This window comes from Candoia aspera, chromosome 3 (genome assembly GCF_035149785.1).
Source record: "Candoia aspera isolate rCanAsp1 chromosome 3, rCanAsp1.hap2, whole genome shotgun sequence".
Classification (NCBI taxonomy): Eukaryota; Metazoa; Chordata; class Lepidosauria; order Squamata; family Boidae; genus Candoia; species Candoia aspera.
Window position 1 is genome coordinate 187,601,749 of NC_086155.1, and position 72,089 is coordinate 187,673,837.

Consider the following 72,089-nt stretch of genomic DNA (forward strand, 5'->3'; position numbering starts at 1 on the left):
ATATTTGAATAAAATGGTGAATGGCTACACATGCAGCTTTGCTTGGCAGTGTGCCCAGAACAAAAACAGAAAGTTAACTTGGAGAGGTAGAGAACATTTTAGGGACTACAGAATGTAATACGGAGCAGTCTCACTTGTTTTCCTTCTGAACTGGTAAATGGTTGTTTATGATTAATCACAGCTAATATAGCAGAAATTTTTTGAGAGCACCAAGAACATGGTCTCAAATTCAGATGGAGCTACTGATGCCAAAAGGTTGTATATAGCTGCTGCAAGCTAATCCAGATCAAAATTAAGGATGAAAATGACACCTTCTATATTTAAAAATAATTTTCAGTAGGCCTGAACAAGTTTATAGCATTTTATTTTATAACTTGTGCAATTTTGTAAATAATCATGAGAAAATATATTGGAAATTTTTAAATTCTGTGTTTCTAGCTTTAAGTGCTGATCAAATGTCATCCTGGTTGGGTCATGAAACCACGAAAACATACCAAATTCCTATTGACCATCTGGACTACAAATTCATTGAAAAATGCACTGATGTTAAGCATTTAGAAAAGATTCTCAAGATATTAAGGTAAACATTTAAATAATGTTTATTTCTTATTATAGTAAAAATATGAATAAAATGAACTGGTGATCCTTGCAATGAATGTCTTTTCTTTGATTAAGAAAGCCATCATTTTATTTTTATAGATCATATAAACTTATATAAGGATGTAACAATTTGCAGTTAAAATTTTATCTGCCATTAAATTGAAATGATAGATTTTAAAAAAATTTTGCTAAACTCATTTAGGTTAGTAAGAACATTTAGATTTCTAGAAGTCTTATTTTTATTTACTGTAGGTGGAAACTCTAAATCTGATTAAGTTAAAAAAAGTAGGAAAAAATGTACAAAACAAGAACTGTAGCAAAAATAATTGGCAAGACAAGTGTGTATAGGAAATCAAATAGCAACTGACTCTAGATATGCTTGTGTAGGTTGAGAGTGGTGATGCTATAAAAACTCCCAAAGTTGAGGGTTTTTATTCCTGGTGAGGAGGGGAGGACAAATATTTCATGTTGGTATTATTATTTATGCTTTAACTGTTGGAATAGTAATGTGTAACAAATACTATGTGTTCAGTTGGTGATGAAATATTCTGTTTATCTTAAGGTCAGGTGAGGAGGGTTTTTACCCTCAACTTACATCATTTTGTGAAGACCGCATTGAGTCTTTGGCTCCAAACAGCAGAGCTCTTCGAAAAGAAAAACCTTTAGCCACTGCTTCTGATTTTACTACTGAAGAATGGAAAAAAATAAATGATGACATGGTGGTAATTCATAACTTTAATTCATAACTTCGTTCTATAATGTGAGAATAATAATTTAGGATTTCATTTAGTTCCGTGCTCATTTTCCCCTCCTGTTCTCCTCAGCTGATCACCTTCAGCAAACTAGGTTCATCTCCATGGTGAATAACCAAACTTTTAATAATTTTTGGTCTTAAATTTTAATATTATTGTCATACTAAGTACGTTATCTCCGATTCTGCTTCTTATGAGAGATAGCAATATACTGTATGCTTTTTTTATCAGTTTTCCAACTATATTAGACTACAAATTCTATACTAGCCAGGGGTTTATTAGAATTGTAGTCTAGAACAACTGAAAAGTGTATTGAGAAATTGAAAAGTGTATTGAGAAAATCATTCATACACACACATACACATAAACACAGTATTGACTTGGTTTATATACCTATTTTCTCTCTTGTTGAAACTGCAGTAAAAAGATTAGAAAATCTTTAACACATCTGTAAAAAGTGTTACCTGGAATTTTTAGGTTGCAGATTTGAAATATAGTAAATCAAAGTTATCTGTTTGTTTTAGAGCTGGATTACTGAAATGAAAGAAGATGAGTATAAAATGCAATATGCTACAGCTGAAGTTTTCAAGGAAAATGTGGAAAATTTACCACCAATTCGTAGTTCAGAGAACCATCATTCCCTAAGTCAGGTTATGCAATATCAATATGTGAATTTTATGCTGTGTGGGGAGAGGGGGAGAGAGAGCGAAAGGATGTTCGCAGGTGATATATTTTTAATTTAAAGAAAATTAAGAAGCTCTTAAGTTGTGTGTCCAATCTGATATATTTGTATTTAATTGTAGTCTTAAAATGAATTCAGTGACCTCCCTAAAATGCATGCATCTTGAAACAATTGTTGAACATATTTACTTATTTACGTTAGATTTATTTTCTACATTTCCTTTATGAACTCAAGGCAACATACATGGTACTGGGTCCTCCCATTTTTTTTTCACAACCACTAAGAGATAATGACTGACCTAAAGTTATTCAGTGAGTTTTCAGGGTGAGAGTGAACTTGAATCAGTATCTTCCCAGTCCTCAACTAGTACCCTAATCTGGAAATAAACTTAATTTGGATCAAGAAGTTACTGACAGATGTAGGATAGCATGGCCTTTTAGTGTAAGAGTTGAGCTCAACTTGAGTGAATCTTTATCTGTGGTAAACAATAGCAAAACAAATATATTTATTAAAAATATTTCTATAATGTCTCACTGTTACAGAATAAAACTGCAAAAACAAAGCAAAAGAAGAAAAATATACCAAGAGACTACAGAGAATGGGATAAGTATGTTGGATATTTTCTACTAATACTTGTAGTGGAAAGATGCTTTTACCTACCTGGACATAATTGTATGCAAAGTGTCCTTAAGGCCCTGGTGTTGCTGGTATAAAAGTTTCCAGTATTTGCACTGGGAAAGACAGCTGCCTAGGACTGTGAGGGGGCACTGCTTTTATTGTTGGCAACGTGGGCTATGATGGATCACTGGCTTCAAGTAAAGGATATTATTTTGCCCTTAAACCATATTGTAATGAAATCTTACTGTAATTTTAAAAAATCTACTAAATCATTTTGAATTTAAGGTTTGATGTGGAAAAAGAATGTTCCAAAATTGAGGACCAAGAAGACAATTATTCTAAAACCAGACTTAATGATACCATAAAATTACCAAAAGCAGAGATAAACACAACAGGTAAGTAATCTCTAAGGAATGTATAGCTGGTTTTTGTTGTTACAGTGTAAGAGGTCTAATACCATAAAAGCAGTTCTTGTTTCAGAAATAATCAGTGCTCTAAAAATTATGGTATTTTTGGAAACTTTGGTTAATTACATTGTAAATGGTATCTATATATATCAAATGTTTAAATTCCCATTCTCAGAGACAGGTTCCTACTGTAATGATTGCCTACTCTAATAGACTCAGACTCACAAGCAGGGACTTAATGATATCTGATTTATTAAAGAATAGTATGCAAATACAGAGAAAGCTGAGAATGAGTAAAACCGCGCCAAATACAAACTAAAAACCCTCGGCTCAAACGTATTCCCCCCCCTCGCCCTGCCGTTGCAAACTCTCCCCCCCCCAGGTGCTGGTATCCGTTTCTGCTGATGTCCTGGGAAAGGAACCTTGAACACACGAGATAACCCAAACACATTCCAATCCAGCTACTAACATATAACAATCCCACGAGATGGAATCCTCCTCCCCTCCCAGACGAAACACGCATCAGCCAAATGACATGCGAAACGTTACGATGTACCGGCAACATTGGAACGGTGAACATGACATACCGCCCCCCCAAAAACATTAAGGAGCAGGTTTGTGAGGATAAGCTAGATGAAAGCAGCGAACCAAAAGAGGAGATTGGACATCATGGGCAAACACCCATTCAGGGTGGGGAAAGTGCTTCCAGCAAACAAGGTACTGAAGAGTGCCACGTAGTCAGCGAGAATCAAGGACCTCTTTCACCTCAAAATGTTGTTGCCCGTCAATCATGATCGGAGCAGGCAGTGGGGGTTGTGGATGCCAGTGATCTGAGTGGGTGACAGGCTTGAGTAAGCTGCAATGAAAAACAGGATGTAAATGTTTCAGATTGTGTGGCAAATCCAGTCTAAACGTGACAGGGTTAACAACTCCCACAATGGGAAAAGGTCCAACAAACTTAGGAGCCAATTTCTTCGAGGGCTGAGGGGACTTAATGAACTTAGTGGAAAGGTAGACCTTATCACCAACTTTAAAAGCAGGTTGAAGGGCTCGTCGCTTATCGGCGTGCAATTTATAGGCGGATTGGGCATCCGCCAACGCCTGTTGAATCACTGGCCATGAATCAGCCAGTTGAGCAGCCCAATCAGAAGCGGAGCAGGGCTGTGTGGAGGGTTGAGGCAACTCAGGAATGGGAACAAAGTCCCGGCCAAACACAGTATGGAAAGGGGTGTGCCCCGTGCTCTGATGGACGGCGTTGTTATAAGCCACCTCAGCAAAAGGTAGCAGATCAACCCAATTGTCCTGCTGATAGTTGACAAATGCCCGCAAAAATTGCTCCAGGGTCGAATTAAGAGCCTCCGTAGATCCGTCAGTCTCCAGATGCGATGCAGTGGACAACGCCTGCTTGGTACCCACCAGCTTTAAAAATGCCCTCCAAAATTGGGAAGTGAACTGTGTTCCATGGTCCGTGATCAAGCAGGAGGGGCTCCCATGAATCCGGTAGATATGGATTAGAAAAAGGCAGGCCAATTGCTGCACAAACGGAATGGAAGCACATGGAATGAAATGGGCTTGCTTAGAAAAGTAGTCCTTTACCACCCAAATCACAGTCTTTCTCTGACTAGGAGGCAAATCCACAATGAAATCCATGGAAACCTCCTCCCAAGGACGGGAGGGGCTAGCCACTGGCTGTAGCAGCCCTTGCAGTTTGCCCCCCTTCCGTTTAGACATGGCACAGACAGGACAAGAAGCAACATTACTTTTTACATCACGTCTCAATGTGGGCCACCAGAATTGGCGGCGCACCAGATGCAAGGTTTTGACAAACTCAAAATGACCAGCCACTTTATCATCATGAGACCTAATCAAAGTTTCCCTTCGCAAACTGTCAGGGACATAGAGGCGGTTTTGCTTCCAAGCGAAGCCTCTGTCAAATGTAACATTGTCTCTATTTGCTTGCAACCAAGTGTCAGATTTCAGCTCTAGCAGAAACTGTTGTTGCAATTGCAAGGGAATTGGCGTTCTTCCCCCAGCCGGTGAAACCGAAGCTGGGGGCAGCTGTGCACGAGTCTGACTGCGTGTGACAGCTTGCAACCCCAATTGGGGTGCTGTCCACACTGTACCCACAACGTCAGGTGCCTGGACCGAATCCTGGGGCAGGCGGGAAAGCGCATCAGCCAGGAAGTTTTTCTTGCCCGGAATGAACTTCAACTTAAAGTCAAAGCGACTGAAAAATTGAGCCCAGCGGATCTGCTTCGGACTGAGCTTATGGGGCGTGCTGAGCACTTCCAAATTTTTATGGTCAGTCCAAACTTCAAAAGGACATTTAGCCCCCTCTAAGAGGTGGCGCCATCCCTCCAAAGCAGCCTTGACTGCAAAAGCTTCTTTTTCCCAAACACGCCATTGCCTTTCCGTCTCGGAAAATTTCCGGGACAGATACGCACAAAGCTTCAGGCGGCCACCAGCATCCGCTTGCAGCAAGAGCACTCCAATTGAGAAATCGGAAGCATCCACTTGAACCACAAAGGGTTTAGTGGGATCAGGGTGTTGAAGAATGGGTTCAGCAGTGAACAGGCTTTTGAGTTTGTCGAAAGCCAACTGGCATTCAGGTGTCTAATTGAGCAATGCCCCTGGGTTCTTCACCTTGCGTGTGTCCCCCAACCCCTTCGTACGTAACAAATCAGTGAGAGGCAATGCAATTTCTGCGAACCCCTGGATGAATTGGTGGTAATAGTTGGAAAATCCAAGAAAACTTTGGAGCTGCCTGCAGGTACGCGGGCGCTCCCACCCCAAAATAGCTTGAATCTTCGCAGGATCCATTTCAATGCCCTTGTCAGAGATCCTGTACCCCAGGTAGTCAAGCTGAGTCTGATGAAATTCACACTTAGAAAGTTTAGCATAAAGCTCAGCCTTTCTCAGTTTGCTAAGCACCTGTTTCACCAAGCGCTCATGTTCCTCCTCCGTTTCAGTATAAATCAAAACATCATCCAAATAGACCAGTACACCCTTGAACAAATGTTCATGTAACACTTCATTGATTAATTGCATGAACACCCCTGGTGCCCCCGCCAACCCAAAAGGCAAAACCTTGTACTGAAAAGAACCCAGAGGACAATTGAAAGCAGTCTTCCATTCATCCCCCTCCCGTATGCGGATGCGGAAATAGGCTTCCCACAAATCCAGCTTAGAGAAGATTTTCCCCTTAGCCAGATGTGCTAACATGTCTTTTATTATTGACAGAGTATATTTGTTTAATATCGAGACCGCATTTAATCTGTGGTAATCTGTACAAAGTCTCAATGTCCCATCCTTCTTCGCTCGAAACAAGACGGGGGCACCCACTGGCGAATTTGCTGGTTCAATAAAACCCCTGGCCAAGTTTTTGTCCACAAACTCCCGCAACGCCGCCAGTTCCTTTTGCGTCATGGCATAGATTTTTGGTTTGGGCAGTTGCGCATCGGGGACCAACTCTATCGCACAGTCAGTTTTTCGATGAGGTGGAAGTTGGTCCTCTTCCTTCTCACCAAACACATCCGCAAAGCTTTGGTATTGCTCCGGCAAGCCCTCCAATGGGGTGACAGCAAAATGCGGGGTTGCTGTCGCCGCCCTCCCCACTGCAGCCTCCGGAGCGTCATCCTCCCCAGGGGCTTGATAGAAACCATCCCCAAAAGTCAAAGTCCTGTGCACCCAATTTATATATGGGTTTTGTTGGACCAACCAAGGAATCCCCAGAATGACTAAGGGACCCCCCACAGGCGTCACCACAAACGGCAGCCCCTCACGGTGGCTGCCCATTTGCAACGCCACCATGCCCGTGAAATGGGTGACTGGTTTCCCCCCTGCCGTAGAACCATCCAGCTGGGTGAAAATCATGGGACGTTGCAGTGGAAAGCTGGGTAACTCCAAAGCAGCCACCACGTTAGGGTGCATCAAGCAACGCGAACACCCTGAATCGATCAATGCCCAAACTTCAACGGTTCTTGTGCGGGAGCCTAACTTCACTTTCACAGTCAGTGTGGGATAGTCACCATTCACCGAAATATGTTCGCGCCTCTCCTCCACCACCTGCCCAGAGGCGCTCTTTAAAGCAGGTGGCTGGCGTTTCCCGCCGGCTGGAGTAGATCGGGCTCCCCCTCACCCCCGAAGTAAGGAATCTCCTCCACTTCAGTTTCAGCCATGGCTGCCTTCATTTTCCTGGGTAGAGAGGGAGATTTCCCCGACGGCTTCCCCGGACGATCATCGGTCTTTCCCTTCAGGCACGCCGCCGCTCGGTGACCTTCCTTCCCACATCGGAGGCATTGCCCTTTCACATAGCAGCGCTCCCTCTCCTCTTCCCAGGCACGTTGACCGGACTTTCCAGTGGGCGCAGCAGTGCAGGAACCCTTGCTGAGCCCAGCATATCTCATCACCTTCCTGTGAGTGAAGGTCTCATGGGCATGCTCAGCCTTCCCTGCCAGCTGTATCCATTCATACAGGGTATCTGGGTCATCCCTGCCGAGCGACCACCTCAGGACCTCCGTATTCAGACCGTCCTTAAAAAGCTCTATTAATGTGGATTGGGACCAATCCTCAACCTTCCCAGCCAGAGCCTTGAATTCCAGAGCATAGTCTGCCACCGATCATGGCCCCTGGCACAGCTCCCTCAGTGCCCGTTTTGCTCTTTCTTTAGCTAACGGGTCTTCAAAGTGTAGTTTCAACGCCCACAGGAATTCTTCGAACTCCTCCAGCTCAGGGGCATCCGATTGACATAACTGCACATACCAATCGGCTGCCCACCCCTTGAGCCTAGTGGCAATGGCATTAATCTTGGCTCTTTCTGAACGGAAAAACTGCTCCCACTCATCCATATAACTCCTTGCATTGGTAAGGAAGAACGATAGCTTAGTTGGATCTCCATCAAATTTAACTGTAAAGTCCTTAACCCCCACTCCGGGTGGTCCCTTCGCCACAGCTGGGCGGTCGAGCTTTCTTGTAGCTCCCAGGGATCTCCGCTCTCGAGGAGGGGACCTTGAAATCCTCACTCTCGGCGCTCTTGCTTCCTCTCTGTGCCAGGTCCTACTCCTTTCCTCCGGGGAAGTTGGGGGCAAAGAAGAAGTCGAATGCCTAGTACTAGACTCCTCTCTCCTCCTCTCCCGGGGACCCCAGTCCATGGACATCTTTCAAAACATAAATTCTAGTGACTCCAATTTGGCCTCCACCAAACCCCCACCTTATACGGTCGGGTTTGGGAATCCTCCTTTCCCTCTTGCCTCACCACAGTTGGGGAACTTGGGTATCGCTGCTTCCAAGACGTTTTGGACATCCCTGGTAGGGATCCCTGTGTCTCATCCCATGTGGTCAGCTCGCCTGGCGACTCACCAGTCGGTTCAGGGGCTCTTTTACCTCCAACCTCCTCTTCTCGTAGGCTGGAACTCGACCCCTCTTGAACTTCTGAAAGCTCTCGAGGAGGGACCCTCTCCGTTCTTATCACTGTGGAGTCGGGTTCCCCCTCACTTGATTCCTCGCTTTCCGTGGTTTGGGGATTTGGTTTGCTCATCGCTAGCACTCCTCCCTCACAAAATAAATCTGGAAAGGGGCTAACGGTAAACTTTTAGATTCTCAGCTTTATGTAATGATTGCCTACTCTAATAGACTCAGACTCACAAGCAGGGACTTAATGATATCTATTTATTAAAGAATAGTATGCAAATACAGAGAAAGCTGAGAATGAGTAAAAGCGCGCCAAATACAAACTAAAAATCCTCGGCACAAACGTAATCCCTCCCCTCGCCCTGCCGTTGCAAACTCCCCCCCCCCAGGTGCTGGTAACCGTTTCTGCTGATGTCCTGGGAAAGGAACCTTGAACACACGAGATAACCCAAACACATTCCAATCCAGCTACTAACATATAACAATCCCACGAGATGGAATCCTCCTCCCCTCCCAGACGAAACACGCATCAGCCAAATGACATGCGAAACGTTACGATGTACCGGCAACATTGGAACGGTGAACATGACACCTACCATTTTATTAAGCTTTGTCTCTGAAGAGACAGCCTTGATATTAGTAAAACAAACAAACGAATTTTTTTTCTGATTGAATATCTTCACTAGCGAAGTAGTTAAACTACTAGTAGAAGCAAGTTATTTTGAAAATGGAATTTTAAAACTTATCCTTGCCCTTTGTGTGCGTGTGTGTGTCAGAAGCACCTACCAAGGCGCATCTGTATTGAAAGGATTTGCCGGTGATGTCACCATTGCCCAGGACTCCTGAAGGAGCTCCTTTCATGTCTCTGTTATCCTTACCCTTACCATGTTGCAAATAACTGCTTACATAACAAAATAAGAAATTACAAAGAACAGCATCAACTATTGTCACTTCGTCTTGACGAAGTTGACCAGCTCAAACTTGCTTATATACTGAGTGAGATCATTGGCTTCTAGCCTACAATTGTTCATTGGTTGACACTGTTGTCTAAGGTCTCAGGCAGAAGTATACGCCACTTTTGCTACTTGAGATCCTTTTAACTGGAGATACTGAGAATTAAACTATGACCCTCTGCATGCAAAATCTGTATCCTACCATAGAATTATTGAATTAAAGGATTATTGCTTGCCAGATCAGTGGACTTGTATAAATCACCCATAGCTATGAAAATTAAAATATTTTATGTAAGTGCTTTTGCTTGCAAATGTTGTTCCTTTCATTTATAATAAGAATTTTCTAGGTATGACTACAAAAGAAAAGACAGCTGCTGCTCATCGTGAAAAAGAAAAAGGTAATGAAGCATTTGTCATAGGTGACTATAAAGAAGCAATTGCATACTACAGTCGGTAAGTTACTGCTGTTTAAATGATTCTTTCCAACTTATTATAATAATTATACTTTGGCTTTGATGAAGAGCTATTGAACAAATTAAGAACCTTAAATATTTGCTTTCAAAATAATAATCAGTTTCATGGATGGGAGTTCTTATGTCCTATAAGGGGAATCTATCAAATTAGTATTCTGAAACCTCTATTAATATTTTAGGACTGGGAGAAAAGGCTACAGACTGTACTATACACATGCTGCTTATATCATGCATATTTACTGGAATTTAATAGTCTAACTATATACAGAATTTACAGCTACGATAAAGATTACCTATTTCTTGTGGTCTTCGTTGAAATAGGTTTTGCAGGGCTACAGAAAATGATCTGAAGTCTGTACTCTTTTGTTAGAAAAGTATGGATTAGAATATGAATGGGTATTTTGATAATTCTAGGTACAGAACTAAACTTGGTTAGTTTAGGATCATAGAATCAGTTCCTTTCATGGTCTCATGCTGTATTCCTGGATAACTGTGATTGTTTCACAGTCATCACTGCTAAGACCAGATGGAAATTTGGGAATGTTACAACAAAGGGCAGTAAATTTTTTCTCCTGAGCGCCAAGTGGAAAAATGGACAGCCACAACTTTCCTCTCCCTCTGGAAGTTGGACACAACAATGGGGAACTTCTCTGCAGCGTCTTGTACGATGAAGCTTAGTCAAATGCAAATAAATGTTCTCTGTTCCCTCCCAATTCAGTGTTGGAGATGTCACTATCCCCAGAGAACAACCACAGATACATGGACACATGCCTACCATGCTCTTCCCTTTTGGGAGAAGCAACATTATGAAATAAATAAGTAGTAACCAAAATAAATTAAAGATAGGAGATGAAAGAAAAGGGAATCAAACTAGGTCTGTTTTACACCAACACCATTCTGAATGTTTATTTTGACAAAGCTAGTCAGTAGAACAGTGCACTGATGAGCTTAATTTAATCTTTGTATTATGGCAATACATTACATTAACGTTTATATTATAACAAAACTTCCCATTGAAAGCTGAATTTATTTAAGCTCCTATATTAAGAAACACAGGAATGGTGATCTCACTGTAGAAAATCATTTCTGTCTTTAGATTTTTATGTGCTGTTGCTTTTTCCTGTTAATTATTTGATCAGAATTGATTGTATCTGCTCTGATTATGTCATTAATTCCCCCCCCACTGGATCTTGCCCTTGATTATGCTCTGCATAGTAATATGCACAAAGCTTTATTTTGCATTTCTAAACTATATTGGTACGTAATAACTACATGACCTTGGGCCAGTCACTTTCTCTCAGCCCTAGGAAGGAAGCAATGGCAAACCACTTCTGAAAAGCCTTGCCAAAAAAACTGCAGGTACTTGTCCAGGCAATATCCAAGAATCGGACATGATTGAACATATTAAAAAAAAATTATTGAAGTGTCTGGATTGATTTCAGCCTGCTTGATATATTTTGCTTTTTGCAGGAGCATATCTGCATTCCCTACTGTGGCTGCATACAATAACAGAGCTCAGGCAGAAATGAAACTCCAGAACTGGCAGAATGCTCTTCAAGACTGTGAGACTGTATTAAAAATGGAACCTGAAAATATAAAAGGTAGAATTAAACATATTTTTTAAAATATTAAGTGCTTAAACAAATGACTCATAAATATTGAAATAAGGTTAGTATAAGTGGCAATAAGTTTAAGAAATTTTAAACGTGTGAATTACAGTTTGTTTTGGTGACTTCTCCCTTTAAGGCTTTACTAATAGACTAAAAGGAAAAGATGATTTGGAGTGGGTAAAGGAAGTCACACTGTGTCTGTCAGTGATTCTTTAAAGGAGCTGCATTTTTACCCAGTTGTACAAACAGTTGCTGCATGCATGTCCTCAAATGATCCAAATTACTTTTTGCATTTGAATCTAGATCACTGCACAATCCTATAATCAAATAATGTCGATTTAATACCAATAATTTATTATACAAAAGGTTCAAATGTATTATAGAGTACAAAACTTATACTGTTATTATTTAGAATTAACTAGAAATTGTTTGTTTATTTAATAGCTGAGGTTTATACACAGTTCCAAATGAAAATTCACGAGAATGTGGTTTAGTCTTCACATATTTCTTTGGAGAGAAAAAGCAGTGAGAGCATAAAAAATCTTGAGTATTTCCCTATCGTTACCCTATGTTCACTTCAAAAGTTTACTCTTCTTGTTTTATGCCAGATCTGAAACAAGCCTAACTAGGGAATGAAAAAAATATTCAATTGATACACCAAAAATTTCTTGTGGTTATCAATACAGTGGATTTTTTAACTTAAATAATGAAAAAAAAAGATTAAGGCCAGATTGGAATATGAGTTTCTTTAGCTTTATGCCAGTGCTTTAATTGTGAGATTGCAAGTTAGTATATATACTTCATTTCTTTAAAGGTGTTATTGCAAAAAAAAAAAAACCCTAACCCTATCATCTGACACCCACAGTAGTAGACAAATCCTGATGAGATGTATAGAGGCATGATATACTTATCCCCAAATCTCATTTTTTTCCTTTCCTTGCTTTCCTCCATCCACTCCCCTTAACACAAGAGAACCCTGATCATTTTAAATAGTCCGCAGATTGCTTATAATATGCTGTCAAATAAGACCTTTTAAAAAGCCATTAATCTTACTACATGACTATTTTGCTGTTGAGTGATTATATATAATGAATACATAATTATTTTACATTTACAGTATATATGCAGCATTCAAATTTTGTCACTTAGAAAAAAGTGATAACAATATTTATCTGTTAATTAATCTGTAGCTCTTATGCGTCGTTCCACTGTTTATAAAAATCTACAGAATTTTAAAGCAGCTGCTGAAGATTTGAGAAAAGTATTACATATTGATCCAAAAAATGCCATAGCTAAAGTAAGTATTAATACTTATTTTAAGAGTTGTAGCATTAATGTGTAATGCTCCTTTGTTGCTGGACATAAATTATAGTAGGTGTGCTAATCTTTATCTGAATTCTGCTAACTTAGTGGCTGTAGCATTTGGCAGAACCCTGCTATAATGTGGAACCAGGGATTTCTGATCAAGATGTATTGTAATTAGACAGGGACAGGTGTATTCCAGGGCTCCCTGAAGTTCTAGTAGCCTGATAACTGTTTAATTATAGGTTTCTGTTGGAAATAGAAGCTGGTGATTCTCTTCTGCTAATTGATTATAGAGATGGCATCCAAGAAAGTACTGCCACTATTTTTCTCCAAGGTGACCACATCAGATTGAGAAATATGTAATGCTTGTCCATTTAGTGATATGAGGAGATACAAGAGATACTGAAACAATTGTTAACTCTGTAAGAACCAGTTTGGATGTGGCTAAGAATAGAATCTCACAGATAGAAAGTCTTAGGAAATCTGTTGTCACATAGGTTGTTGATCAAATGAAGTCTGTTCAGGTCAAAGCCACTATTTAGAATTTTAATTTCCGCTTTAAATGATGTGGTAGGAATTCCAAAGAAGAGGACCATCCTCTTCTCTTAATAAAACCAATAATATGTTAAATGTTGGTCCTGCCTTAAGGTAGGTAGGTAGGTAGGTAGGTAGGTTGGTTGGTTGGTTGGTCGGTCATTCATTCATTCATTCATTCATTCATTCATTCATTCATTCATTCATTCATTCATTCATTCATTATTAAACAGATTTATAAGGCTGCCCAACTCACACACAATGACTCTGGGCAGCTTACAGAATTAAAAACCATAAAAACACAATAGACACGCCCCCCGGCAGCAGCAAACACATTCATACCAGCCACTTGATTGGCTCCAAAGCAGCTTGGGGTCCCCAGGTCTGTTGACAGAACCATGTCTTTAGGGCCTTCCGGAACAGGAGCAAGGAGGTGGCCAATCTTATATCTGGGGGAATGATGTTCCAAAGAAAGGGAGCCACTACCAAGAAGGCCCTTTTCCTTGGTCCCACTAGATGTACCTCTCTAACTGAAGGGACCCGCAGCATGCTTTGCTTCCCCACTCTGGTGGGCCGGGTGGATGTGACTGGGGAAAAGCAGTCCTGCAAATAACCTGGCCCCAAGCCATGTAGGGCTTTAAAGGTGATAACCAGCACCTTGAATTGGACCTGGAAGCAAATCAGCAACCAATGCAGCTCCCGCAAAAGAGGTGACATGTGGGCAAGTCTAGGCTTGTGCAAAACAGTGTGGGCCGCTGCATTTTGAACCAATTTAAGCTTCTGGATAACTTTCAAGGGCAATCCCATGTGGAGCGCATTACAATAGTCCAAACGGAAGGTGACATGGGTGTGGGTGACTGTGAGAACGGCCTGTTGGTTCAGGAACGGGCATAGCTGGTGCACAACATGTAGCTGTACAAAGGCTCTCCTGGCCATGACTGCCACCTGCTCTTTGAGCAGGAGTCGTGAGTCCTAGAACCCCCAGGTTATGCACAGGGTCTGTCTGGGGCAGTGCAACCCCATCCAAGACCAGAGATGATAATTCTCTGGAAACCAAAGAGCCCCAAACCCACAGCCATTCCATCTTGCCAGGGTTCAACTTCAACCTGTTGCTCCCCATCCAGATCTGAACAGCTTCCAGGCACCGGGAGAGGGTGGTCATGGCATCGCTTAACTCACCATGGGCAGAGAAGTACAGCTGAGTGGCATCAGCACACTGATGATATCTTACCCCATGGTGACGGATGATCTCACCCAGTGGCTTCATGTAGATGTTAAACAGGAGCAGAGAGAGCACCAACCAGCTAGATACTGGGAACACCTATTGTATTCCAATCTCTTTTTCATATACCTGATAAGCCTTGGCCAATTATTGTGAAGTTTCTCAAATTTGCCATTAAGAGATAAAATTTAAGCTTGATATATTGATGGTATTGAATGGGAAATAGGATCCATATTATACTTTTCCTGAGCTACCTTAAGGAAATCCAAGAATATATCTTCTTTGGAGGATAGAAAACTGCCCATGTTTGCTATTGTGCTTAATTTCAGATTTGGGCTGCAGATTATTTGCCCTCAGCTTCTAATTAGGCATTTGTTTATCTTATGTAGTTGACTTTGCCTAGAAGGAAAAGCTAGAACTGCAGGCAGTGATTAGCTCCCTTTTCCTTCTCCTAATTTTCTTCTCCCCACCACCCCAATCCTTGAAAACACCTATATTTCAGTTGGTCCTTGAACAAAAATAGAGTTTCCTTTTCACTCTGTTTTTTTGCCTGGTGGTCCATGTAATAACTACAAAAGTACTTCGTTTATTATAATATGTAGGGGATGTCAGGGTGCTCTATAATAACCCAATAACAGCAAAATCAGGAGTGGACATTCTTTATTTTTGGTTTCAGTTATTTTTGTTGTTTGGTCTGAAATTATGGGGGTTCTATCTGCACTGACTTTCTACTTTCTACTTATTTATTTATTTATATTTCAAATTTCCTTCACTGCCCATCTCCTATCACCACCGATTGGGACTGGCCCTGGAGGAGAGATCCAACCTTGTGGGGTGCCGCAGGGATCAGTTCTCTCTCCTCTCTTATTTAACATCTACATGAAAACCACTGGGTGAGATCATCCGTCACCACGGGATGAGGTATCATCAGTATGCTGATAATACCCAATTATACATCTCCATCCCGGGTGAGGTAAGTGATGCAGTGACTGCCCTTTCTCAGTTCCTGGGGGCTGTGGGGGTCTGGATGTTTAACAACAGGCTTCAACTGAACCCTGGTAAGACGGAGTGGCTGTGGATTGATGGTGCTTCATCTTCCGGGAAATTGTCATCCTTAGTTCTGGATGGGGTTGCACTGCCCCAGACAGACTCTGTGTGTAATCTGGGGGTTCTCCTGGACTCACACTCCTGCTCGAAGAGCAGGTGGTAGTCGTGGCCAGGAGGGCCTTTCCACAACTTCGGGTTGTGCGCCAATTACGCCCGTTCCTGGAACGAGAAGCCCTTTGAACAGTCACTCACGCCCTGGTCATCTCCCATATAGACTACTGCAATGTGCTCTACATGGGGCTACCCTTGAAGAGTATCTGGAAGCTTCAGCTGGTCCAGAATGCAGCCGCGCGGGCCATCTTTGGTGCCCCTAGGTCGGCACATATAACACCATTGCTGCGCGAGCTGCACTGGGTGCCAGTTTGCTTCCGGGTCCAATTCATGGTGTTGGTTATCACCTTTAAAGCCCTACATGGCATGGGGCCAGGTTACCTGAGGGACCACCTCTTTCCCATTACATCAGCCTGCCCCACCTGATCATCCAGAGAGGGCAGGTTGCGGACCCTGTCCGTAAGAGAATTTCATCTGGCGGGGTCCAGGAAGCAGGCCTTCTCTGCAGTGGCCCCTGCCCTCTGGAACATCTTGCCCCCAGAGGTGAGGCAGGCCCCTTCACTCCTGACCTTCTGGAGGGCCCTGAAGACTTGGTTCTGCCGTCTCGCCTGGGGCAGGAAAGTGAATAACCATACTTGTGGGTGGCTCACACCTTAGAGTCCCTCCCACCAGCCTGGATTTTACATCTTCTTGGATTTTATATTTATTTACTGTATTTTATAATAACTGTTTTTATGAGATTTTAATGTTTATATTTAGAGCCTGATTTTATTGTAAACCACCCAGAGTCCCTCTTTTGTGGGAGATGGGCGGTAACTAAATTTGAATAATAAATAAATAGAGGGTCACCAGCTCACCCAACCCTCAGGAGGTCCGCCAGAGCCTGCCGCGCTCCGCCGCGCTCTGGTGCTTTGCTGCGCTGCGCTCTGGTGCTTTGCTCCTCCACCCAGGGGGAGGTCCAGGGTCCAGCGTCTCCACCACCAGCCAAGGTATTTACGGCTGGGGAACCTCCTGAAACTGGCCAAATTGGCCCACAGCACTCCCCCCAAAACCCCCAGACTGACACAAAAGGGGTTAGGGGAGCAGGGTCCTAAAGAAGCGGATCTCCCCCCCTGGAGCTGCCCGGAGCTGCAACTAGCATCTGCTCCCAGTCGCCATCTTTCATTTACTAGAAGTTCATAATTATTATCAGGCCAAACTCAAGGTTCTGGTTATTATAAAACTCTGAACAGCTATGGCAATTGTCTTTTTTTTGTTGTTGTTCTCCTTTGTTCTCCTTTTTTAATATTTTAGTAGCACTTTTCTTTATAACTTGGGATGTTAAAGAGTTGGCTAAAAAAGAAAAGATTGGGAGATCTCTTAGCTCTATGTATACACTGCCAGTTGGTCATAAATTGGTTAGAGATGTTCGGAATAAAAAAAAAAACAGGTCTCCTTTTAACTTGCGCCCCTCCCCTTGCTGCACAAAGTATACCTTTGAATTTGCAATATTTTGCAGGATTATATGTATGACTTCAGTGGATATTTAGGGTTCTCTTATTCCTGTATCTCATTCCTTTTCACCTAAAGATATATAGTATTGATGTTACAACTATTGCAGATAATGTTACTGTGCAGTTAACAGCCTCAATGGACAATAATTTGCATACATTTTTGAAATGAATATTTGCTGAATAACAGTAAGGTTGGTGGGTTTTTTTTGCGCCAATAGGAACTCAGTTTCACCAATCTCATCACATACAGCAAAGCATTTATTAGAGGTGATATTACTGCATATAATTCTCATAAAAAGAAACAATGATTAATTAAAGTTAAATCTCTAGATAAGAAACAGATTATTCGTTCTTTATATATCCTACCCATGTCCTGAAATGTATAAATCTTTGGTTGAAACTCTTCCTTGTGCTATTAGAAATTTTGAATCTATGAAAAGATTATGGCAGGGGGCAAACTAAAGGATATTTTTAACTTCTCTAACAAAAGTATGTGTTCCATCTGGAAAATGAAGGTAAGGTGAAGGGGGAGGATTGACTTTTGAAATTTATCAGGAATTCCTTATTTAAATGTAAGTAGATAAGTCCTTCTGTGGATGTTTCAGATCTATGACTAAGGTCCTAAAAGTTTTTTGTCCTGTATTAGTTTTAAACATTTCCATTAGCTGAAATTGCAAAATGAGTTACATGGCTAACCTTGGAATTAAGAGGATTTTCTGTAGTTGACATAAATCAAAATGCAGTAATGTAAGAATGCTTTGCCTACGGTAAAACTATCTTGTTTGTTAGAACCACAATAAGGAATAATCTTAACTTGCACTGAAGACCAGTTGAAGGGTTAGGAGGCAATAGGAGAATGCAGCACTGAAATTCTCTCCCGATTATGCCAGCTTTAGCTGCTTTAAATTGATAAATGCTTTTATGCCAGCTTTAGCTGCTTTAAATTTAAATTAAGGTGAGAAGCCCAGGACTTTCCAGACCCAATCTAAGCTCTATTTTATTTTATTTTTATTTTTATTTTTATTTAGTTATTTATTTTCTATCCCACCTTTATTGTTTTTATAAATAACTCAAGGCGGCAAACATACCTAACACTGTATTCATTTTCTTTGGATCTGAATCTTGAACCTAGGAGGAGTGAGCTGATAGAATCTTCCTTCCTTGGGGTAAAAGTATTTATCATATAGAGCAAAGCTAAACCAAAATCTCTATAAGAACCAGCTCTAGCTACTTTAAGGATTTCTTTACTCGAGCTGTCTCTGAGTGAATGTTATCCTCTCTCTGCCTGCCATTTTATACAGTTTTATATCCAGTGTTTTTTTTTACTGTAATTATTTGTGTATTTTAATGCTTTTCTTTTAATCACATACATTGCTTTAAAATGTTTTTAACTTGGGAAAGTGGTATAAAAATATAAGAAATAAGAAAGCAGTGAGATAGTTTTTACTGTGGTAGCCTGGGGGAAACTGACACAAGGGACCATATTCTGACTTCTTTGATTTTGCAACAGAAACTAGGAGAAAGGTACATATGTTATCATTTGGTTCTCCATGTCATTTAATTAAAACAGTGGTAGAGAACTTTTTGGCCTTCCAGATATTGATGAACTATACTTACTAGCATTGCTAGACAACATGACTTATGTTAGGATCTTGAGAATTGTACTTTAATAACATTTGGAGCCTCCTTCCCCTAAACAGATTTTGGTGGGTTTAAGACAAAAAGTTCAAAGCACATCTTGCTTTGTACAATTAATGGATTTTGTTACTATGGTACATTATAAACACTGCAAGTTTTTGAAAAAGGCAGTACAAACTTAGCCAAGCTATAAAATATTTGTGGAGGAAATAAATGGCTGTATACTATAACAAAGTTTATAGAAACTCCATTCTCAGGGTATTTTCTTCTAAAATCCTGGCAACTAATGGAACTATCATGTCTTATTTACATTTGTCTGAGGACATGTAGCTAAACTTTGCAGGAGACTGAGTATTCAACTTAATGAATATTTTTCTTTTTTTTTCTTTTTGATGTTTTTACTGATAAGATGGTACGGTTACTAAGGAGAACCAGAAACAAACCCTTGTCCCTCACAGTTATCTGGGTAGAAATAATTCTTTGTATGTGAAACTCGCTCACCTGAAGAGATACCCTACCTTGTAGTCCTGCACTAATGCCATTCTTAGTGCAAACGTTTATAGGCATAATAGACATTGATCCATTTTCAGTTTAAAGTAATTCGATTTGTTTTATGGCCATCTGCAGGGAGGAGAAGGGGTGCAAGTGTCACAACACTAGTTCTGCTCTTCTTGTTCTGTGTTGCACAAAATAAACATACAACATGTAAGAAATGGAGCTTGCATTGTGATTTGTGACACTCTCTTTGTCTTTGTGGTGAAACCATAGGATTCCATGGATGTTTCTGCTTTGTTTAATTTTTTTCCCCAAGTGCCTGTTAGTTTAGATTCCCTACACCATGCCCTAGTTCTAAGGTGTTTTGTTTTTTTTAAGCAGGCAGTATAATATGCACCTGTGAGTTTGGGATCTATTTTTAAAAGATCTGTTAAAATAAATTAATGTATATTAATAATGACTGTCACAAAATCCTGGATTTCTATGGGCTTATAAGCATAACTAAGTTTGAATCCAGTCAGTTACTATGATTTGTACAGCTGAAAGTACCAATTTTAATACTTTGCACTGTTCTTTAAAGAACAATAATAAATATTACTATTATGCTACAGAAGAGCCTCTCAGATATTGATAAGAGTCTGAAAGAATCAGAACCTGTATCTCAGACCCAAAGCAAGGGAAGAAGAATATTCATTGAAGAAATAGAAGAATCAGAAGAACAAGAGGGAAATGAAGGAGCATTTGTAAATGGCTGTGGAGATAGAAGTAAGTTTATTTAATGTTTCAGAAACAGCAAATCGCACAGGCTTTTTAAAAACATTGTCAGTTTATCCAGCTCAGGATTTTTACGATGACTATAACAACTCTCCAAGATTCTGGATGGTTCTTTGAACCCTACCTAGTAATATCAGGGTCCTGAATCTGAGCCTTTCTATGTGCAAAATATGTATTCTGTCACTGACCTAAGCTTGAGTAAAGATCACATAATCTATTTGTTATCTGTTGAACTCCTTACACTTTCAATATCAACAGTTTTCCTTTGATAAATGTTCACATTAAAAGCCTGAATAACTTTTTGGAATTATGGTGCAACGTTTTCCAAGTAGGAAATAAATTAAAGCTAAAGACAAAATATTTCTGTTCACATTGGCGTATTTAAATAACAGAAGTGCATGCAAGTTTTACTTTAAAGCAAGGAAGATGAGGTATTCAACTTCAATGTATTTTGCAAAATAATATCTGAAGGTGACACTTTAGAAGTTTAAAATGTTTTTTCCTTATACAGCTTTTAAATGCAAGTAATTTATCCATAGTGGTATTTTCTTCAGTAGAAATAAAACCATGTACATTTTACAAAATAGTACATGTATTAAAATAGTCTTTTCTATTTTACTATTTCAGTAATGACACACAGTAAGTCTGCTTATTAATATAGTTATGATTGCTAATTCTATATAATTTACTCAGTGTCACTGAAAAAGTAGCATTTAGATGGTTAATTCTAGGTGAATTGTGTGCCATTCAAAAACAGGGTCCCACTAGTTCTTAAAAGAACAACAGATTTGACAGTTTTAAATTCCCATTACAGCAATTGTTTTGATTGTTGTGTGTGCCCACAAGACACAAAAATCTTGGGTTAAGTTCTTTTCAGTAAGCTAAACGCCTTGTGAGCTTCCTGATGGCCATTTCAGTCCACCCCTGCTTTGTTCTGACAATCGTTCCTTCCGATGATGCAAACTCCAACCTAGCCGATTCACTTCCTTGTAGAAACTGCAGTGCTGGTGGGAAGGGAGAGCAAAAGCAACCAAGCTGAAATGGGCAATGTTCAAAAGAAGTTCCATGGTAGAGGAGGCACCTGGAAACCAGAACATAAAGAAGCACAGAAGGACAGAGACCCTCCTGAGAATAGCGTTAAAAAAGGCACATCTGAGGAAAAGAGATGTGAATCTCTACAAGATGGAAGAAATGAGATAAATGGCTACTTGAGCAACTGCAAAAATGGAAATGAAATTGGGGAAGGAAAACCGAAGGATGTAGAATCATCAGCGGCTGGAATGAGCAGTTCTACTCTGCTTCCTCCTAATGCTGCAAAACTGAAAACTGAAGGAAATCAATTATTTAAGAATGGGCAGTTTGGAGAAGCTATGCTGAAATACTCTAGAGCAATTGAAAATGTGCTCAGTTCAGGTGAGATACATATTTTTTATAATGATTGAAGTTTTTCTAATGGTAATTTTAAAATTCCACTAACCTTTTCTGTGTTTTCCCCATTTGTTAGGAACTAGCAGATTAAATTAAAGGTTCCTTTGCAGTAGCAAGCAGTTACAAAATTCAAATTCAGTAGTTAAGTGAAATAGATTTTGTAATGTAGATTTCTTAGTAGTTGAATTAGGGTTACATATTTAAAGTTAACTGCATTAAATAAAGAACATTTCCTTGGAGCAACTGAATTACTGCAATTGTGCATTTTCAGCACAACTGTATTACTGCAGTGAAACTTGGGAACCTAATGAAGCGTATTTTTATGGTAACAACAACTGCATTTCAGTAATCTATTTCCACTGTAATTATGTGTAATTCTAGGAATCCAAACTCCAGAGGATTTAAGTATTTTGTATTCAAACAGAGCTGCATGTTACCTAAAAGAAGGGAATTGTGCTGACTGTATTCAGGATTGTAACAGGTAAATAACAGTTGTTAACATAACCCCATGATTTTGACAGTATTTGAGCTATATTTTTAATTACTATAAATTGGAAGGTGTAACCTCTATTAATGTTAGCACACATTCCATTGAAATATATTGCAACTAACTTCCTTTGTAAGGCAAAGGAAGGGATGAATAAACTAGTTAATATTTCTTCCAGATTACATCACAGTGGCTGAAGGGTTTTAATGTTAAAGGAAGTTCATTATAGAATTTGGATGAGTATTTGTGCACAAATTTCCTGTTTCTTATTTAAGCCTACAGTCATCCACAGGACATCTACAAAGGGTTGCATCATAATTACAACATGGTTGCAAATTGTGTAGCAGTGTTTCCCTGAAACACAACCATACAGTCTGTTGTTGAACGACAATGCCATCAGTATCTTCTTCACTCTAGAACATCCTGCAGTGTTCCTGCTATTTTTAAAATGCCTTCTGCTTTTCTGTTCTTAATTGTTGTCTAGTGAGTCAGATCTCATGAGGCAGACATAAAAAAGGCAAAAATGTTTACTTTTTCTATTAACTAGAAGAATACCAGATGGCGTAATAGTATTATATTAAAAGATGTATAATCCACAAACTATACACAGAATACTACGGTATTCTGTAGCGAATCCAATACTAAAGTATAGTATTATAATATTTTATGCAAAAAATCTTACTTAGTTAATAGGTGTTTGGGATTAAATTATTATTTAGTAACACTATATCTGAAATACAGTTCAAATTTATTATAAGCTTTCAGATATTAGAATTGTTACAGATCAGTGATGCTGTAATTGTCCCTGCCAAATAGAAAACTAAAATAGAATAAAATAAAATAAAAAGGTAGGGTATTGCTTAGGGATTAAATATTGCTGGTTTACTGTACTACAGTATGGCCCCAAAAATTTTACATGGAACAATATAGACAGTTGCAGTCAAACGGGCAAATGAGTGGCTATAACTTACGTCCCAGTGGTTTCTGTGGGTGTCCTCTAGTAAACCTGAGTCTAGGTCCAAGATATTTCTATACACAGTAATGCACTTACATACAGCCTGCTATGTATTATTACATAAGCATCAATAGACCTCCTAAGATGAGAACTTTTAGTGCCTTGGTGTATCTTTCATGGATAGAGGATGTAGTAGAGCTAGGAAATGGGAATCCTTGTCTCTACTATGCAAATGCAGTCACAGAAATGCTATCCTCCTCATATGCTGTATTTCATAATCTATACAAATGTCTTTATCCAAATTAAATTGGAAATTTAATTTAATTTAATCAAACAGTAATTATCAAAACATTGAAAATACAGAAACAAAAAATTAAAACATAGAAGGTAGAAAGTACACAAAAGAAAAAGACAATTTGAGAATGCATACATTTGTAACATATTTGTAATTTTAAATGTTCAGTATTTTAGATCTAAAAAGGTGGAGTAATCTATTAAGAATTACTATGTTGATGTAACTAAAACACGAAGAGCAGGTATGAATCCAAAAACTTTAATTAAAAGATTCTTAAAGACTCTTTGCTGCAATGGGAATTTTTCAGCCATGCAATTTCCTACTTTAGTTTTCCAGTGTATCATTATAAGAAACTCTGGCAGCCAGCAACAAAAAATTAATTTCCTGTGTTGTATCGTTTTATAAATCCTAGGAAATAACAACAATAAAGCTAGATTAGCATTAATTATTGGAAGTCTATTGTATAGACTTTCCAATTTCCTGAAAAACTTTCAGCCAGAATGAGTAACTAAATGGGTGTTTCCACCAAAAGCGTTAGCTTCATTACATGCCCTCCAACACAGTCTGGAAATTTGATTAATAAAATTTAATGGCATGTGGTAAATATAAAGAATTTATCTTTATAAATTATAGATGACCTGCCAAAATGCTTTTAAAAGAAAGTTTAACCTATAAAGGGTTTCAGGCTAATTCATCTGCTTGAAATTCCTATGGCTTGTACTTGATGTGAAATGTTTATGCAATATTGAAGCTGTTTCTTTCATTTAAAATTCTGTATAGACACCTCATTCTTCAAATTTTATTAATGGACTTGACTGGTAAGTTTAAGAAGAAATCACTACTGTGGAACTTTATGAATGAAACCAGCATAGGCAATTCTGTGTAGAACAGCCATATATTGTGAATAGGGCTCAATAAATTTCAGTAATAGTTTCATTTATGAGTCCTTTGGTCCAAGTAATATTTGTAGTAGATAAGGAGACAGAAATAAATAATAAGCCTTTTATGTACTCACTGTATTATGTGCCTGTATGTATTGAATGTTTTGCAGCTACAATAGCTATTTTAAGTTACATACAAAATTATCATTAACTTTCTGAATTAACAGTTAGTAGCACTCAGTTGAAATTGGTTCCTTGGCCATTTGATAGGCTTTCCAGAATATGCATGCATGGATGCATAAATGAATGAATGAATGAATGAATGAATGGGATGAAATGGTAATAACACCATCTGGTAAATCATCATGCTTATCTACCCTCCTTACCTCCTAAAATTTATTCAGAAGAGTCCTGTGATTAAAATCAAATTAATGTTCAGAAAAGGTTAAACTCTGCATCTTTCCCATATTTTTTTCTTTTTTAACCCTGCATGTAATAATTTTGACATATTTTTCTTTAGTGCATTGGAACTTCATCCATATTCTCTTAAACCTCTTCTACGTCGAGCAATGGCCTATGAGTCAATGGAACGATACCAACAGGCATATGTGGATTATAAAACATTATTGCAAATAGATAGTGGAATCCAGGCTGCAAATGACAGTGTTAACAGGTAAACATTTATAACATTAAAAAAAAAACACCAATATAGAGCACTTTGATGGACTATGTTATACACACACACACAGTAATTACTTACTCTCATTATGCTGATATGATTTCTCTTTTTATGTAGCTATCCTGACATACTTTTCTTTCAAAATTGTTTGTTTGTTTTTGAGATTTATAAGGCTGCCCAGCTCAAATACTGTGACTCTGGGCAATGACAGTATTAGATGTTACGTTCAAATACTTGGCAATTGGGTCTACACAAAACTGGGAATGCCTATCCATCTATATAATGACATATTAGTACATCTTAATCTGCAGAAGGTTAGCCTGGGAGCATTACTTGCAATTTCTAAACATCTGGTAATAAAAAAGGAAATATTGTAGCCAGTTGAATCAGTAGCGGTTATATAATCATGATGTGTGTAACCTTGATTATCATCTTATATGAACAAGCCAGCCTGGGAGGATGACATTGCTTCCATTATTTAACTTGTCCAATTTTGTGTACTACAATATTGTCTTTGGCAATAGTAGTAATCTAGTATTCAGGAATAGACAATCAGAGTTGGAGTAGTCTCTGATACGTTATTTACGGAATGCCATGCCCACCAGTAACCTTGGTTCTAAGCGAATATAACCTCATGAAGTAGATTCCATCACATGAGGTAGAAGCTATTTTTTATGGTGATAGTCTGCCGTGATTGGGATGACAACATATTCTGCCACAGACTCAGTGTAGTATTGACCCATGTAGCTGTTACAGCTGATGAGAATCCTGGCACTCCGATTCTCTGGGAAAAGCAGATGAACACCTTGTAGTTTTACAAAACCCTTCATGGATTACAGTGTAATTGCAGAAATTTCTGAATAATTCTCTTAAGGCTTATATTATGAGGTTTTTTTTAGTTTATGTCAATTTAAGAAAGTATATAGAGGCATAAGGCAGTCCTTTCTACCCTTGGTAATTCAAAGGGCTAGAGGTGTAAAAGCTTGTTGGGTAGATCAGAAAGTAAATAGAAAGGCATAATGCTATGGTGAGACTTTGCTTAAAAGGCCATCTTTAGATTCTACCAGTTTGGACTATTTTTGGCTTAGGTCCAGTTTACCACTTTTGGCATAAGTTTGCCATAAGAATATGGTAGCCAGGTATTCCTGGATGATACAGATAATCTGTATTATTGATAACTTAAGTATTTAATAAATAAAATAATCTCAGTCTCTAAGCTTCCAGTCTGATTTTGAGGCAGAGACTACCTTATTTTCCCTGGTGGATGACTTACATCAAGAAGTAGAGAGGATAATGTCTCTAGTGATTCTGTGGAGTCTCTAAGTGACTTTTGAGATGGGTGGGGACAAATTAGATAAATAAAAATAAATAAAAATAAACTGTCTAGCTGAAGTAGGATGGAGAAACAGTTCTATAGTAATTCTTGGAACACAGGTTCTGAAGATAGTACTAATAGTCTGCTTTTCAGCTTCACACTTATTGGCTAATGAAGCTGTTCTTCATTTTATATTTTACTCCATTTTAGTATTATAGAACAGCCTGGAATAAACATGCAGCAATTTGTTGAGATCAGCGGCTATAGAAATAAAATGAAATAAAATAATTTGAATGTGAGTGTCACAAAATCCTAGTGATACCCAGTTCTGTTCCACATTAATATCAGGCACCTGCAGAGACAGTAGAAGTCCTGAACTCATGCCATTTGGCAGCAACGCAATTCATAATTCAGACAAGATGAGGAATACTACTGGTTGTCGGAAAACTAATCTCTAATGAAAACCCTGCTTTGTGTGAGGTGGTACTTCTCTCAGCAAACTGTAGTTGTAGCTAAAAATCTTGACAAATCAGGCTGGTGTGCCAGCCACACCCTTACTGGAGGTGTGTCCAGTGTTACACAGATGCTAATCACATCAAGGTTGAATTATTCTAACATGCTTTGCTAGGGATTTGCTTCTGAAAAATCAGCTGGTGAAAAAGGGCAGCAGTGGGAATTCTGAGTTTTTCTGGATTCATGATTTAGATGTTGTGTTATTTTTGCTGTCTTGGTAGTGTGAGTGGCTTGTGAGTGATAATTCTTTTAAATTAGAAACTGTTTAGTAATAGGATGCTTGAAAAATCTCCTTTTCTCGCATGATTCTGATGCTGTTGCTGAGTAGAGTGGAAAACTTCTCAAGTGGTTTCCCAGCTTTGAACCTTTGAGCCTGGGAGGCCTCACTGGCTCCATGATAAATGGGGTGATGGCACTTGGATTTTTGTTTTGTTTTGTTTTCTGTTGTTACAAACAAACAACAATCTGCTTTTTAGACTGAGAAAAAAATAGTACCCTATTTGATATCCCATGGGATCTGATCTCTACTCCCTACCAAAGTGAATAAGTCATTTACATAACTGATACAAAATGACATGAAATACAAGAGGAAGGGATGTGTGCAGACAACATTTACATGGATGTTTGGTGGGACAAACAAAACAAAAGAATGGCTTAGCAATTTCTGTTTGTTTTATTTATTATGCAGTACTTTTATTATGTGGATTTAACTGATTTTCCATTGGTTGAATTGGTATTCCTGTCATTTGGCAGAATATGTAAAATATAAATAATTAATACATTGCTATTGCATACAGGTAGTCCTCAAATTATGACCATTCATTCAGTGACCAAAGTTATGATGGCGCCAAACAAAGGGACTTGTTTGCAGTGCCGCCATGGTCACATGAACGTATGCATCCTGCACCCTTTCCCCGGTCTCCCTGCACTCACATGCACCCCGCACCCTCTTTCCCCAGCCTTCTTGAGCTTGCGCTGCACTGCAGCACCCCCTCCCCAACTCATGTGCAGCCTGCGATGGGCCTCCCAGGGCCTCCCCCAGCCCCTGCGGCACCCCACACTCTTTACCTGGGACTCCATCTGCTTCCCGCTTAATGACCCACATGTCTGGGGTTACGACAACAACTGGGACTGCCTGGACTGCCATCGCTAAGTGATGTGGTCACGTGGTGTTGCGCTTTATGACCGCATTGCTTAGCAACAGCAATTCTGGTCCCAATTGCAGTCATAACTTAAGGACTACCTGTAGTTACTATTTCAATGTGAGTGGTCCTTTTTAAAGGATCTGCATTTACCATACTGCTAGATTACTTTTTCTGCCATACACTAGCTAGTGAGGTTGTATTACTATCATACCCCATCCAAAAAAAGTAAAAGAAATTGTTATAAGCAAATCCAAAACATGATTTTCTCCTTATTTCCACCTATTGAATGTTGAGATTTCACTGTCTTCACTAGAGAATGTGGCTTCTACTATTCTCATGATTAATATATACCTTTCTTTCCTTTATTTACTTAAAAAATCCATCCCTTACTAATAGATTTTATGGAGTCCTTGGTGCTCTCTGAGCCTTGTTGTTTTCTTGCAGACGTTTCATTGCCAGACTAGGCAACATCTTCAGTGCAAAGAGGGAGTGGGCCTTGCTCTCAGTTTATATACCGTGGCTTGCCCTGCTTGTGTTGGTGGGGGTGTTGTTCTCTCCTTGGGAGTTCCTTGATTGGGCTGTTGTTTGCTGCTTGGTTGATGGCCTGAGTTAATAGTTCCTTGATTAGGGTGTATTGTGCTGTTTGATGGTTCATCTGGTGTTAATCCAGTGTTGATTTTTGCATATCTGGGTGTTGATTGCTGGCAAGGGAGTGTACTGGTCTTTTGGCTTTTCTATGGTCTCTTTTGAATGGTATGTAAATAGGTATTACGTAGATAAAGAAATATGCCTAGTCAGCATTCCAAACTTAGCATAACTAATTTACATTGAAATAACTTTATGTACTGTATGTAATTTTAAGACATAAAAAGTGTTGTAACCCAGCTTTAGCTGATGACTTCTCTGTTGACTGCTCTTTACTTTTACCTTGAGTCCCACAACTAAAATTGCCATTTGACTTAAATATTATATATTTAATATAATATTTAATATATTAAATATAATATAATATATAATATTAGGTATTAGATATACATTAAATATAATATATTTAATATATAATATTTAGGTAAAGGTAAAGGTTTCCCTTGACGTAAAGTCCAGTCGTGTCCGACTCTAGGGGGCGGTGCTCATCTCCGTTTCTAAGCCTTGGAGCCGGCGTTGTCCATAGGACACTTCCGGGTCATGTGGCCAGCATGATGACACGGAACGCCGTTACCTTCCCGCCGAAGCGGTACCTATTGATCTACTCACATTTGCATGTTTTCGAACTGCTAGGTGAGCAGGAGCTGGGACGAGCAACGGGAGTTCACCCCGCCGCACGGTTTCGAACTGCCGACCTTCCGATCGACAGCTCAAGTGATTGGTGACTGAGCACATACAGGAATCACTTGATCATTTAGAGAGAGATACAACATTATCCATCGCTTTTTGAAAATATATTTTAGACTGAACTTTAAATAAACTGATAAAATGCATTCTTTAGCATTTACTGTAAGTTCTGATAGCACTGTCATGCAAACTGAAAAACCTGAAGGACATGAATTCCAATATTTTACTTTTATATTTCAAGATACATGCTTTTGGAATTGTCCAGAATACACCCACTCCTTGTTTAGTGACTGAGTTTCAACGACCACGTCATTAAGCGAAATGGTTGCTAAGTGAGCATGTGACAGACAAAGAGACACACTGAGGAGATTATTGGTTGCTGCCGTCTCATTCAGATAAAGTTCTCCTATAGCTATGCCAGCATTATTGTCATTCTGGTGTGTATTGGTGAACAAAATTTGGTCATAAATGTGTCCATTAGTAAGAAAATGAATTTTTTATTACTGTCGTATTTGCAGATGGTCACTAACTGAGGTAGTCACTAAACAAGGAATGAGTGTACCTCTGCTTTCTGGCTTGTTCTTTAAAATTGTTTCTGTTTGTCAAGCTTAACCCAATGACTTTTTCCCCCTTTCTAGGTCTTATTTATACTTTTTGCTTCACTGCTTATTACTCTTTTCTTCCTGGCAACCCATCTCCTTATTTCAGCTGCTTCCTTCTCTTCCTCCTCCTCCTGCTGGTAATTCTTTTTTCAGCTTGCTAAGTATTTGTTTCTGGACTATAGTATATTAAATAGTACTAAATTAAATTGAAGTGACCTAGACGTCTTGAGATTTGAAAAATAATGTTTAAGGTTTTTTGAACTTGTGTCCTATGGAGTTCTTAGAGTTTCTTAAAGATTACTATTAACATTTTCTCCAACTAATGAGAAGTGAGCCTAATCATCTTAAGGATAGTGTAATCTAAGTGGCCAGTACTGATCTGAACAAAATACAGGATGGGAGGACTTTAAGCTTGTACTTACATGTATAGATTTGATGTAACATATTGAATGCTGTGAGCATTTTAAATAAAATAAATAATAGTAAATGTTATATATAATAAAACATGTTTTTCTTTAGGATAACAAGAACTTTAATAAATCTGGATGGCTCAAGTTGGAGGGAGAAGTTACCACCAATACCTGTTGTCCCAGTTTCTGCTCAGTTACACTGGTGGGATGGAGAAAGCTTTACTTCAGCGTCAAAACAAAAGAATATTGCAATTACTTGCAGAAATCAACTGTCACAGATTCCTAGTATGTGCATATGATTTTAGTATGTCAGTAGAATCATTAGTGATTTTTTATGGAAAAAAGTCATATTTGAGATTTTGGTTCCATATCCACAGAGATTTTTATGTAGTGTTTCATTGTTTACGCTAAGGGATCCCTAAGCTTTCTTTTCCCTACAATTTCTCATGCTACAAAAGAGCATCTCAGAAAATCAGAACGTGTTCTGGAGCTGACAAAATCCAAAGTGCTGCAGTTAGAAGTAGAAATTAGGACAGTCTGGTGAGTGAAGCATTTAAATGTATCTGCAGAGTTCTTCAGGATCTCCTTCATACCTGGAGATAAACTTAAATGATTAATACTGCAGTCCTAAAGTATTGACCATGCACTATTTTTCAGTTCCTATCTTGGTTCATATTCCTCATGCAGCATTTGTGGGTGAACGGCTATGTGCATCTGTTTTGTATAGCTTGAAGATGGGGTGCCTAGCTTGACTTTTTGGTGGTAAAGAAGTCCCCTGGCATAAGGTTAGATCATAAGGTTAGCCACAGTGACAAGAGAATGTGATACCCCCTTTATTTAAGGAATAAAAGGACACGTCCTGTACGTATTTCAGCTTGCTTTCTGAACGGGTATAAATATTCTCCTTACTCAAGGTGGCTGTTAATGAATGGGCATCTGTTTATCTTTATTGACAAATAGCTGATAATGCAGAAGAGAAGTTCAAGATACTTAAGAATCAAGGAAATGAATTTGTGAAAAAGGATAAATATGAAGAAGCATTAATGAAATACAATGAGTGTATAAAGCTAAATTCACAGGAAAAGACTATCTACACTAACAGGTAAGAAGGTTTCTAACTATATCCAAATCTAGCCAGATTATTCAGATTGTTAGGCATTTATCATTGGTTTTAGTGGAGAAAGGCCATTTCTAGCATTCATCACTTTTGTAAGTGAATTAAAATTCCCATTTGTAGATACCATATTTCATATTTCCTGCAGGAGCTCCATGTAATATACATGAGTTTACTTTACCACTTTAATATTCCCTGTAAGGTAAGTGAAGTAAGAGATAAAAGCCATTGAGTGGACTTCATGGTCTTGATCTTGATCTAATACACTAACCATTATATTGCACTATTGCAATATTGTATATCCATATCACTGTAGCACCAGTGTTGCAGCTCCAGAGGATCCTGGATGAAATAGATTATCTGGACCCTTTCCAGTCAGGTTTCAGGCCTGGATATGGGACGGAAACAGCTTTGGTTGCACTTTTGGATGATCTCTGGTGGGAGCAGGATGGGGGCAGTGCATCCATCCTTGCTCTTCTTGACCACTCAGCGGCTTTCAATACCATCGACCATGGTATCCTTTTGGGTTGGCTCAGGGAGCTGGGGGTGGGTAGCGCAGTTTTGCGCTGGTTCACCTCCTTCCTCCAGGGCCAGTCCCAGTTGGTAGTGATAGGGAGTGAGAGATCCAGCCCGCAGCCCCTCCTTCGTGAGGGGCCACAGGGTTCGGTACTCTCTCCGCTCCCTTTTAACATCTACATGAAACCACTGGGTGAGATCATCTGTCGCCATGGAATAAGGTATCATCAATATGTGGATGATACTCTATTATACATCTTTATCCCCGGTGACTTAAGTGAAGCTGTGTCTATCCTCTCTCTGTGCCTGGAGGCTGTAGGGGTCTGGATGGGGAACAACAGGCTTCAGCTGAGCCCTAGTAAGATGGAGTGGCTGTGGGTTGGGGGCCCCTTAGCATCCATGAATTTACCATCTTTGGTTCTGGATGGGGTTGCACTGCCCCAGACAGATGAAGTGCGGAACCTGGGGGTTCTCCTGGACTCACGACTCCTGCTTGACAGGTGGCAGCCATGGCCAGGGAGCCTTTGCACAACTTCGTGTTGTGCGCCAGTTATGCCCCTTCCTGGATCGGGAGTCCTTCCGATCAGTCACTCATGCCCTAGTCATCTCCTGCATAGACTACTGCAATGCGTTCTACATGGGGCTACCCTTGAAGTGTATCCGGAAGCTACAGCTGGTTCAGAATGCGGCCACGCGAGCAGTTTTAGGAGCCCCAAAGAGGGCACATATAACACCTTTGCTGCGCGAGCTGCATTGGGTGCCAGTCTGCTTACGGGTCCAATTCAAGGTGTTGGTTATCACCTTTAAAGCCCTACATGGCATGGGTTCAGGTTACCTGAGGGACCGCCTCATCCTCATTACATCGATCTGTCCCACCCAGTCAGGCAGAGAGGGCATGCTGCATACCCCATCTGTAAGATAGCTCCATTTGGCGGGGTCCAGGAAGCGGGCCTTCTCTGCTGTGGCCCCCGCCTTGTGGAATAACCTACCCCCAGAGGTGAGGCAGGCCCCCACTCTCCCAGCCTTCAGAAAGGGAGTTAAGACATGGCTATGCCACCTTGCTTGGGGCATAGGGGTGGTACATCATGGTATCAACCACCCCTCTGCCCCAAGCAAGGTGGCATAGCCACATCTTAACTCCCTTTCTGAAGGCTGGGAGAGTGGGGGCCTGCCTCACCTCTGGGGGTAAGTTATTCCAAAGGGCCCCAAAAATTTTACTAAGGCAGTCTTGGATTTTGTATTTTATATTTATATATATTTATATTTTATACTGAATCTTTTATACTTTTTATTCATTTGTAAACTGCCCAGAGTCATCGTTATACGAGATGGGTGGCGAATAAATATAAGTAAATAAATAAATATATCCAAACCAATATGGTATTCAAGTTCCTAATTTGTTCAGCAGGAAATACTTTACAGAGCTGGGCAAATGATCCCAGCATACATTCTAATTGAAAAGTCAATCTGACATGTTCTTGTACTGCAAAATATACAGATGGGTAGTAGCATATTTATGTATAAAAATAACAGGAGCGTTAGCCTCAAGCTGCTTTGAGTGTTGTAACATGATCTTACGTTCTCTTGTTTCTGATTGTGCTATATTAGGGCTCTTTGTTTCTTGAAGCTGCTTAAGTATGAAGAAGCCAAAAAGGATTGTGATTATGCTCTTCAGATAGATGACTCTAATATAAAAGCTTTATATAGAAGAGCTCTAGCGTTCAAAGGACTGGAGGTAAGAACAAAGAGCATCATATCTGTTAACTTGTAGATATTACCCATCAGATGTGTGTAATGGATGTAAAAATGAAGCATGGAATATAGGTTATTATATAGTATGTAAACTTGGCTTGAAGAAGGAGAATGTCAAAATGAATAATGCTGAATTTGAGTGATCCAAAGAGTAGGAACTATTTTAATATAAACCAGTTAAGTCAACAAGATACATTTTTAAGGGAGTATTGGGGAGCTGGCAATATCAAATATCATCATAATATCAAATATCACCAAGACCTGCCCTTTTACTGGCAGGAAAGACTTAAGAGGACACATCCATTACATATTCTAGAGTTCAGTAGAAACCAAGAACCAGAGGATACAGTTGGCTCACTATCTTTGAAGAATTCCTTCAACTGTAGAAGCTGGAGTCCCATAGGGAACTGCTGGATTGTAATCAGAGGCATGTCAGATAATAATTCTCAGGATGTAAAAGCCAAGGAAAAGCATAGAGAGCAGAGTGTCAGGGTGTTATTTGCAGAAATAACTGCTACTACTTTCACAATTTTAAGTGTTACTCTATTGCCTTTGGAATCATTGTTGGGACTCTACCTTAAATAAATATAGCCTCTTAAATATAGGTGTCAGGGACCTGGCAAATCATATTTTTGTAATTTGTGTGAGGTCTTGGTAAGAACAGAGAGAACATCTTCCTCCTTAACTCTGACAACCAAAAGCTTATATAGCAGATCATTCACCTACCACACTACTGGATGCCTTAAGAATTTAAGAATGTCTATGCTGGATTAAAGATTAGTCCAGCAAACAGCTATAAATGTAGTAACTTTAGAAAGCATAATAGCAAGAATTCAGGTTTTTATTGTTATTTTTGTGACTATATGTAAATATTGTAACTTTTCTGACAGTTTGCTATTTAAGCCAATAATTGATTTTTCTAACTTTCAGAACTATAAAGCTAGTATTGAAGATTTGAATAAAGTTCTTCTAATTGATTCCAGTATCAGTGAAGCCCAGAAGGAGCTGCATGAAACAACTCAACTATTTAAACTTAAACATGAATTTACAGACAGCAGTCAACCAAAGCAAAGGAAAAAAATTGAAATTCAAGAGGTATTTTATTTAAAAAGAAAAACCACAGAGGCTTAAAAGCTTTAGATTAAATTGCTAATTTTTGGCTTATACATTCTCTAAATGTATACATTTGGCAGTTTGGAGACATTTTTCAAGAAAATTCAGCATGAAATATAGAAGTCAGCTTGAACTACACTTTTGTAGTTCAGCCTTCCCTACCTTGGTCATGCTCCAGATGTACAATCTTCCATTCCTAGAATTCTCTGCTGGGAAATTAAGTCCACATGAGCAGTGTACAACTTTTCTGTCATGAAATAGTCCAACCCCAAAACAAATATTCAGTGACAGAATGTTTTAAACACATTTAGACAACACAACTGGAAGGCATTCCTGGTTGAAGATACTAATAGGTGACTACCAACCTTGATAAGATGTAAGTAGAGACAGCCATCTTACAGGCTGATTTCAAAAAAGTGGTGCTGGAAGGTATCTCTTCAATAGATACATTAGCCATTGATCTGTGATTTCTCTCAGGATAGCACCTTGTCTGTGCTTCCCTCATTATTTAACGTATATTGAAACTGGTAAGTTTTGGATTTGCTACTCCCCATATGGAGGTAACAACCAATTCCATGTTTTTTCACTGAAATCCTATGAGGCTGTTCTGAGTTCTACTGCAGTGGCTGAGATTAATAATGGGCTAGATGAATTGAAACAAACTGCATCCTTATCCAGATAAGACAGACTTTGCTCATAGCTGGTCAAATGGGATTCCGCCTATACTGGAGGAAGTTACACTTCTCTTGAAACCTCTTTCATAGCTTGGGAGTCTGTGTCTGGACACCCAATTTTTTTATAGTGCTCAGGAGTTTATTTGCTCCATTAAGACTAGAGTGTTCGTTTCTGTGCACATCAGATTCAGTCACAATGTGCAAACCCTGCTTACATCCCATTTGTACAATTGCAACATTCTGCATGTGAGACCGGCCTTGAGAACTGTTCAGAAACTTCAGTTTATACATAATGCAGGCTAGACTCCTAACTAGTGCTAGTTATAAGCAGCATATTCTCTGTGGTGAAAATAGCCACTAGTTTGTTCTGATCTGCCATGATTCAAAGCTGATAATGCTTTCTATGAATTGGGAACCAGACGTTTTGAAATATCATATTCTATCTTACCAATCTGCCTGAGTTTTAACATCTTAGAACAGTGTTTCTCAACCTTGGCAACTTTAACGCTAGCTGGGGAATTCTGGGAGTTGAAGTCCATGCATCTTAAAGTGACTAAGGTTGAGAAACAGTCTTAGAAGAGTGTTTTTGGTGGTGGTGGTGGTGGTTCTATTCCTGACAGGAGCAAATTTGGAGGAAAATAATGGATGGCCTCTGATGGTTTTACCCAGACTTTGACCTCTCTATTAATGCTCTGTCAGCTAGTGGCCCGCCTGCCCCTTAGCAGGACTTTGGCAACAACACTGTTGAGTGGATGTTCTGAGCTAGTTGTGTGGTGTTTTATGGATGTTGTGTTTATTTGTAATGTTTAGTTGTGCTTTCAATTAATTTGTGTATTTTGTGATTACTGTTAGCCTTCTTGACTGACATTTTTAGAGAAATGGGAACTATAAATAAATAACCAGCAAGTGGGGCAAATCATATGAATCTTTCCCATGAAATTAGCATCCCACTGAGAGTTGAGAACTAGAGAATAACACGATCAGCCTCTCCTCTGTGATCAGCTGCAGGTTACATGTGTGAGCAGGAACGTCTTTGAAGGTAATCCAGGGAGGAATGAAAAGCTGATCATTAGGAGTGAAATTTTCTCCACGGACACATTTAAATATCACAATGGTGGTTGCAAAAGTTCTTATTGCTTGCTTCCTATCTACTGTAATTACGAAATGTTTATGTTGTATATATTTATCGAGGCTGACCAAATGCATGGTTATCTCTTTGTGAAGGTAACTGAACATGAGGAAGATGACACAGAGACCTGTTCTTCAAAGAATGCTGCAATAAACCATCACAATGCTAAAGAGGAGCTTGGAATGACCACGCCATTGAATAGCTCAGAAAAGCTAATCATTTCTAAACCGTCAAACGCCTATGAATTTGGGCAGATAATCAATGTTGTGAATGCCAATAAGGACATTGCTGCTTGTGCAGAGCTCTTAGCAATGGTTGAGCCAAAAGATTTGCCAGTACTACTGAGCAACAAACTAGAAGGAGATATTTTTTTCATCTTTATCCAAGCTCTGCAGTCTGATGTGTTCAGCCAAAACCCTACCCTAGTATATCAACATCTTTTCTACCTAAGTAAAACAGAAAGGTTGAAGGTGAGCAAATTAATGTTTTCAGTGTGAATTATTTTTCAGATAACAAGGCATTTAGATAAATACCATTTTAAGTACTAATTAAGGACACACACTTCTTTTTCAGGTGGTGCGGACACTTCTTGGTGAGAATGAAATAAAACAAGTTCAGCAGCTACTGGCTTCTCTTTCCAGTGTGCAAAGCCAGCATTTTTCTTTGAATGATCTCGAGAGCCTTAAGAAAAGCTTTGGACTCTGAACAGTTTCATTTTCAATTACTCCATGCAAATATGCACAGTGGGTATGACTGTCTTATACTGAGGGAAGGCAAACAAGAAATAGTTTTATTTGGATTGAATATGCTGCATATGTTATATACGCTTTGATAATCGGGCTCTTTCACCTTGCTGTATGTTTACTCCCACAATTATTTTATTTATGGGAGTGTTCCCTCACTCCTTGGCCCTTGCCCTTATATCAGTGAATAGATTAGAAGTAGGACTGTCCAATTCATTTGGACAGGAAAGAAATAAGAAAAAGAGTGAAAAATATTTTGTATTTGCTTGAGGAAGGGTACCCATGAACTGTGAAGAGACCATCCCTGGAGGCCGAGCAAATAGTCTAAAATGTTCCTTTTATGAAAGGATATTAATCAAATGATAGTTACTCAAATGGTCTTCGTAAGGTTATATGTAGCCATTCATTTGCTGTTTTTGTTTCATTTTCATCTAGTGTAGGGGATTTTTCTAAAGAGAAATACTGTTCGAAAACGGTTATTGACATTGGAATCTTTGAATAAGCCCCATTAAATAAGGGATTGTGAATCTTTTTTTTTTTTTTTTGAAGTGGGACATGTATTGAAAGACACTTAAAGTGCAGCATGGTGATAGCATTCTGGTTTTGCCGCTGGAAAATAAATGGCCACCATGCAAACCAAACTACAGTATACCTCAAATTCAGTTTTGCTTTCATTTGCTGTTCAGGCAAACTCATCTGGCCTACCCTGAGTATGGCTTTCAAGAAAAGACTAGGTCGTTTCTTGTGTTAGTGCTACAGAATTAACATGCTGGAGGGTTCTGAATGTATACAGCTGCATGAACATTTTAGCAGCTGGTTGCAACAAGTGGTGTCTGAGTCTCCTCTGAATTGCTTCCACTGAATTTACGAGGAGAGGTTTATCCTCAGCCAGTGACCTATTTCAGAACAGCAGGGATGAAGCAAAATATGTAATAAATGTTCTGAAGCGATAGTACTATTGTATTTTAAACTGGAAACTAATTTATTAATAGTATGCAACCGAAATTATATTACAGGAAGCCTTATTTGGTACTTCTGCTATTTTGAATTAGCATTTTCTTGGACTAAAAATTGTAACAAAAACGTTAAAGAGCTTATCCACTTGAAACTGTTTCTCTTGAAGAACTTTTGTAATAAAGTATTGAGCTGATTGATATAAAAATACTTGCAATGAATAAATATTTTAAAATAAAGATACTCGGCATATTTTTATTATTTTGTAACAGTTTTGGTTTCTAGAAGTGCCCCAAAATACTTTTGTAGGATACTACAGTTATTCAGATCATCTTAGGTGAACGTTTGACCTCAATATCAAAACTTATTTTGCTGTTCATGGGGTAAACATGTAACATTCCTTCACAACAAACTGATCGCTTTAGCTTGGTAATGCCAGTTCTGTTTGCAGTAGATCATCTTTTAGGGGAACCGTCATAATCTAGTAGAAAGACAACACAACATGGACACTCAGGCCATTAATTTAATTAATTAAATAATGGGGTTAAATTTAGTATACCTACTCTGTGACTTAAACCTGGATCCAACTCTGAACAATTACAATTTGTTCAGAGTTGTACAGAAGTACAATTGTCTGATTCATTAGAAATGTACACAATTCTTTTGTGAATGCTGAAATTCCACTGCAGAAGAATTAATTTCTTTCTATTGTGCTTACTCATATCAAAAAGTCAACTCAGACTTTTAAGCTTTCTGTCTCTAGTTCCTAACAGTATTTTTGTTTATCCCATTGGTTCATGTAATAACAATTACTAGTATTAGCTTTAGAATTATTGTGACCATTAGGGATGATTGGCACAATATTTAACTTCTACAGATCTGAGAATGCCATTTATTTGCTTGCTTGCTTGCTTGCGTGTCGTGTGTTTCTTTTTACTTGTTCACTGTTTTTGATATTAATTATACTTCATAGTAGTCTCCTTTATGTAATGAAAAGGTAAGGAGCTTGACAAGTATTAGCCAATTAAAAAAAAAAAACAAATTCCTGTCTTGCAGGAGATTTATTCATTATAAACATAAACAGATTTTACAGAAAACCTGAATAAGGGAGGTATGCACACAGGGATATTCTAAACATGCAAGGGCTGTTGCAATTTTCATCAGTAGATTTTATAATCTAATTGAAGAAGAAATGTAAGATTGAGGTCTTTTTAAAATGTTTATCAGTTTGTCTGATCAATAAGCAAATCCATAAGACATCAACTTTTCAATCCTGGTGTCAGCAAAAAGTCCTTAAAGGGTTGCCAGAATTTAATAAAAACATGTCTTATTTTACTTTGATCAAATAAACCGACTTTATATTCCTTCTTTTTACCTCTGAAAATCTTTATTTTAGTTCATTAAAAAAATTGTCATAGGATTTGGTCTCAATTCTTTGTTCCCTTGCATTGGCTTCTCCGAGCCTTTAACAAGCCTCTTTTGTAAATCCAATAAAAAAATATTATCCAGGTCATTCTCTTGGTTTATCATTTGCATTCCCCCTTTAATTTTTAAAACTTCAGCCAGCTGCTTTTGTATATCCAGTAAAGAGTCCTTATGCAGATCATTATCTTGGCCTGTCAGTATTGCCACTTTAAATACCTTCTCTATCTTGTAATCCACACTTAGTTTTTTAATCCAATATTTCTGATTCCACTATTTCTGCATCAAGCAAGATTTGTTTCACATATGCCTTTAAACATAGTATATCCATAGAAGCAGACATCATTACTGATATTGTTGATATTGTGTCTACTAATTTCTGGCCCCATTCTTTGAAGATCTTTAACATTTCAAATGTTAACAGTGTTTTGTGTCATTCTGTAAAACCCAGTCCTAATAAAAACTGAAGGCATGGGGTGGGGGCTGGTATCTTTAGTCCCCACTAATGTCCAATTTGAATCAAAAGGTCTCTAATCTCTGTTATGACTTACAGTAGATAAAATAATTCTGGTTCCCACGAAAAGCTGTTTATTTTATATAGTTAGTTCCAAAATCTTACAGTAAAAGTTTCAATATTCCTAATTTGCCTGGACCCTTAATTCATTTATAACTTTATTGGTTCAAAATCTTATTTAGCTTTTTGCCATTTATTTCAAATACTTTAAGTTCTTAACTTATAGTTAATTTTTCTTTGGTTTAGAAATGAAGATTAACTCACCAGGTGGTTTCTCAAACTTGTCTTTCCAAAGATCTCTAATGGCCTTAGTATAATAAAATAGGCAATTTCCAAAAGTGATTAGAAGCAAGGTTAGCAAACTTAGTGACCTTTAAAAGGCTCTGCTGCAGTTGTGAGCAAGATGGCTAATCCCGTAGTCTCCCAGTGCTCAAACCCACGCAAAACTGCTGTCCTGCGGTCTCCTTGCAAGGAGCAGCCTTCCAGAGCATATGTGGGTGATCTCCTGTCCTCTCCTTGTCCAGAGAGGTTCCAAAGGACTGGTCTACTCACCACTTTTCATCTTTGCCACGGTCATCATCTCTGCTCTCCACAGAGACGTATTTAGTCTGCCATGCCTCCACTGGAAGTCGTGACTTGATTTGAAAAGTAACGTTTTTGTCCTTTTGACAATACTTTAATCTTTCAAGTGGTGTTCAGTGAAGTATCAAAACCCAGAGAAAAATGGTTTCAGATATTGCTAGCAGTAATATCCAATGTGGTTCATTACTCATTCCTTGACTTACTATTTTGGGTTCATAATCATTCCACTTCTTTTATCCACACAAATAGAACTCTGCCCTTATATTCTGTCGGTGTGTGTGAATGCTAGAGAAAGGGGGAGAGTATTGCTTCTAGAAGTACTATATTTTCCTTACATCAGTATTACAGTATAGATCAGGGTTTCTCAACCAGGGTTCCATGGGACCCTAGGGTTCTACAAGAGGTCACTAGGGGTTCCCTGGGAGATCACAAATTATTTTAAAAATTATTTCAAATTCAGGCAACTTCACATTAAAGAGATACGTTTCATTATTTTAGTTTAAGAACACTGTTAGTGCATATATACAGGCTTCTGTAACAAATATAATTTTGTAACTTCTGGCCTATATTTGAGCCTGAATGTGCAGGAGTTCCCAGAGGCCTGAAAAATATTTCAAGAGTTCCTCCAGGGTCAAAAGGTTGAGTAAGGTGGTATAGATCATCTCATATACAAGTCAAAATATAGATTTCAGCATGAACTTTTTAAAAAGTGCAGTTGCTTTTAGGCAGTGTTTTTCAACTTCATCAACTTTTAGATGCATGGATTCTCATTCATTCCCAGAACTCTCATGCTGGCTGGGGAATTCTGGGAGTTGGCGTCCACACAGCTTAAAGTTGAAGAGGTTGAGAAACACTGCTTTCAGGAGTTGATTCATTAAAGTTGATGTGACTCCTCAAAGCAGCTGCGGGTGAAGCTGGAAAGAAGGGCTCCATTAATGAATTGCAGAATGCTGCTGTGCTCATGTGAGGTCTGACCTCCCAATCATTTTCAAAGCATGCACACCCCAACTATAAACCACAAGATTCTTTAGACAATGTAAAATGTAAATACTGGCTGCTCAAATACAGCACTGAAGAGAGAATGAATTTAGGAGGCAAACCTGTACTACTACTACATATATGATCTTACCATTCCAATACATTTTCAGAACAGCCGTTTTAATTGGATAGCTTTGAAAAGCATGGGATGGAAATAATTGCTTAAAAAGAATCCAGACCAGGAGCTGCAAATTCAAACTCAGTGCATTCTAGAGCAAATGTCACATCTTCCATTTCTTCAGGGGTAGAATAAGAACGAAGAACATGGACAAGCTTTTTCCTACCATGGCAGCAGCACCCTTCCTAGCTTGGACCCTGCAGTCACATAAAAGTACAAGTTCGTTAAATAAAAAGAAAAGTATTTACAGTGTATGAAATGTATATGTAAGCTTTATCACTATAATGGTTCACAATGCCAACATAATATGTGACTGGCCTAGATAGTTTTAATAAAGTTAGAGATCCGAAACTAAGAATAAACAATAGATAGCATAATAAACACCAAACGGGGGGAAATTTGTTAAAGGGGTCCAAATTTTTAAAACCATATAAATCAGAAGCCAGTTCTTTACTGATATTCACAGCTGCTGTCCAAACTTTGCAATGTTATATATCATAAGAACTTCCTTATCTGATAAAAGAAGATTAAAATAAAATTTATCAGACCAATTTGGAGCATGTGGTAACAAAGGAACAATAAGGGTTCTTCTAATGTTATTGTGCAGAGGACAAGGGAACAACACTTGGGGGAGAGATTCACCAGGCAAGTTCAGCTTTGACTAAGTATAGGGACTTTATGGAACTTCTCATATAACTGTCCTGAGGAGGGAACTTATAGAAAGCTCTGAGGAAGAAGCTTGGGTGGAAGAGTAATATAACTGGCCAGTTTCCATCTGCGACAGATTCCAAAGAAAGATCTATTGCAGATCCTCAAATTCTTCTTGTTCAGAGAAAGAAAACTGTTAACTTATACTCAGAATGCATAATTATATGAATATGTTCCCACGTTTACTCCTCTAATTCACAACCAATAAGGTGTTCCTCCCTCCAAAGAATCGTGCTATTCGAATAACTGACTGGTAAACTTACAGTTACTCGTGTGAAAGAAATAAGTTGGAGTAAGCCTATCTGCACGTTGTCAACCCATGCCACCAGCATCCTAGGCCCGGTTTGCATATTCGTCTAAAGAAGGATTTATTAAACATGATTTACTGAACAAGCTTCGGCTGACTAGCCATACTAAGCCATAAACTACGGTTTCTAAATCACAATCATTTGGTTTACGGAATACACTAAGCCAAAATAAAACAAATTATGGCTCAGCATAAAATATGCTTAGCTTCCCAAAATTAAAATTAAAACTCTGGCTGGGCGTTCGCATCAAGCAGAATGGAGGATGGTTTTGAGTAAGGAAGCTTTTGAATTGGAAGGTTACAAAATTAGTAACGCTACCCGACCCACAGTGTTAGATGTGTAATCTTGCTGTTGAAAACAACAGAAACCAACACATGGATCCTACAGTTTACAAATGGTTTTAAAATGTATAGGCCTTACCCAGCTAATGTTAACTTTTTCTAAGTCTCAGTGGCTTCAATCTCTTAATTATTGCACTGAAATCAATGTGAGTTGAAAGTGCAGCTAAATATGGCCACATTGATGCTGGCTTTTACTTTTGCCCTATTTTTTAACACCTAGTTTATAATGTTCAGAATATGAAAGCAATGAATGAATACTTGTATTCCTAGTTATAGGGACCATGATTAATGCAATTCCAATTGTAGTCTTCATTACTTTTTTATCTAATTCTCAAATTGGAAAAGAAAAATAGTGGTTCAGTCTGAAAACAAGCAAAACATAAATGAGGGAATGCAGCTGAAGTACTATATATTCAGAAACCCGATAAAACTATTATATTTATATAGTATAAATCAGGGTTTCTCAACCTGGGCCACTTTAAAATGTGTGGACAACTCCCAGCAATGCTGGCTGAGGAATTCTGGAAGTTGTAGTCCACACATCTTAAAGTGGCCCAGGTTGAGAAACCCTGATATAAGTACTATAGCAGTACAATTACTATTTTACTGCTATAGTAGTATAACTACTATTAACTACTATAGAACTACTTTTCAAAAATTATTTATCCATTTATCTTGCTGAGATGGACGGCTATAGAAATCGAATAAATAAATAAACAAACAAAATCTTATGAGCAGTAAATTAGAGTGACTCACAGAGACAGTAAAAAGCAAAAACCATAACAAACTGATTTGGGGGTGGGGGGGAGAATGCCTCCCACTGCTCTAAACCAACACTCCTCAAAATATAAGAGCCACCACCACTGGGCTCCAGCCCTACTCTATCCCAATATAATTTATAGAATATAGATATCTATAGTTATAGGGTTTTTTTAATCTGTTTAGTCGTGACTGATTCTTGGAGACTGCCTGGACTAGTCCCTGCAGTTTTCTTGGCAACATTTTTGGAAGTGGCTTGCCATTGCCTCCTTCCTAGGGCTGAGAGAAAGTGACTGGCCTAAGGCCACCCAGCCAACTTCAGTGCCTAAGGCGGGACTAGAACTCATGGTTTCCCGGTTTCTAGCCTGGTGCCCTAACCACTACACCAAACTGGCTCTCATATTATAGATAGAAACCTATTAAAAATGTGAAAATCTAATATTTATATTTTAAATATAAAGTTATGTTAGACCATAGATAGAAACCTATAAAACAATTTTATATTTATATTTAAAATATAAATATTAGATTTTCACATAGAAATATGAAATAAGTTTCTAAAGATAAGCCATGGGGATGCTATATGAAACACGGAAAGATTACATATCAGTTCCTCAAAGTCTTCACTTAATAGCATACTTAAGTATGAAGTATATGTATTACTAGGTGGCTACAACAGTCATTTAGCACAAACGTGGGGACTCTATAGTCTATAGATGCTACTTAACTACTACCTCAAGTGAGGGAAAGTGTTTCTAGATGGCTAGATATTGCCTGCTTCTGATTGACAAATGATTGTGGCTTCTACATTTGCTGTGAAGTGTACACAACCAGGACAAGAGTTATATATTACTTGACCACCAGAACGCACTGTACAAAGGGTGATGTATGCTCCAGTGCCTAATTCAGTGTTTCCCAACTTTGGCGACTTCAAGATGTGTGGACTTCAACTCCCAGAATTCCTCAGCCAGCAAGGCTGGCCGGGGAATTCTGGGAGTTGAAGTCCACACATCTTGAAGTCGCCAAAGTTGGGAAACACCGGTCTAATTACATGCTAGGCCTTAGAAGGCAAACAATTCTTGGGCACCAAAAAGAGCCAACAGAGAAGCATTAATGGCATTTTTTTCTAGTGGGACTGAGGGTTTAAGGCCTCTTTCTGCGCCACGGAGGTATCCTTTTCAGTCTTTAGCTCTGCCTCCTAAAGGGAGCAACGGCTTTCTTCCTGGCTCCACTTTGAGGACCAAGAAAAGGAAGGAAAGAACTGCAGCCGAGGAGAAGGACACATTCAGAGCATCCAGGAGATAGATATTCTGGCAGCCGCAAGAGTGGCAGAAGCCATGTGGGCATGCCCAGGCAAGTTGTGAACTGTGTAGGAGATGTGCAGAAGCGTAAGTGCTACAGAACCAGCCCTACAAAAGGCACCAGGCCCTCAGACAACAGACTCTGGCAATCACAAGCACCTGAGCGAGCCCCAAGTGGCATGCAAGAGGGACAGAGACAGAACAACCCCATTAAGCCAATCCAGCAGCAGCTTCCAGACAGCAATGCAGAACAGTGGTCAAGGCACCAGTTGGCAGCAACTGCAGTGACTTTCCAGCAACCTATATGAACACTGGGCAACACCAACAGAGGTGATCCTCAGGCAGCCAGATCAACACTGGGTGGTACCAGTAGTGGCAACCATCTGACAGCTGGATTCCTTGCAGAGGTTAGCAAAACAGCACAGGAGTGGCAAGTATATGTGAGCTGGATTTCCTTCTTCCTCTTACCAGAATGGCAATGTGAAAATTGCAGAATGTCAGGGGTGGGGAGAACCCATTGGAGTATAGAAACAATCCAGCTTGATGGCTCTGGAAGAATAGGCTCCTGTTGGGCACATTCTACTCACATAAAACATGGGAAGTTTCACTCCCATCTTTCCCCACAAGTAACACAGTTTCCAGTAGTAGCAGTATACTCAATACTAAACCAGTTAACAGGGAACAACCAGAGCATACAGGAAGAAAGGGGAGCAGGTCACCCTCATTTCCAGAAGCTCATCAAATGGATCCTGCCCTTCTGCTGCCTCTGCCTACCTGCAATCCTTTTCATGCTCAACCTTTGTATTCAATGAGGAAACAAAGGAAAGAATCACAGAGGCCTAATCCTCATGAGGCTTACACTGAGAGGAAGATCCATTTTCAGACGATGACCTCACACAACCTGCATCTTCATATCAATCACTGTTTAATACAGAACTGTACTAATTAATGCTAGAATATAAGGTTTGGAAGGGATCTTGGAGATTAACCAGTCCAAAGCCCTTCCCTGGGTAGGAATTCACTACTGCAGCATGGCAAAGAGATAAGATCACCCATCCTCCATTAAATGCTTCCAGTGGAAGAGGCTACCACCTCCCAGGGAGTCAGTTCCATTATCCAATAATTCTTACTATTAAGAAAGCCTTATGTCCATTCAAAATCTGATTTCTTGTAATTCAAACAAGCTCTAGTTTGTTAAGGTGCTTCTTAAAATTCAGTGTCCCAAATTGGTCACAATATTTTAGGTGTGGACTTACACCAAATTGAGAGGAATAATGGCTTCTCTTGATCTTGATACTATACTTCACTAAAAGGCGATTTAGGGTTTCAATCACTTTTTGGCAGCTGCATCACGCTATTGGCTCATGTTCAGCTGGCGTTCCATCAGGATACCGAGATTCCTTGTTGCATATACTGCTGCCTGGTATGGTTTCTCCTATTCTGTATTGCCTTTGATTTTTTTTCCCCAAACACAAGATTTTCTGTTTGCCCCTGTTGAAAATCATCTTGTTGGAGTCTACCTATTGTTCCAGCCTGTCAAACTTCTTTTGAATCTTGACAGTCTCCTCTAAAGGGTTTGGGATCTCTATTTTTGTATCATCTGCAAATGTGACTATACTTTCTAACCCTTTATCCAAATAGTTTATACACATACATTAAGTCAGCCAAGATGCTTGGTCCTCAGCAATCACAGCAATGATAGAAGTAGGGACTTTAAAGTGTGGTAGGACAAGCTGCCATGGCTGAAACTGTAGTCTTTTCTTCTCTAAAATCTCCAATTTGGATTGTCTGCCAGCTAGATGCATTGGGAGAGTCATATATTCAGCTGGAATTTCTTGGTTTCTCTAGAACGCTTGCAAGCAGGCAAGTCTGCCTTCTAAAGGGGCGGATTTGGCATGAAAGTTTGTGTTTCCTGGAGATGCTCTGTTAACCTCTACTGATGCTCCCTGGGAATGCTACAATAGAATATTCCTTTCCTGCCAGTTCCATCTTTGAAGAATGAGAACAGTAGTAGAACTTACCATGAAATACCATTCTGATCACTGAAAGATAGACCTGTCAGTCTGATCCTGCAGAAGGAGAGAATTCATTAGTGCAAATATTAAAAGCCAAATTATTCTTTCTGTTTCTATTATTTTTTATACATTGTTCTTCCATTTTTCTGATGCTTTTCTTGCTGGCAATCCCATTTTATAATAAACAGATAATTAAAAAAAAATAAACTACAAGTAGACCTCATTGAGCAACTGCCTTGTTTAGTGACCATTCGCAGTTATGACAGTGATGAAAAAGTAATGCAACCACTCCTCACACTTTCGACCTTCTCAGGTCTGTAAAGCAAAGGAAAGCTGAAATAACATTATAAGCACAGTTGCAGTTTCACTTAGCCCCACTTCACGACCAAATTGCTGATCCCAATTGTGGCCACTAAATGAGGACTTTCTTGTCCTCTTAGCTTAAGTCAATATCCATGACTCTAAGGGAGGGGTTTCCTTCTTGGAACAGGAAGGATTCTTAATACCCGCCTTCCAGCCAGATATAGACAGGAATAACGCCTTCTTGTCAGATCCATCCTTTAATAATTCCAATAGTACTACCTGTAAGTGTGACTGTTTTACTGTTTCTTGATTTGATTTAAATTAATTGCATGGGGTAAATTACTCTATTTGTTCAGGTAGGGATAGTCAAGAAGCTAAACTTAGCATTTTTCTACTATTAAATTAGAATATTAATTTATAACTATAAATTATAAGATATAATTTATCTTATGATTGGGAACTGCGAAGTTTTCCAGTAAGGGGTAGTATTTTGGCCTACATTTTATTGCAGCTAGCAGCTTTTTAAGAAATATGTTTGAAATGTGTTTGAACCACTTTAAATGTTCAGCTGGTATGACACAAGCTGAAATTTTGCTCTACCTTTTCATCATCATGGAACATTTTTCATCACAGCAAAAAAAAAAAAAAAAAAAACCGAAACTCCTGAAAAATGCCCAATGTTGATGACTTCCTAGATGTTATTATCCAAATCAAGACAACCAAATACAAGACATAAGATAAAATAAGACTGGTGGACCTTTTACAACAGAATGGATCTGGGAATATGAGCGATTAGTGAGGATCACCTCATTTTCTTCCTGCAGCAAAAGCATCAATGCAGTTTGGCAAAGAAAAGGCTGACATTCACAGAATGGCATGTCTAGATTAAATTCATTCCACCTCTTAGAAGTAGATTGGGAAGGACTCATAGGAAGATGCTTTGTAACAATTAGGTGTGTGTATTCATCGAGCTCCGTTTGGCAAACCTGGTAGTGACCCTCTATTAAATCTAACAAGGCATCTTCACATCGATAACAGTGGACGTTAACTGGAAAGAGCTGGAATCTGAGATGTTCTGTTTTGTAAGGCTTTTATGTGCTGAACAGTTCTTCCCCAGTCTTCTTGTTGAAAATGTCTGCTTTAACAACAATTTGATTGTGGAAAGCTCACCTACCATTTATTGCAAGTTGTTTTTAAAAAAGAAAGGGAAATAGGAAGCACACAGTCAGCAATAACCATCTCAAACCAACTTATTTTTTGTAAAAGCTTAATTTAGCAAAGGATGAAGATGCAAGGCATGCCACTCTCAGGAATGATTCTCTGAAGCTGCCTTTTCATGTGACACCAATAAAGCAGATGTGAAAGGCTTCCAGAGGAGAGAATGTAATTCAGCACAATGCAAAACGAAATTGAAGTCCCCAAGTGTTTCTTGCATTGTAAAAAGCCCTTTGTTCAATGGACAGAAGACAATGAAATAGTATTCAGACATTTATTTCAGGTATGTAGTTTACACACTTCATTGAGCAAACAAAAATAGCAAATATACAAATATCATAACAAGCATTACCAAATAATATATCTGACACTAGTTTTATAAGCTGATTAAAGAAAATAATCAAGGAGGCCAGAGAAGATGGATGCAGCCCATGGCAACCTGCTTCTCATATACTTTCAGTAGCACCATAATGGCAATACTTAAAAAAAAAACCTCATTCACAAAAAAAAACAAATTATTGAAGGCTACTGTGCCAATATCCAAGTCTCTCTCTCTCTTGCAGGAGGGGCAGAGAGCATACATCATTATGATTTGTGTGGCAACCATTTAACAATGCAGGCGCTTGAGTGAGCTTCAGCTTGTGTTCAGTTGAACCATAAGCAGGACATGTGGGACACCCCTCCCTGCAAGCCAGCCATTTTTAGAGCCCATTTTTAAATATGTGCAAGCTCTGCACTGTGCTTTATTTCTGTGCATATGATCTGCAAAAGATGTGATCTGTCAGAAAAGTTATCTGCTAAAAGCCTGAGTGAATCTTTGGTAGGCTAATACTTCAGTATTATGAATCCTATTAATCTACCACAGTTAGTTGATTCGCTGCAGTTTTCCTCTAGATTCCAAAAAGGTGGTAACTGAAACATTCTGGAAAACTTAACAGTGAAATCATCAGACCAGGCACTTAAAAACCCAGTCTTCTCCAAAGGCACCAAGAATTAAACAGCATAACTGAAGTCCCCTAGTGAAGGTGACTGTATCATGTTCTCTACTATGATTACAAATTAAAATGCTCTTACACTGTACAAAAACTTTATACACCTTATATCATAAACCTTCTATTTTGCTGTCAGTTGCAAATATAATTAAATTACCCCCACTTTCTGATAAGGAGACGTCATTTTGCTACCTATTGTATATCAAGTACCAATTTTTTTAAAGTTATGCTATATGCCATAACCTTGCTTAAAGAATGTGTGTCAGTATTATTTAAAATAGATTATATTCTTCTCCACATGAAATTACTAGAACTTTTTTTTTTTGGTATGGTTACAGCTACTCATTTTGACCAGATATTGGTTTTTCTGCTGTATACCCAAAATCCACACTGAGGTTTTATGTGAAACTTACAAGTGGCCAATTTTCCCCATTCAAGTTCACCAAATACAGACTTTCAGCGAAGTTATGGCAAAAATACAAAACATCAATATAATGTTTTATTGTAATGCACTTGTTAAAGTCTTCATGTCACTTCACATAGTTCCACGCAAGCCTTAATAGAGACATATATCAAAACATAAATTGCATGGAAGCCTTGCTTCTACTGGCTGCTTAAAGCTGCCTGGCCAGGCCTCTTTAGTGGTAAATACATTTCTGCAGCACATAACAGATTTAAATCTCAGTCTGAATTGCAGTGCTTAACTCCGTAACCTGCTGTGAATGGTTGTTGTTTCTTTCTTTCAGTGTTTCAGCGGTATCCACACCTGCACGATTTGAAGTCCCCTTGTAGGTGCATTCTTCAGCAATGTAACTCAGCTGTGGAGCCTCTGAGTTTGGAGCAGCTGGAATAAACACCAAACCACCCCCTTGGTGAGGAGAGTTTTCTAAACGGTCATTTTCTACCTCTGGCAGAACGCTCACGGTATTAAAGCGGGAGTGATAGTCACTAGAGCCATGGCTGCATGAGGTTTTCAAGCTTTCCAGATCAGAACAACTAAACTCAGAAAAATGACTCGAGTGAGAATCAGCTACAGACAGGACACTATCACTGAGAGAGGGAGAGTCAAATTCACTGGAGTTGGTACTTTGCTGCTCCAACAGCTGAGCATCCATGTCCTCTCTGGACTCGTTTATCTTCATGCTATTCTTTTTTCTGAGTTTACCTTTGCATTTCTTCCCTGATGATGATTCTTTGGACCACTTGGGGGCACTTGATTTGTTGTCAGACAAGCAGGCAGAAGAACTACCAGCATTGCCGCGACCTGCAGCGCTACCGTCATCCATGCTGCTGCTCCCACTGTTGTGCCTGAATTTTGCAGGCTTCGATTCAATGTCTACTTGCACCTCCATGCTGCTACCATCTCTAAATAAGGAAAAGGGATAACAATTCTGTTTAAGGTAGAATTCCTGGAAACTTGTCTCAGTCAAATTCAAAGTAATGAACAGCACTGAAAAATACATTTGCAACAATTAATTCAAAGTTTGGAAAAACATCATATCTCACTAAGAGCATGATTCATCAATATTACTTTTAATACTTCTATGTAATACAAAATCTTCATGCAAATTTTATATGAAAAGCCATTCACCAATAATCCCTCTTATGTGCTGGCATCTTAGCTATCAACAAGAGGTGGCCTCAAGATGGCAATGGGTGAGCAGCTCTGAATCTATGCTTTTTCCCCCTCCATTTTATGTTTTCAACTTGCTATTTTCATTTTAAAATACTTTTGATTTACTTTTTTATAAACTGTACCACCTAGGAAGTCATCTATCTGCTCCAGCTATAACTCAATAAAAAATAAAACAGGACTCAAGGATGGGAGAAAGGAAGAAAAGACAGTGTGTACATTCTGCAACACAGACTTCACCCAAGCCTTTAAAGCAGCAGAAAATGGATGAATATACACTAAACAAACAGACAGACTTCAGTAAGTAACTCTGACCCTACTTACTCTCCAGATAGACATAACACTTTTAACTCTTTGGAATGGGATCTACAGACAGAAATTGAGTCAACAGCTTAACAGAACTTTCTTCTTACCTGATAGAGGATGCCCCCCCCCCACTGCTGTTTGTTCAGCAGCTGCATCATGTATGCAAGATGGGGAGGATATGAACTTAAAAAGGGAGAATGTAATAGATTCCATAACTCGGCAATGCCTGCTCACAGTGCAAACAGTGATCTCTATCTCCAAACTTCTGACTGAAGTCAAAAATAAGGCTGACTCACTAGTCTTGTAAACTATACCAAGAGTCACCCAAATAAAACAGCAGACGCTGTAGAGACACCTGCTGCTCACACCAACAAACAACAAGCAGCTAACAGGGAATTTAGAGCTGATCCCACTCCCAAATCTACTAGGAGAGAAAGAAACAACTGTGGAGGGCTTAACTCTCAAGCAGAAAAAGGACAGAGATGAGGTAAGTGCAATTATTACTTACAGACCAATCAGATCGCTCTGCAGATTTCCAACAACAGAGTGAACAGAGGGCAGTGGGACTTCTAAAAGGCAGTTATTCTGTCCTTGAGCAAGCTGCTCTGCTGGGAAAGCTCTTTGATAGAACTACTAAAATGGCTGCTGTCTAGAAAAGGCTGCATGAGAATTCTGCTAACATAAGCAATCTACAGTGCCTAGCATGCTTTTCAAAATGAAGCCCTTCCTGAGCACCTTCTCAATATTCCCAGTACATGTCATCTTATCAGAGAAAGCTAGGCCGCTTTTGGATCAGTTTTCCCAAGAGAGTATTACCACTTTAAAACATCCCTGAAGTTATCTGGATTCCAACTGTTATCTTTAAACAATCTGAATCCAGATAACCTCAGGGACATTTTACTAGCAATGACCTTGAGAAAGAAGAGCTCTAATCAACAAACTGTTATTTACAGCTAGATCAGCCTTTCTCAACCTTTTGACTCTGGAGGAACCCTTGGAAAGATTTTTCAGGCCTCAGGGAATCCCTGCACATTCAAGGTCAAATATAGGCCAGAAGTTACAAAATTATTATATTCATTTCATGGGTAGGCCTGTATGTATGCATTAACAGTGTTCTTAAACTGAAAATAATGAAACGTACTTCTTTAATGTGAAGTTGCCCAAATTTGAAATAATTTTTTTAAAAAATTGCAATCTCCCAGGGAACCCCTAGTGACCTCTCGCGGAACCCTCAGGTTCCATGGAACCCTGGTTGAGAAACCCTGGGTTAGAGAGTCTGCTGAGGACTCAACGGAAGAAAAACTGATTGACTCATTTGGTGCATTACCAGATTCAGAGCAAGCAGACACCATACAGAGATTGGATGAATTAAGAGAAACATTTGTGACAATGCACTCTACAGAGAAACCATTAATTAATCTGGTCCTACCATGTACTCAGGACTGTGGCAATAAACTCAATCAGCAAATTGCTAATGCTGCCACAGCCACAAAAAGCCCAGGCACACAAGACCACCAATGGAGAACCTTTAATGTCTAACCCAGTCCCCAACAGTCTGCAGCTTGATAAAATGCTACATCGATTAGAAAAACTAAAGTACACAGACCCTGTGGAAAAAGGCTAATTTCTTGCCTTCATCAGATCCAGGCATGCTTTTAACACCAATACCCTCCTACAGTGTAACTCCCCAACTGTATCCCCTAGAAAACATTTATAAATCATTGTGGGAGCTAGATGGGGATGCTGAAGATCAAACTGATAAGGGAGAAGTGATTAGCAACCATGCTGAAGTTCCAGCAATTAGCAACCACGCAGAGACAGAAGTCTGGCTTTGGGTCTCATGCCATCCCGGCAATTGCCTCTTCTGATATTGATATTGTTTTCCCTGACACCCAAAATACCTCCATTTCTCCAACAGCTGATCTTAACACCAAACAGTATGAACCAAGTTATGTTCCCACCATTCTTAAGGATCTGCCTCTCATAACGCCACTACTGGGAACTCAGATTGATATTTAGATACCTCTAAAACCCTAACAATTCTTTCATGGAATACTGCAGGCTGGAATGCTAAATCCAATGACTCTGCTTTCATGAATTATGTTGCTGAATTTGACATACTCCTACTTCAAGAAACCTGGCTATATGACAGCTTGTTTGCAAGTGGGTATAAGACTTTCTCACTTGCAGCAGCTCCTGGAGCAGGATGAGGTAGATTGTGTGGTGACTTAAGTATACATATTTCAACTAAGCTATGTTCAAACATTATACATTTAGACCAGGGTTTCTCAATCAGAGTTCTCTGGAACCTTAGGTTTCTGCGAGAGGTCACTAGGGGTTCCCTGGGAAATCACAATTTTTAAAAAAAATTATTTCAAATTCAAGCAACTTCACAGTAAGAGATAAGTTTCATTCTTTATTTTTAGTTTAAGAACACTGTTAATGCATATCTACAGGCCTACCCATGAAACGAATAAAATAATTTTGTAACTTCTGGCCTATGTTTGAGCCTGAATGTGCAGGGGTTCCCCAATGCCTGAAATTCTTTCAAGGATTCCACCAGGGTCAAAAGGCTGAGAAAGGCTGCTTTAGACAATGACTATTGTGATAAGGCTGGAAAAACGGTTTATTCTGGTAATTCTTCCATACAGGTTCTTATTGTACAAGCAATGCTGAACTGTAACCTACCTCAATGTTAGCTAAACTTTTCAGAAGGTACTCTGCAATGATCTGTGGGTTCTGTATTACAGATCTGACCAGATTTTAAGGCAACTCTAGGAGAGCTTTTGCCTTTCAAATCATGCTTTGACTTCAAAAGTTTCTTAACTATGTTTTCACAGTTGAAATTTCCATACACTCTGACCAGGGATGCCTAAACTTCTCATGCTACTAGACAAAGTGCTTTCCTAATTAGACGTGCACATGCCAGAGGCTCACCAATTAATTACATTAAATTAAATTAAATTAAATAACAGAATATACTCTGGGCTTGACATAGAGAGTTGTTATTTATAACCCTTACCATAACAATATCTATGTGGTCACTAAGAGTCAGCACCAATTTGATGGCACACAATCAATTAATAATCATACCAGAGATTTCCTGCACAGCACATAAATACTGATTTTATCAACATAGTTTCAAACTTTATTTGTTCGTTTGTTCATCAACTTTCACCACCGCCCATCTCCCCCCGAGGGACTCTTACCTGTCCACTGGGGCATACGAATTTATAATGGACCCAGCCATTGCTTTGGTGCTGGCATTGTCACTCACTGTTCCTAAACTAACAGTGCCAGATTCGCCACTCAAACTGCATCTCTCCTTCTGCACATCTGCTTGGACTTCCAACCTTGGTGAAAATTCAGTATTAGTTCAATAAGTAACTTGCATTTTTCATATCACCTTTGGAGCTTCACTGGCCTCAGAAGAAAATTTTGTGAGGAAAGAGAATTTTTTCTTGTTTACTTTTTATAGAAAGTGAAGAGAATCATTCTCACAGCAAATTAAGTGAAACATCCCTCAGCAAATTATAGTGGTAAATTCTAAGAACATTTACATATGAGGAATAGCCAGAATTACACTTTTTCCTTCCACTGTCTAGTGTGGTAGCATGTCACAAGTTTTTCCATTTACAAAGATCCCATTTTCATATGAGAATATTTCTGTTTCCCCAAAGCCATAATCCAGTACTAAATAAAAGCCGTGTAAGCCAGAATTCCTAATACTATCCCTCCACACTGGTCACTGTCACTGGAATTGGAGTTCTCCTTTAATCCAAGTAAATTGAATCACTGTTTTCAGAATGTACCCCGCAAGTGTTCAAAAGACAGATATTACAACGTACAACAAGCAGCTACGACATACGCTTATTATTCCATTGTTAATTGCAATTTATGTATAAGGTAGTCAATTAGAGTTTAATGCTTGGGATGCATTATCTTACCGGTTGAAGCAGCTGACCATTGCACTTCCTGACAGACTTCCTGTTATGCTAGCTCCGGCCAAGGCCATGGTGCTGGCTGTTTCACTCAGATTGTCTCGAATGACTCCTATTCTGTCCATATGGCTGCCACTTGCACTTAGGCTTCCGGTCAATCCAACGCTTTCTTCCCCTATACTAGGATTGTGACGAGCCTCTGCTACTGATGTAGTGTCTAAAATGGAAAAGGGGAAGTGCTTCAAATTAGTAAGACCGTATCTTCTACCAAACCTTCTTCACATTATAGAAGGCTACTGCTTTTGTAGAAACTACAGTAATAAAAACCATAGAGTTTTTCAACTGCTTCAAGAACTGATGATCGGAAGTTGGTCTTAGGTTGATACAATTATGATGGTAAGAGACAATGTTGTCATCTTTTGACTGTAGGCCTAGGCTAGCATAATGGGGAAACTATATAAAAAGAAGTGTTTTTTTCCATTCCAAAGTAGAATGGAATTTTTCCTTAAAAAAAGAGAAGAATGTCAACTGCAACATAATGATCCTTAAAATTTTCTAATCCTATTGTTATTCCAGGATCACTGCTGGGAAAGAATAAAGCTCTTCTCTAAAACTAGATTACAATTTGGATCAATCCTATTTTATGCCAGGAAAGCAACATTTCACTAGTTAATGTTATTCTATCCCTCATTTGCAATCAAAAGTTGCCAAAACAAAACCATAACATGGCAAGCAACACTAATATTGAATCAGTGGCATTGGTACATTAAGAGAAGCAACAGTACCAAGCAAATGATCTTATCTAATAATTTCCTTGGTAAGTTAATATATGGGAAGTTTACAATATCATCAGTAAAGGAAGGTTTCTTTTAAAGGTGTTACTAATTCATTTTTTTCTGGGAACATAGAATGATGCAAATCACTACGGATCACAGCAAATGCTGCAAATCAAAAAAAATCTTTGCATATACCTGGAAGTGACTGTATGTGATTAGTAGCAAGTATTTTTCAAATATACACATTTATTTCATTCAAATATATTCTGAGCTATAGATGTATATATGAAACAATTTGCACTGCGGCTATCTGCAGATTATGCTCTACAGAAGCCGGTAACTGGCTAATCCTAGGACAGCAACTATCAAAAACAGAAATATTCAAAATATTTCAACTTTGAAATTCCCCATTTCAAGCTGTGCTCTTGTTTGGTAGGATAGCAACAGCATAAGAACACTTCCTATGGTATCAAAAAGCTATTTTCAGCTTGAAATGTTTCCAATTCTAAATGTTTTCTACACCTCTCCAAAAAGGTCTTCTTTCTTACCTACTGCTGCATTTGTTCCACTCACAGTTATATCATTTTCATCATCAAATTCTATTCTGACACCCTTCCCGTTTCCAGCTGATACTCCACAACCTCCACTTCGACAGAGAGAAATGGGAACTACTCCATACACATAGGCCAACATAATAGGGACTCCTATACCTATGGAGAAACAAAGTAAAACACTATGATTAGCATACTTGTCTTTTTTTTTAAATGATCACAATAGTAACAAAAAGGTAATTCTTATCATGGATACATAATTCTCATCATGGATACAAAAAGATAGTCAACCCAATTCTGCAAATTTATCTTGGTCTCAAGAATTCTTATTTATACTGAGATCCTGTGGTTCCCTATTAATTTCAGTGCAATAAGCAAGTCTGTGTGCACAATCTTTTATCCATGGATCAGAGTTTCTGGCTTACATTAATGGGAATATAGGCCTAGATTTAAGCATTGCTGAGACTCTAGTTTTCCAAAGAGGATTCTACCAAACCTGCAGATCCCTTCTTCTAAGCCAGTTACCCCAGTCCTGGGTTCTGGAGGCAGAACAGTGAGGCTCCTTGGTCTTAGACTGCTGTTGGTAAATTCTGGATCATGAAAAATAAGTCGCATCACTCCATACTATGGAGACCATCAAATGCACAGACTTAGCATTCAATAGTGAGACCTGGTTGGGCAGAGTTGGGAATGAGAGATCTACTCTGCTCTCCTGGGTCTCGGGTCTTGCAGCAACCACAATGCTAAGGTTGGGGAGAATTTTCTTTCTTTGTTTACTTAAATTTACTGCCTGCCCAACTCCAGTGGACTCTGGGTGGTGGATTGGCCATGTTTGTATGTAATACTTTTGAAGAGGCCGGGAACTCTGTTTCAGAGGTGACTAGTTGAAACTGTGTACGGAATTTAGTTGCTGAAATAAGCTAGGGATGTTGGAGCTCCCAGGTCCTAAACCTGTATGCCCTGGGGGACCAGTGCAGTTTGTGAATTCATAGCCTCCATGGCCTTGTTACAAGTGCTTGTGGCCTCAACACACATTGGGGGGTGGGGTGGGGAATGCTTGATCTGTTCTTCGCTTTGGAGCAGTTAAGATGGAAGATACTGGTTCTGCCGCCTCGCTTGGGGTGGGAGAGGTAATAGCTAGTCTTGGGGGTGGCTAGCACCATAGATCCTTCCCACTGAATAAGAATGTTGCCCCTTGGGTTTGGTATTTATCTTATTCTTATTTATTGGTGTATTTACTGTAATTTATATTTTATGATTTTAATTCTGGTTTTATTGTAAACTGCCCAGAGTCCCCCTTTCTTGGGGGAGATGGGCGGTAATAGAAGTTTGAAAAATAAATGCATAAATAAATACTGAAATCTGTCCTTCACCATGATCAGATCACGTCTTAGTCGATCATAGCAAGGGTAATAGGTCTATTAGAATGGTCTGACTCAGGCAACTAACAGATCCAGGTTTCCAAAGGCCACTTAGGTACCTCCCTGACAACTTGGTGGGCAGTTCTACCTCATGCCTGGTAATTTCTGGAACACACAGACACCCACATTGCTGGATGACGTTGATCTTATGTCTTCCCAGTTCTCCATCTCAAGCAGTTTCTTGCTTTAGTGAGAAGCTGAGAGAAATAAAGTGATTGAAAAGGCACCTAGAATGACAGTGCACAAAACCAAAAGCGGAAGCGGCTAAGCACTGGTAAGAACTCAAATTCAAGCCTAGACAGGGATGCAGAGGCAAAGCATCGATTCTTCTCTATACTTATTGTGTCTGCAAATTCTCACCTGGCAACTGTACTCATAATTACCCAGATCCTTCTTGGGAATGATGGGTGGAAAAAAATGCCTGCAGGACATGGGATGAATTTGCAGGTTTCCTTGCAGATAAAGTAGCTTGTATCCTCTCTTGTTTTGATGCCAACTGGGCAGAGTCCACTAAGATGAGCAAAGTAATGCCTTAGGATTTGATCTTGTGGAACCTGATTAAGTGGAAAGGGTTCCTGTAGGGTGGGTTCTGACATATGGTGACCAGATCTATGCCCTTCCTGGCTTCTCCAGGCTGCCAGGCAGGGGGTGAATTGCTGGATTCAAGAGGTAGTCAATCAATTACAAAATCAATTACAAAAGATTCTAAGGGAAACAGATTTCTTCCAGGTAGGATTCAGGCCCAGACATGAGTCAGAAATAGTCACTGCAGTAAATTATTTCTGCTGGGACCTCAGTGAGGGGTGCTTTCCACTTGTTCCTATTAGTTCCTTTAGCAGCATTCAGCACCATTCAGTATTTTTCTAGATCACTAGTTAAGAGTTTAGAGTACTATTCTTCAGTGTACCAAAGTGGGCAGTTCCAGTTGGTAGTCACGGGGGAGGATGTTCTTGAGCCCTTGATTGCCTCAGTGTGGTGTACTAATGGGTTTGATGCTCTACCCCAAATTATTTAACCTATCTATGAAACTGCCAAGACAGGTCATCCATTGATTTGGGGTGAGGCTTAATCAGTATGCAGATGGAGATGCCAGGGAAATCCTGAATCAACGATTAGAGGCTGTTAGGATGAGGTGAACCCAGTAAGACAGCATTCCTGTGAGTCAATCCTGTGGGCCATTTGAAAACTGGCAGTTACTCTTGAAAGATTAATGCTTCCCCCAAAAAAGGTAATTCATGACTGGAGTTTTCTTGGACTTACAGCTATTGCTTAAACAGTAGGTGGAAGCTGTGGCCAGAGGGAACTTTGCCCAGCTCTGGATGGCATACCAGTTACAACCCTACCTAGAGCAGGGAGACTTGGCAATGGTGATTCACACCCCAATCACCACTCAGATGGACTACTATAGCACACTGAATGTGAAGCTGCCTTTGGAGGTGACCTGGAAGCTGCAGATAGTACAGAAGCCAGACTGTTACCAGAACAGCCCTGCTATTACAGGGTAACTTTTAGACCTATACAGCAGAGCACTGGGATACACTAGATGAACCTTCTTCAACTTTTTGACCCTGGATGAACCCTTGAAATATTCTTTAGGCCTTGGGGAATCCCTGCACATTCAAGTTCAAATATAAGCCAGAAGTTAAAAAATTATATTTGTTTCATGTGCAGGCCTGTATATATGCATTAATAGTGTTCTTAAACTAAAAATAATGAAACTTACCTCCTTCATCTGAAGTTGCCCAAATCTGAAATAATTTTTTAAATAAATCATGATCAGCTAGGGAGCACCTAATGACCTCTCACAGAACCCTGGTTGAGAAATCCTGCACTAGACACTATCTCGCTAAAATGAATTCTGCCTGTCTGATCTGAACTTCTAGGGAGGCCCTGTTAAGTGTCTACCAACCTCATGAAGTTGATGGGATCTGGATCTACCCCCCTCCCCCCACAATTTTGGAACTTGTTCTCTCTGCAGAGCCATGCACCCTTCACCCTTTGCATTCTGCAAGTACTTTCAACCATTTTATTCTATTGTGCCTTTCGTTCTTATTAATGTTGAGTGACCATAGTTAGGATTTTACTACTGCTTTTGCTCTGGTATTTATTGCTGGTTACTTAACCACCCAAAGTGTCCATGGATTGTGGTGAATGGCAAACATCATTAAATAAATAAACAAATAAATAAGCAAACTTTGGAGGAAGAATTATGTTTTTCCAACTACTCAAACACAAACTTTAAAAAATAGTTAAATTGCTAGCCCTGGATTTCTAGCATCATCAGTAATAATATTGTTTTAGTAATTTTTTTAGTAAAATGTAGTGATTTTAATGCAATGTAGTAATTTATTCAGGGAAAAAAAGAAAGATATCCCCAGGCTTTCTATCAGAAACTATACTTACCTACAGTGACTGCAGCTACAACTGGTGAAACTATTACCGACAAGGTTACACCACCTGCAATGGCTAAATTCCTCTTATGCTTTGAAATGTCTTTGCCTTCATAGCGATTATGAATCTTTGTAAGAAAGAGAAAAAAAATATATTTTAGAGCAAATTGCATCTAATTGCTGGGAGAAGAAATAATATACAGGAGTGATCGATATTATCTTTATCTATTTTCTTGCCATTTTAAATTAATGAATGCCTCAGGTCCCATTGGTATAACTAAACAGGATGAGTAAACAAATGAGAAAAAAATGTCTCTTTGTTTTGGACTTTTTTCCTTTTGTGTTTAAACCTTTTCTCTGTTAGCTTGGTTTTCAATCTTTGGTTTGGCTCTTCTCTAGAGGTTAGTGTTTCTTGGCAGCTTGAAGATATGTGGACTTCAACTCCTCCGATTCTGACTATGAAATACTGTGCCTTGCACATTGAAATATATGGTTGGCAGCTGGGTGTGAATACAATCTTTGTCTTATATCCAAGTTTCTCGGGAAATTACTTTTCTTTGTGACTAGGAAGACCCTGACAGGAAATATTTTGAGACCAGAGAGAACTTTATGGGAATTATTTTGTGCTGGTAGCTAAGAAAGTCTCTGGGTCTTCCATACAAACTGGCAAGCTTCCAAATGTTGAGACTCCTTCAGTTTTCACTGCAAGAAAATTTATCTTTTTTCTTTTAATGCTTAGCTGTAAAGTCATGTCGCAGCATAGGAGCCATAATGTGAATCCCATTAAAGTAATAATTTAAATGTTATCAGAAGGTCAGTGAATTGGTAAGATAAACCCCCCTAGATTATCAGGTAAGGTTTGGAATCACCACTGAAAAAGAATCCACCCGCAATAAATAGATGTCATATTTCAGATAACGTTGGGACCCTCGATAAAACTTCATCTGGCTATGATGGCAGTGAAGAATAAATGGATGAATGTGGTTTTTTAGATAAGCAGGCCACTACTAAAGTTTTCAAAAGTCAAAATCAGAATGTTCAATTGCACTTGAAAATTGAACCAACAGCTACAGAATCATTGGCTAGTATTGGTAATAACCCCCACCCTTGTATTGCTTCAATGTCTGCTATAGACTCAATACAGGTAGTCCTCACTTAACAACCATTTGTTTAGTCACGGTTCGGACTTAGAGTGGTGTTGTAAAAACGACTTACAACTGGCTCTCACACTTATGACCACTGCAGCACCCCTGTGGTCACATGATCACGATTTGGGTGCTTGGCAACCAGTTTGCATTTATGACTGTCGCAACATCCCGCAGTCACATGATCACCATGTGACCTTCCCAGCCAGCTTCTGGCAAGCAAAATCAATGGGGAACTGCATGATTCGCTTAACGACCACATGGTTTGCTTAATGTCTGCAGTGATTCGCTTAATGACCGCTGCAAAAAAGGTCATAAAATCAAGTAAGATTCGCTTAATGACCTTAGCTTTTTTTGTCCAGCAAATGAAAGTCCAGTCCCAATTGTGGTTGTTAAGCAAGGACTACCTGTAGGGTGATACTCCAGAGGAAGTATTACAAAGAAGAAAAAGAACAGGTAAGAACTGACTTTAAAAAATATTTTAATAAACATTGTGTGTAATAGTGGAATAACAAGCAAGTCCTATTAAAAAAATATGAAAATTTCAAAATCAATTTAGCTTTCTCACCTTACGTCCCACATATACAGGAATTCCAATAATCATAGCTGGTATAGCAATGCCTGCTATTAGGGCAATTCCTACAGGTGCACCTACAAGTGTCCCAAGTTGCCAAAGTATTTTCTTCTTCCGACTCCATGGTTTTTTCCCCCAGAACGTACAGCCTGATGGACTGAGAATTTTCCATATATAAGATTCACCAGATTAACCAGTGAACAATCTTAAATAATCAAATCATGTAACTTGGACTGTTATTAACCCATATGCTAACATCTGAATATCAATTTCATTTTGATATATGAGTTCTCACCAAATAATATTTTAAAATAGGAACATCTAATCCTATCTTTTTCTCAGTTACACCATTTCCAAAATTCAGCCTAAAGGAACATTTCTTAGACTGCATCAGCCTTCATCTATCAGGTGCACAAATACATAGAGACTGCAATTCTCAGAGCTCTCAGTCAGTATTAGGAAGGCGGATTTACAATATAAATAAATAAAAATATCTTTGAATCTGGAGGGTTAGTTGAGATTTGACTTTTCTAAAATTTAACCAACAAGCATATGGCATATTCTCAACTAACCCTCCGGATTTCTTATCCTGCTTTCTTTAGCGGGGCGGGGAGAATGCCTTTGAGTCCGTGTTGACCCCTGGCAACTGCCTGGACTAGTCCTCGCAGTTTTTTAGGTAAGATTTTTGAAGTGGTTTGCCACTGCCTTCTTCTCAGGGCTGAGAGGGTGACCAGCCCAAGGTCACCCACCTGGCTTCGTGCCCAAGGCAGAACTAGAATTCATGGTCTCACAGTTTCTAGCCTCAACCACTAGACCAAACTGGCTCCACCTATGGTCTACAGCACTGCCGTATACTGTTAACAAGAAGAATGCACAATCTGCAAAAGATTTCTCTGAACAGGCAAAACAGGAATTTGAAGGGAAACTATTGTGACAGATTCCTCTGCAGGAAGGTATTTGCGTACGTTCTGCTATAAAAATACGGGTCTTTCTGCATTTGCTCATCATATTACAGAGTACTTTAGCACACTCAAAAATCTCCGAAGCCACCATGCTTCATTTTACTAAATGCCCACACAAAAGTGTTTAAGAGTTTCAGAGGGCCACGACCTTTTGGGCCTTCCAGCAGGCTGTTAAAACCTGGCTTTTCCCAAGGCATTAGGGCAAGGATGTTAGAGGAACCCAATATACACTTGTCTGTCAACTTGTTACATGGTGCCTCAGGTTTTTTTCTTGGTATTGAATTCTTTTAACTTTGTTTGGTTATGGGGTTGTTTTTGTTTTGCTTGGAGAGGGCTGCAAATTGGCTGTTAACTGCCCAAAATTATGCATTTAAGATGGACAGCCGTATAAGTCTTCTAAATAAATAATGCTTTACCTAACTTCAGAAAATCTGCATTTTGAACTAGCATGGCATAAAAGTAATTTCTGTTACAAATTGGAATAAAAAACACATTAAATTACTGTTAGCAAGAAAAAAAAATCATCTTTATATTTTTTTTTTCTACTATTTCCCATACTTACCTTAAATAATGCAAGTCTGAGATCTCCTTCATACACAACCAACAGAATTCACAACCACAGACAGCACATGTCATATGATTGCAACTTCCATCATTCATCTTTATTATATAAGCAGCACAGCGGGGGCATGGCTTTATGTCATCAGCTGTTTAAAATAAAGAAACAATAGCAATATTGCTCCCAAGAACAGTAATAGTTAAATATACGCTACATCTGAGATCCAACAAAACCAAGAAGCACCCAGTGCAGAAATTTAATTAAGTAAATTTCTAAGTAAAACTCTAATGTAAACAGTACACAGAAGTTTTTCACTTTACAAATTATTTTGCTCTAAAATAATACTAGATCCAAAGCTATTCTGATGAGATTTTTTAATAACCAATGTAAAAGCATATAATACTGTAATACACATATTATCACAGATAAAATAGCACAAGTTGCAAAAATGGTAGCACAAGCATAAAAAAAACTAAAAAAACTGTAAAAATGCTTTCCCCTCCCTCTTCCCCTTGTATTTTAATCAGGCCAGATAGTATCAATTAATGGTGATTTTAGAAAGGAAAGCATTTTTTTCAGTTCAAGCTATTTCCCATATCTCAGAGCAGTTTTCTTCTTCACAGGCAGAAGAGCAAAAGGTTCTCTGAAAGCCTCATTTCCTTTTCTGCATGGGGAACTTTTGCTGTGTGGAGTCACGTACAAAGTAATTACTCCCTCTTTTTATGTTCCAAGAGGTGGGAGTATAAACAGAGGAAGGGGTTGGATTAAGTCTGCAAGTCAGTGGTTCCCTATCTCAGATATAAGAGGCTCTATCTCTTCATATTCCAGTTAAATCAATAGTTTTATAGTTTAAACAACTCGCCCTCCAATAACAAAACCTAGGTTTGGACATTAATAAAGCATAATTTCCTAGATTCATATGATATAGTAAGTACAGAGTGCAAAAAGAATGGCCATGATCCAGATCCCTCCACCACAGAGTGGGTTTCTTTTCAGCTTTTGGTGGAGTTTGAAGGACAAAACCAGTGCCTTAAGCCTTCCAGATGTTTAAGGCACACATTTTAAGCCTTAAAAATCCAGAAACCTCTTAAGTAGAACCTTGGTCTTGCCCACCTTCAAAATATGATTATTAACATGCTGTGCAAAACCTGGGGGTGCCCAGGAACCAACAGAAACTATGCACCCTTGTTCTGAATCAGAAACTATGTTTTATAAACCATTAACTCTGGATTCATGTAACATGGTAAGCCAAAGCTAAGCAAACCACAAAATGGTTTACCATAACATCTGAACTCAGCCAGTGTGTGGTCCGTTACTGGATATTTCAAACCAGGAGTTCTATCAGTAGCCAGATCTTTACACTGGTTACATAAGCTAATTAAGTCTACCATGTCACAGACTAGCAGCACATTGTTTCAGTATGTTCTGGACGATTTTATAATTTTGTATTAATATCAATGTACTGAAAAAACAGATTCACATCTTCCTTTTTTCAATGTCAGTAACTGATGAACAATCTAGTGACTCAAGGTGTAATGTAAAAACATTTCTAACATTTAGTATTGAAACAATACCTGCAGCTCCAGACTCCTGGCTATAGCTAATGGATGAAGAACGAATTGTTCGCAAACGTAGACTTTGTGCTCTTTCCTGACGAGCAGCATCACAAGTCTGGTTGGGATGCCAAATTTGCTTACAGTGGTAGCAAAATTCAGTTCCACAGCCTTCACGCCCACACATAAGTTTAGGACAGCTTGCACAGCCAAAAGCAATGACCGCATACCTTAAATATTCAAAAATAGATGGAAGAGTTTATTCTCAGACCTTAGGTAATACATAAACCCTCCCTCAAGTTAGCCTAGACCCCTTCCATGTTTTCTTGGCAACAATGTAGAAATAGCCTAAAACCACCTTCTTCCAGGGTGTTTTTTCAAATTCCTAGTCTTATCTAAGTCTGAAATTTCTTTGTGGTCTCTTACCTAAGTTACGTATACAGTTTTTTTCCTTCTTAACTTTTCTGAAATCAGCCAAGGTGAGCCAGGTACTGTCACATGCTGTGACTTCCTCAGTTCTACATAATGCCAATTAAAATAGCTGAGTTGTTACTAAGAAACATCATCCTCTATAAAAGTATTAATACAGTAATATTTAGAGACTCTAATTAATCCCCCGTAGTATATCTTTTAGGTCTAGACTCATAACAAGCACACTGTTCAAGTAACAGACATCATTGTGCTATTCTGCACGACTGAAACCAACTTTGTATAAAATAAATAAATAAATAAAATAAACCCATTTCAGAGCACAAGAGATGATAAGAAAAAACAACAATAATAAAATATGTAGGAAAATGTCAGAAACATGAGAAACAAGACTTATTTCCCCAAAAACGAAGGAGAGGATGGAGGATTGTGTGTTATACTTAGAAAAAGTACAAAGCACTGTTCTGGTCAGATGGTCTAATTCGTTTATGTATTATCAGTAGATTAACACACTATCATAAATCATTTGTCATACGCCACCCAGAGTCACTTCTTGTGAGATGGGAGGCCACCTAAATGTGTTAACAAATAAATAAGAAAAAATAAATAAATTTCCCACAACCCAAGCTGGCAGTTTCTTTTGAAGCTGCATCCTATAATTAGGTATAAATTGTTTATAGTTGTACACTTTCCTTTTTCTTTCCTACTGTCCATTTTTCTTTTGAGCAATCTCTTTTTAAATTGTAAGCAGAAGGCAACAGCTTTTCTTCATTGACCTGTACCCCTCTTGCAGCCTTTCCAGCTGAAGGATATAGAAGTGACAAAGTTCTTATCATGGAGTATGGTTTGTATCTAAGGTGTATTAAGACTTGGGTGTTTATGTATCAGTCCTTTGAAAACAGGTTTTACGAGAAAACCATGTGATCTACTACAGGACTGCAATTCCCTCACCAATTCCATAATACATAAACTAACTCTAATACAGAAATCCACTGCATGTTTACTCAGAATTAAATCTTGCTGAATTCAATGCAGATTACTTCCAGGAAACGTGTGCAGCCAAGAATAAAAAAAACAGAACACGTTTTCCAAATGGAAATACACAAGTAGACAGCTATTGTAGCATAAATGTGAGTTGGTTTTGAACTCTGCACGTTAAAGGAAACTGGTAAAATCAGAGCCACATGGGAGACGTGAATACATTAAAAAACAAACAAACCAGATAGTTTGATGACTTCAATACATCCACAGAACTAAACAACAACAAAAGGGCAAGGCAAAAAAACCTTCTGTACACTGATTGATGAGGCTAAAGTTGGTATTTATTCCCAATTCTGACAATAGTTATTTTTATTTTATTTAATTTTCATTTATCTTGAAGGGCACAGTGTCTTGTTTACAGAGATGTATGATATGGTTAATTATGTATTTATCTTTAAGTCCAACATTAAAAAAACATTAGCTTTATAGACCTTTTACTGATTGAGCTATCTTTCACATTTTAACATGAATAAGAAACTGGAACAGGGAATAAGTACAGGTAGTCCTCGACCTATGACCATAGCAACCATTCCAAGTTATGATGGTGCTGAATGAATGGTGGTTATGACCGTTCTTTGGAGTTCCAGCCATCCCAGCAACCCTGTGGTCATGTGATTGTGATCTGGGTGTTTGGCAACCCATTCACACTTACAACCAGTTGCCAAGCGCTCTGCATCACGTGATCACCAATTGCAACCTTCCCTGCTGGCTTCCCCAGAAAGTCAAGTCAGCAGGGAAAGCTGCAAGTTGCTGGGGTAAGTCTCCCCCACCTGCTCACCCTCCCACAGCCCCTCTGCACTTGCACTAGCCACTTGCACACACCCCCACACACTCGATCCTCGCCTCCCTCGCACCCTCCCAGACCTGTGTGGCATCTCTTGCGCACTCCCTTGTACCCTCCCAACCTGCATGGCGCCTCTCGCACACCTTCCCTGACCCACACGGAATCTCTCGCACACCCCATCGCACTCTCCCCGACTCTCCCTCACATTCTCGCAGCACTACACCCCGCTTCTCATGCACCCTCCTCGCCCCCCCCCCCATATCCCCTTGCTCCCTCCCCCACACAGCAGCACCACTTATCTGCCTGCAGGCCTGGGATTTGCAACTTCCTCCCAGCTTCCCCACTGACTTTGGTTGTGAGAAGCCGGCAGGAAATTGCCTCGCCTAATGACCATGTGATTCACTTAATGATAGCAACCGGGACTGCAGGATTGCTATTGCTAAGCAATGCAGTTGCACTTTACAACCGCATCGCTAAGGGAGAGGAATTCCGATTCCAATTGCCATCGTAAGTCAAGGACTACCTGTAATCAACTCCAGCCTTGTCACCGAAAATTCAGAAAGAAGTTTGCTGTCTCCTTGTAACTCTCTCTCATAGAGGCATAACTGGCATTATTGATGATTGAGGGATTCATTTAATCAAAAGTTCCATGAAAGTATCATATAGTACAAACGTATTAACAAGCCAACATGCACTATGATTTATGAATGTCTTTATCTGAAATGTGTTAGAGAGCAATTATATTTTATCTGCAGTAGTAGGATTTTGCCTTAATGTTACATCAAAATAAAGTATTAAGGAACCGCAATATTTTAGAAGAAATTAACAAGTTTTCTTACACTTGTGTGCATGTGAATTAACAGATATTAAGTTCTATGAATCAGTAAATTCCCATGCAGTATTAGAACCATACATAATTGATAAAAATGCAGAATTGCAGTTCTCTTCAATTTTTATTGAAAGAGAAATGTGGTATACAAAATATAGACAGCATGGATATGAATGTAAGGTATAATGGCTTCCAAATAAAATTAAATATTCTACTCAATCTCAAAATTTATAGCCATAAACTTATTGTACTTTTCTTTGCTATCTAGAATTCAAAATCTTAGCCTTCCCAGTTATCTCATCAGTATCCTCCACATTTTATATACTTCTTCACACAGCCTCAAAGGTTTCCTTTCCATATTCAGCTACACATATTTTATTTGATCATATGGCACTTCTGGACTTTATATGTGCTTTTAAAATAGGTTAAGTTAATAAGTCTCTTAATACAAATGCAATATGTAAGTTAAAACCTAAATGGCATGTTTGTACTTTGAACTTGGTAAAGATAATTTAAAAAAAACACTACATGGCAAATTATACAATTAAGACAAAAAGGTTTGCAACAATATGTAACAGTATGTTTAATATTTAAAAACATTCCTCCAACATTAAGCAAAAGCTGGTTTATGATATCTTACACTTTATTAAGAACAGTTGGCCCTTGTCATATGAAAATTTCTGTTGCCAATTATAGTATTTTTATACCAACTTTCACAATTTACATTCACAAAACTCTTAAATTTGCTATTTAAAAATAAAGAATGTGAAGTTAAAAATGTTTAAGAATTAAAGGCAACCTACAATTCCACACAGATGAGAGGGTGGGTTAATACAGAAGGGTGGGGCTGCCTACTCAGCACATAAAGTAAATGAGGTGCAGGAGAGGGAAATCCCTTTCTTAGAAAGACCTTCCTCCAGTACACAGCAAGTTAATAACCTGTGTGGAAAGCTACCTACTCTGGAGGCTATATTAAAACTTGACAACCCCTTTAATATTCTGCAGTGTGAAGTACTAACATTTGGGTGGTGGAGTGGTGGAATCTGTTTCTCAATTCTCTAATTTTGTTTTTTCTGCTATTAAAGTTAACAGCAAACTAATTACTTCTGAATGGCAAAAGGAAGAAACAAAAACCTGAAATACAAAATAAAAACATCTTGGTAAACAAAGACATTACATATGAGCAATTTAATAATCAGGAAAAGATAAAATAGAGACATGAACACAAAAACACCACTTACCCACAGTCTGGAGCAGGACACCACCTACAATCAGGGTCTGCAACAAGCCACCGTCTAAGCATAAACTCTTCATATTTTTCCATTAAGATGTCATCATTTAAAATTAACCGAATATCATGAGGATTAAATCGCTCGGAGCACTCTGGACAGCTGATATTAACTCTGCTCTCTGAGATTTCTATCCGGAGATACTGACGCAAGCAATCCACACAAGATCTATGGTGACAAGTCATTATTTCCGGAAACCTCTCCTTAGAGTGCCGCAAAAGGCACAAGGGACACTCCATGAAGTCTCCTGTTTGTTTACTACAGATGGCTGTTCCACTGTCTGATGACATATAGGCAGAGAAAATAGAGTTCTTGTCTGGGCATATTTCTGAGTGTATAGTTTCAATGCTTGCAATTCCATCAACGCCACCATTTACATCCCTGGATTTACGTTTCGTATCCCTTTTCCTTCGAAAGAGAGATCTCAGTGAAATTCTTCTTTTCTTTGGTGCCTTTTTAATTGAAGGCAAGCTTACAGAGGAGGCAGTAGATTGCAGGTCCCTATCAGATCCCATTTGCCGATGTAAACTCATGGCCATAACATTCATCAGAAATGGATCAAAGAACACATGCAACTGTGACCATTTTTAAAGACAAAGCGCTACTGAAAAGCAGCATATTTAGGTCACATAAGGAAAGAAGGCTTAAGTCTTGTTATGCATGATCAGATCTTGTTCATACAGCAAATTCTTCACAATATGTAATTCCCCCCCAAACACTCCTCAGTGATTCTGAAAAAGATGGAAGAGAGACATAAAAATTGGCATCACATTTATTCAGATCCATTGTTATTTGCAAAGGACTGGTATTACTGTTTATTCGTGTTACAATTACCTAAACCTTGTTTGCTTCATCCACCTGTTCAATTAGTAAGAGAGCAAGTAAAGGAAATTCCCAGTTTCCCAGCTGTCATTTTAAAAAAGAAAATGTCTAGCCATTCTCAAAGTTGAGATGTGTGGCAACATATATAGTTGCTGTTCCGTTTTGTAAGAAAGGGTTGTTCTCACTTTTCAGGATTTTTAGCCAGTGAATTGCCAATCCTAGAAATGATAGTCTGAAGAAAAAAAAATCCAGAAAAACACTTTTTAAACTTCACAAATGTGAAATATTTGCAGCCCCAATTAATATAAAATAAAAATAAAAATCAAGTGTTGTGGTGATATGTCTAAAGTTAAAGACAATTTCAAGTTGACTTCAGCTCTTGGTATTGCAGTATTCTTGGTAACAGTATGAAAGTGGGTTGCCACAGCTTTCTCCTGAGATGTTGTTTTCTGTCCATCAGCACGATTACTCTCCAAAACTGAATGGAATGGGACCAAGCTTGTTGCAAGCCAAGAAATAAAGATTTGAATTTGAAAACGGGTCAGGTCTAGCCAGGAGCTGTGGAACAAAACAGTCCAGAAAAAACTCCCCCAATGTGTTATTTATGTGAGAGACAGTTGGCCAATGGCTCAGAATATTGCTGGCTGTTTCATTCTAACCCCCCATCACTTGGATGAAGGCAGAGCATGTGCAGCCTATCTTGCACTTACTAGTACACACGTACAAGCAAACACACATAGATGCAACACAAAAGGAAAGTGGAAAGACACGGAGACACAATGTTACTTCGTCCTACAGAAGAAAATACAAATGTATGACTACCTTTTATAAAGAAGATGGAAAGAATTCCAGAAACCATGCCCCCTGCATTGCTTTGAGTGGAGTTTTTTGATAGTATAACAGTTTTAGGTGCTGCTTTCTTGAAAGATTTCCTACAAACCCCCACAAAATAACATGTACATTTTTAGCTGCTGCTCATGGTTTTTCAGATCAAAGCTATTATCATTAAGAGGGAAAAGAGATGAATAGGAAATCAACTTAACCACATCTAAAACCACATCTATCATATAGAGAAAAAAATTTAAACTACTGATTTCTACTACTTCTCCTTCCAAATAAAAACATAGCTGTGAATTTGCGAAGAACAAATATTTAGTTTAATGTTCTATATACGGCAGAAGTAATTTAGAGATCCTGAGAAAAGCACAATGTACTTCTAATCTAAAAGAGTAATTAACTTTTACTTCTTACAGTTGAAAGATGTGGAGTACAATGGATTACTTAAAGGAGTCAAACTTCCAAATAGTT

At 38.8% G+C, this 72,089-nt stretch overlaps 2 protein-coding genes across 2 annotated transcripts in view; one reads left to right on the forward strand and one right to left on the reverse strand.

Annotated features, from left to right (window-relative positions):
• Nucleotides 1-378: 378 nt before the first annotated feature.
• Nucleotides 379-38,399, forward strand: SPAG1 (sperm associated antigen 1). The gene is made up of 18 exons (XM_063299553.1): nt 379-580; nt 1,163-1,322; nt 1,877-2,002; nt 2,577-2,641; nt 2,938-3,047; nt 9,769-9,874; nt 11,365-11,495; nt 12,695-12,801; nt 19,961-20,114; nt 21,117-21,536; nt 21,933-22,032; nt 24,690-24,842; nt 30,275-30,450; nt 31,126-31,267; nt 33,404-33,524; nt 34,472-34,642; nt 36,559-36,933; nt 37,037-38,399. The coding sequence occupies exons 1-18, from the start codon at nt 456-458 to the stop codon at nt 37,166-37,168; spliced, it is 2,874 nt and encodes a 957-aa protein (XP_063155623.1). The 5' UTR covers nt 379-455; the 3' UTR covers nt 37,169-38,399.
• A 10,643-nt stretch (nt 38,400-49,042) lies between these two features.
• RNF19A (ring finger protein 19A, RBR E3 ubiquitin protein ligase) overlaps nt 49,043-72,089 on the reverse strand; it is a 31,256-nt gene continuing 8,209 nt past the window's right edge. Inside the window, exons 2-10 of the mRNA XM_063299564.1 lie at nt 69,912-70,690; nt 65,609-65,817; nt 64,038-64,182; nt 62,508-62,670; nt 60,808-60,922; nt 56,981-57,142; nt 55,663-55,873; nt 54,925-55,068; nt 49,043-51,141 (exon numbers count right to left, since the gene is read on the reverse strand). Coding sequence (XP_063155634.1) covers nt 50,451-51,141; nt 54,925-55,068; nt 55,663-55,873; nt 56,981-57,142; nt 60,808-60,922; nt 62,508-62,670; nt 64,038-64,182; nt 65,609-65,817; nt 69,912-70,507 — 2,436 coding nt within the window. The 5' untranslated portion in view covers nt 70,508-70,690 and the 3' untranslated portion in view covers nt 49,043-50,450. The remainder of the gene's footprint in view (nt 51,142-54,924; nt 55,069-55,662; nt 55,874-56,980; nt 57,143-60,807; nt 60,923-62,507; nt 62,671-64,037; nt 64,183-65,608; nt 65,818-69,911; nt 70,691-72,089) is intronic.

Bases quoted from the DNA above. Each gene is read 5' to 3' on its own strand.
- SPAG1 (XM_063299553.1), top strand. From the start codon at position 456: ATGTCATCCTGGTTGGGTCATGAAACCACGAAAACATACCAAATTCCT. The intron at 2,642-2,937 runs GTATGTTGGATA...TTTGAATTTAAG, and splicing joins GACTACAGAGAATGGGATAA to GTTTGATGTGGAAAAAGAAT. The intron at 22,033-24,689 runs GTAAATAACAGT...ATTTTTCTTTAG, and splicing joins TGTATTCAGGATTGTAACAG to TGCATTGGAACTTCATCCAT.